The sequence below is a fragment of the Hyperoodon ampullatus genome (genome assembly GCF_949752795.1).
Source record: "Hyperoodon ampullatus genome assembly, chromosome: 11".
Lineage (NCBI taxonomy): Eukaryota > Metazoa > Chordata > Mammalia > Artiodactyla > Ziphiidae > Hyperoodon > Hyperoodon ampullatus.
The window spans coordinates 61,558,792-61,630,880 of record NC_136924.1 but is presented as its reverse complement, the minus strand read 5'-3'; the positions used below and the strand labels follow the sequence as shown (position 1 = coordinate 61,630,880).

The 72,089-nt window shown below is 40.5% G+C and overlaps 1 protein-coding gene across 2 annotated transcripts; it reads right to left on the bottom strand.

Moving 5' to 3' along the window:
• Nucleotides 1-26,455: 26,455 nt before the first annotated feature.
• On the bottom strand, nucleotides 26,456-47,312 carry ATP23 (ATP23 metallopeptidase and ATP synthase assembly factor homolog; the record flags this gene model as incomplete). 2 transcript variants are annotated; one of them, XM_079715419.1, is made up of 6 exons in its annotated part: nucleotides 26,456-27,068; nucleotides 28,991-29,074; nucleotides 30,802-30,939; nucleotides 34,844-34,925; nucleotides 35,631-35,676; nucleotides 47,117-47,312. In XM_079715419.1, 6 exons carry the CDS (start codon nucleotides 47,310-47,312, stop codon nucleotides 26,865-26,867), a joined length of 750 nt encoding a protein of 249 aa, XP_079571545.1. In that variant the 3' UTR covers nucleotides 26,456-26,864. The 2 variants fall into 2 exon arrangements, with proteins under 2 accessions (XP_079571545.1, XP_079571546.1); XM_079715420.1 differs by having other exon boundaries at nucleotides 47,126-47,312.
• Nucleotides 47,313-72,089: the final 24,777 nt, after the last annotated feature.

Below are 72,089 nucleotides of genomic sequence, written 5' to 3'. Positions count from 1 at the left end.
GTGAGAGGCCCACGTACCGCAAAAAAAAAAAAAAAAAAAAAAATTATCATCAAATCAGCAGAAAAGTAAGTAGTTTTTAGGATAATAAAATGTTAGCGATGAAGTATTATTAGAAAATACGGGACAACATTCTGTTATCATGAGCTTTGTTTTTAGATCGATGATTTGATAAAAATTCATGTGGCCCTTTCTATTTATTTTTTAAAAAGAGATAAAAAACGACCACAGCAAAATGCCTCTAGGTCTGTGCACAGTGCCTTAGAAATAAAAATTTATTATGAAAGGATACAGCCTCAGCCCATCCAAAGAGCTCCTCCTACTGTTTTTTCAAAATATAAAAAGAGTCTGAAGAGAGGAACATTGATTGAAGAACCAGAGCATGACAAAATCAAGGAGTAGCAAGCAAGAGGGTTCCAGCTTCCAAGTCAGAGCTAGGTCTCCGATTCCTTGAGCAGGACGAGCCCAGAGGCCAAACTCTGACATGGACAGAGCATCCTGGGATTCTCAGGGCCCTACCTCCCCATAAGTGGCCTTGTTCACCTGCAACTTTACAGGGCTTTCTGGCAATAATATCTTAACTCCAAGAAATTCAGCTCTAATAGGAAAATAGCATAGGAGAGAGTCATGGGAGAGAATTTTTGAAAAAGACACCTCTTCCCATTGTTTCCAAGCACTCCTTCAAGGGCAGTCTATTTACTCTGCGCACACCATCTTGAAAGAGGAAACAAAAGGTTTAATTCAGGCATAAAGCAATTATTTTTAAAACAAGTGGTTTGTAGTAAGTTTCTAACTTAGCTTAGAATTAATGTCTAATTAATTCTAATTGCTTAATTCATCTCTGACATTTTTGGTGAGTGGGTAGTAGATTTTGTTTTTCAACTTATGGGCCTGAGGACACACACCTGAACCACAAAGAGTAAGCTACAAATTTGGAAAATAATATGGGAAGGTGAGGATCTGGGGAGGAGAAAGACTATGAACTGAGTCTTTTTCTTCTTACTTGATAAAATTCTACATTTCTTGAATTTTTTACAATAAGAATGTTTTTGTGTGTAACTTTGAAATTTTAATTTTTAAAGGATCATCTAAAATCATATTATTATCTGTGATCTGCTTACCCATCTAGGTAGTGACCCACCTTCTCTATCTGGTCACTTTGTTCAGCCATTCCACACACTAGAGCCTTTAGGGCAACTGTCCTCAGACCAGGAACTGCAAGGGCTTCAAAGACCGTCCTCGTAATAAGCAAACATTTGCAGGATGCTGACGATGTGCCAGGCACTGTCTCAAGAACTTTATCAGAACTATTTCATTTAATCCTCACCCAAGTATGTCAGTACTAGGATGTACCCATTCCTCAAAGGAAGAAGCAAGGCACAGAGAGATTAAGGAGATTGCCCAAGTCTATTCAGCTGACAAGGATGGAGCTGGAATTCAAACCCAAGCAATCTGGCTTCAAGCCACATCCCTGTGGGATTCTCCCTGTGGGAGAGTGATGCACACCTGCTGACACCTGCCTTTAACCAGGCACCTGGTGAGTGTCTTACACATGTCATCCCACCCTACCCCATAATAGCCCCATGAAATATGTGGTGTTGTCCCCACTTTACTAATCAAGAGACTAATACCCAAAAAATAAAACAACTCGCCTAAAATTGGACAGCTAGTGGGTGCCAGAGCCAAGATAGCAACTCAGAAGGTGCTCTTTCCACTCCCCACTTCCCCCCGCCCCCCCCACACACACACACAGTAGGAGGAGAAAAGGGAGAAACAATAAGTATAGACAATGTATAGACATACATGAAAACATCCTGGCACAGGTGAAATGGATGAAGGGGGTCAACTGCATGGTGATGGATGGTAACTAGACCTGTAACTACTAAGTGATCACTTAGTAGTGTATACAGATGTCAAATTATAATGCTGTACACCTGAAACTTCAATAAAATTTAAAATCCTGGCATAATAAATCACCCGTGTTCTCAAAAAGACCAAAGCCATGCCACTACAGAATGGACTCTCTTATAAGATGAACTTCTAGCCCTGGAAAGGTTTGTGCAAATGTTGACATCTAGCTGCCCATCAAGAAGGCATAAGGTGGCAATTCAGACTACCAGACCTTTACTGGCCCTGAAATCTAGAGAGAATATTATTCTAGAGCAACTCTGGGTTTCCACAGTAACACAGGTCCTCTGAGAAGGTAAGTGCAGCCATAAAATGAAGGGCTGCTTAGTACTGGCTTTGTCTCCGTGGCTACATTGTCAGTTCTTTGAAGACAAACATTGAGTCTCATCCTCTTTGTCATCCTGGGCAAGGGCCTCACTCTGCTCAAGGTCACCTACAACCTTTAAGAGACAAATCTAAGGCCCATCCCTCTGTTCTCATCTTACTGTATCTCTCAGCAGTGGTAGACACTTCCTCCCTAAAACCTCTTTTTCTTTTAGTTTCCATAACACCTCACTTCTCCAGCTTTCCACCCACGATGCTGGCTCCTCCTCCTCTTCCCAACCTCTATATTGGTGTGACCTAGGACGCAGTTCTTGACCATCTTCTCTCAGATCTATACTCTCCCCTGAGATCAGCTGGTCCTGTCTCTGGTCTTCAAATATCATCTATAGGCAAATGATGCCCAAATTTATATCTGCAGCTCTGACTTATCTGATCTCAGTGTTTTGATGTCCAATAAGCATCTGAAACTAACCACGTTCAAATCAAACTCTTAATTTCCACCCTCTACAACTCTTCTTTCCCACCTCAGTAGGTTGCTCAGGACAAATACCTCTTTTTCCTTCACACCCACATCTAATCCATCAATATATCCTATTGTCTCTTTCTCCAAAATATATTTTGTTATCAACCACTTCTATTTCCACCTGAGTCCTAAGCCCCTGGACTTACCTGAAATAGCCCAAAGTGTCTTCCTGATCCCATTCTTGCCATTTTCACAGTCATTCTTCTAGCTAGAATGATTTTTTAACCCTTCAACAGCTTCTGACTACACATGGAATAAAATCCAAACTCCTTACCAGAGCCTTACAAGATCCCTCGTAGCCCAGTCCCTGCCTGCCCCTCCTTCCCCATCTTCCATTCCCCCTCCCTTGCTCAGTAGGCTCCAGCTACAAGAGCTCCTTCCAGAGCCTTGCACATGCCAAGCTTGCTGCTGCCTCAGGACCTTTGCACTTGCTGTGTCCAATGCTTGGGATGCTCTTCTCCTTCCCCACCTGACTCCATCTCCTTCAACACTCCCTCAGAGAGGCCTTTTCTCATCTCACACCTATCACTCTCAACCACATTTATCCTATTTGATTTTCTTTATAGACTCAATGTTAGTTTGTTTATTGTCTTTATTCCCACTGGAAAGTAAGCTTTAAGAAAGCTAGGACTTCATCCAACATTTTCACCAGTATCCCAGTGCCCAGAATGATGCCTGGCACAAAACAGGTACTCAATAGATATTCATTAAAGAAATGAATAGAAGTATTGAAGAGGTTTTGGTTAAGTGATGATTTCATGCCACAACTGGGGTTACAGTGGTTAAAAACATTAATCTCTGTTATAAACAAATGATTACAGAGTCCCAAGTTGCCCAAGTTGCCCTAACAAGTTTACATGAGATCTGGGACTGGAAGAGTGATGCTGGGAGAGGTTTCAGCCAGTGACTCTCAAGTTCAGCTCCTTTTGTTTTGCATTCTCAGTTTCTCGATGTAGGGAACAGAGTTTTAATGATGAACTGGCCTGCTTCTTCCCTGACCCCATAGTACACTTACATGAAACAAAGAGTAACCAAGGCAGAAAGCCTACTAATGGTGCCAATTTGGACCAAGACATGAATTATCCCATTGATATGGTCAGATATGTGTCTTGTTCCCCTAGGATGCGATCCAAATAATGTCATGAGACACTTCCAATATCATATGAAAAAGACCCACATGGACATTCTCTGAAATTACTAGTGAGTTTGTAGCTCCACTGCAAGTTCCATTTCCATTTTCAGAAATGTCCACATTTTTAGATATTAAAGCAAATATCATGAGGAGGATTAAGGATTAGGGGTTATCAATGTAAAGAGAAAACTATCATTCTTAATCATGACTGCATTATGTTAAAAAATTACTTCCTTTCATTGGATTTTGGTTTAAACCGTTATACTGAAATTGGCTTCTGAAAAGTTATTTCAGGTAACTTATTTATAGTCATGATGCAGAAAAACACAATTTGCCACCAGTATCCTATTATTTCTACACTGCTCAGCTATTTGTGACCTGAATAAATAAGGCCTGGTGGTTTAATAGGATGATAAGCCTGCTAAGATATGTAAAGGCAAAGATAAAACCTCTGCCCGTTCTCTCCAAGATGATGAACTTGATTCAATGGAGCTGCAAGTCATGGTATTTCCAAAAGCAGAACTGTCCACCCAGAGCCCTTCCACATGGAGCCTACTTCAAAAGGACATCAGGGTGAAGTCGTGGGGTGGCTTAAATAAGATGATTCAAAAGGAAAAATCAGGTTTTGTTATAGGCATCTGAATACCTCAGGAAAATTTCCAGATAGAATTATCCAGATCATTTTTCATCATTTTCACATTTCCATTTGCACATCTAATCACAACTGAATATTTCATTTCCAGCTCTTCTGTGAATGGTGCAACCACGAATGAATTTTTTCCCTGTTGGTAGTATGCTACATTGCTTGATAAGGCTTTAAAAGAGTCTTAGAGAAAAGGTGCCAGAATAGGGTGAACTCTCACATCTCTGGAGAAGAAAGACTAGAGATCTCCAGCTTACTGACAACTTGCCAGGCAACAAAATTACTAAAAGATACCGACATTTTTTTATTCTCTAAATTCCAAATCCTTTGACCGATCCCCTGATATAGATATCTACATCCTTCATTTGCTTTTGTTCATCTAATAAATGACATGAAGATGTGATGCTCTGATGAGATGAAATCGAGTGTGTGCACGTGTGCACGCTTGCATGTGAAAAGGAGAACATCTGTTTTCCCAGGGTATGTCAAAGATGTATGATTCTTAATGACTTCTGTTAGGATCTACTCATAATCAAATGTTTAAATGTCTCATCCTCAAAATGTCTGAGCCATACTAAATTAATGAAAGAAAATGGTAATTGTTCGCTAGGGGAATGAAACAGAATGCCACATTAAGAAATCACTGGAAACCCTGTTATCCATTAACACTATCCTATTCTAAAAATTGGCGAAATAAGATCACAAGAATGGGGCTTCCCTGGTGGCGCAGTGGTTAAGAATCCACCTGCCCATGCAAGCGACATGGGTTCGAGCCCTGGTCCGGGAAGATCCCACATGCCACAGAGCAACTAAGCCCGTGCACCACAACTAGTGAGCCTGCGTTCTAGAGCCCACAATCCACAACTACTGAGCCCGCAAGCCACAACTACTGAGCCTGTGAGCCACAACTACTGAAGCCCATGCACCACAACTGCTGAAGCCCACGCACCACAACTGCTGAAGCCCATGTGCCTAGAGCCCACGCTCTGCAACAAGAGAAGCCACTGCAATGAGAAGCCCGCATACCGCAACGAAGAGTAGCCCCCGCTCGCTGCAACTAGAGTAAGCCAGCGCACAGCAACGAAGACCCAACGCAGCCAAAAATAATAAATAAATAAAAAGATCACAAGAATTCAAGCTATATTCCCATTCAAACTAAAGGCATTTTTGCCTCCTTACCTAAACTGTAAAGTCCTCTACAATAGGATTTGTGTCATGTCTCTGGGTCCTAACCAAATGCCCTACAAACAGAAGGGGCTGAATACATGTTTTTTGATGATGATAATAAGAATAACGAACCAACCCCCCTTAATTCCTACCATGAATGATATTCCATATATTTACTCATTAGACCCATATTTCTCTAAACATGTTCCACAAAAGGTACCTGTGTTGCAATACTGATGGTTGTTCCATTAAAAATGGAGGAAGAATGGGCTTCCCTGGTGGCGCGGTTGTTGAGAGTCCGCCTGCCAATGCAGGGGACACGGGTTCGTGCCCCGGTCCGGGAAGATCCCACATGCCGCGGAGCGGCTGGGTGCGTGAGCCAGGGCCACTGAGCCTGCGCGTCCGGAGCCTGTGCTCCGCAACGGGAGAGGCCACAGCAGTCAGAGGCCCGCGTACCGCAAAAAAAAAAAAAAAAAAAAAAAAGGTCAAGCCTAGCAGCGCAAAGCAGGCACATGATGAACGCTCCTTCTCTGTCCATACAGGCAGTACTGGGGAGAAGATGAAATTGTCCTGAATTTAACTAGACCTGAATACACCTTTTAGGTGTGTACACGTGAGGATGGAATTGTGGCACGTGCACTCATTCTCTGGTTCAGGAGTCAAATCAGGCCAGCCTTGGCCATCTCCCATCCCAGCTGGGATTTCCATATCCTTCATCTGATAAACCTCCACCTGCCGCTGCCTTTGTTCATTAGACCCATGATCACTCACACAATCACACACACTTAGAAACACCCGGGCATTCAAGCCTAAACCGAAAGCACAGTGCTTCCAATTGCCAACATGGGCTAAAGTGTATTTCTCAGCCAAGGATCTTGGGCAAAAGAAATATATCATTTAGGGCAATGCAAGTGCTGAACAGTACACTAGCACTTCATTTGGCACTGCATGGCAAAGTGGACTGAAATATTTAAATAAAATCAAAGTAGCACGAGGCATTGCAAAAATGAGCCTTTTGTGACTCGAAATTCATCAGTGATACACTAGCGCCCTCTGCTGGCTAGGTTTTCCAACAGCTCAGATTGCTCAGCAGTGTTTTGGGGGGGGTTTCCTTCTTTTTAAGAGCCTGCGATGTTTCATTTCGGTTCAATTTTTTTTACACATAAACTAGAAAAAAATGTTAGTAGAATGGTACTTACTATAGAATCAAAATGCATGGAATTATTTAAAATTATTATTTCTTAACCTTTCAGTCCTCACCTGAAGAGGTAGCTTGGTCAAAAACACTTAAGAGATTTCCTATTGAGCTGTAATCATGGAGTATTATTATATTATTTCTCTTTAAATTGTAAAATATTCCATAAAAGGCAATTTGTGTAGGCATCCTGCTGGCACATCATATAGATTCTCATTTTTATTAACTATGGATAAGATTTTTGCCTCATTTTACATGGCTTATTGCTTTGGACTGCCAAATTTGGCAAATAAAAATATGTCCCATGTACTTGCATGACACATACTCATACTAAATATATTAAAGAATACTAAATTATTGAGTAGAAAGAATCCATTGTTTTTCTGAAATTCAAATTTAATTGGGTTGCCTGTATTTATCCAGAGACCTTACTTATTTTCAGGTGTGCTCTGAATTTCATAATTGAAATTCTTTTCTCTTGTGATATGCAGTGCTTATCCTACCATAATAATGAATAGAAGCAAAACATCTCTCTCCCTATTTTCTGTTTTTCCCTCACACTTTGTGAGACACTGAATAGGTTTTAACATATCAAAGCTTAAAGCAAAAGATTGCATTAGTAGGGTCTGCTAGGCCTGAGATTGAAAACATTTGTTCTTTTTTTAGAAAACATTTGTTCTTTTTTTTAAAAAAGTTATTTAATTAATGAATGGATTGAATGAGAGAAATCTTGAATTCCTGGATTTCTTTTATGCAGCAACAAAAAGTACTATTGATATATAAGACATATAGAATGTTTTGTTTTGCTTTGTTTTCAGAATAGCAAACTTGAAAATAAGGGCACCTAGAGGCAACACGATTCTAAGGCAGGGAATCTCAAGCCTACACAGTAGAATCACCTGTGGAAGTTTTAAAACTCAAGGCTACCCAGGCCCCACCTGCAGACCAATTAAATCAGAACCCTTGAGATTGGGATCCCAGGGAACTTTATGCCTTTAAAGCAGCCCAGGCAATTCTAATATGCAGCCAGGGTGGTAAACCACTGTCCTGAGGCCATCAAGTCCCTTCAGAAAGTGCTTCTTGCCTTTGACTTGCATGTGAATCAGTGCAGATTGATTTAGTAGAATCTGGGCATTTTTAACTAGCTTCCAGTTGATGTAGTTGCTGCTGGGCCAAGGACCACACTTTGAGGAGCAAGATTTTAAGAGAGGTCACAAAAGAAAAGGTGACTTGTTTCAATATGGAATTACAGAATGTCTGTGTGAATTGAAAATGCAGATTACTTACAACTGCATTACTGTAATGACAACTGACACAGAAATGAAGGAGGGAGGAAAGCTCAGAGAAAAACTTAATAGTTCTGGATTAGAGACCTAAATGTAAGACCAGACACTATAAAACTCTTAGAGGAAAACATGGGAAGAACACTCTTTGACATAAATCACAGCAAGATATATTTTGATCCACCTCCTAGAGTAATGGAAATAAAAACAAAAATAAACAAATGGGACCTAATGAAACTTAAAAGCTTTTGCACAGCAAAGGAAACCATAAACAAGACGAAAAGACAACCCTCAGAATGGGAGAAAATATTTGCAAACGAAGCAATGGACAAAGGATTAATCTCCAAAATACACAAGCAGCTCATGCAGCTCAATTATCAAAAAACAAACAACCCAATCCAAAAATGGGCAGAAGACCTAAATAGACATTTCTCCAAAGAACACATGCAGATGGCCAAGAAGCACATGAAAAGCTGCTCAACATCACTAATTATTAGAGAAATGCAAATCAAAACTACAATGAGGTATCACCTCACACCAGTTACAATGGGCATCATCAGAAAATCTACAAATAACAAATGCTGAAGAGGGTGTGGAGAAAAGGGAACCCTCTTGCACTGTTGGTGGGAATGTAAATTGATACAGCCACTATAGAGAACAGTATGGAGGTTCCTTAAGAAACTAAAAATAGAACTACCATATGACCCAGCAATCCCACTACTGGGCATATACTCAGAGCAAACCATAATTCAAAAAGACACATGCGGGCCTCCCTGGTGGCGCAGTGGTTGAGAGTCCGCCTGCCGATGCAGGGGATACGGGTTCGTGCCCCGGTCTGGGAGGATCCCATATGCCGCGGAGCGGCTGGGCCCGTGAGCCATGGCTGCTGAGCCTGCGCATCCGGAGCCTGTGCTCCGCAACGGGAGAGGCCACAACAGTGAGAGGCCCGCATACCACAAAAAAAAAAAAAAAAAAAAAAAAGACACATGCACCCCAATGTTCATTGCAGCTCTATTTACAATAGCCAGGACATGGAAGCAATCTAAATGCCCATCAACAGACGAATGGATAAAGAAGATGTGGCACATATATACAATGGAATATTACTCAGCCCTAAAAAGGAACAAAATTGGATCTTTTGTAGAGACATGGATGCATCTAGAGACTGTCATACAGACTGAAGTAAGTCAGAAAGAGAAAAACAAACATCGTATATTAACGCATATATGTGGAACCTAGAAAATGGTACAGATGAACCGGTTTGCAGGGCAGAAATTGAGACACAGAAGTAGAGAAAAAACGTAGGGGGGACACCAAGGGGGGAAAGCGGCGGCGGGTGGTGGTGGTGTGATGAATTGGGAGATTGGGATTGACATGTATACACTGATGTGTATAAATGGATGACTAATAAGAACCTGCTGTATAAAAAAATAAAATTTAATTTAAAAATTAAAAAAAAAACATTAAAAAAATAAAAATTTTTTTTAAATGTAACAGTTCTGCAGTGGGTTATTGTATCAACTTGAGTGATCTTCCTGTTTTCTGTCACAGCATCCCTCACTGGCCAAAAGTTGTTAATATTTGCTCCCTGACTACTTTTGCAGAAAAGGTATGAGAATTTGCATTAGATCATTTTATTTGCAGCATCTCAAATATGCAGTAATTTAAAGCATACAAGTTTAGGTCATATTAGAATTTAGCTCACAGTTCCATGAGACCTTTTTTAACCATTTTAGTCTGTTGGAGCTTAAAGCAGTGATATGCTGATTGTGAGACCAAGTGAAGCTGATCAAATCAACCCTTGAAAGTGTAATTAGTAAATCTTCTCATGTGCTTTTGAAAAACTAATCAAGGCAGGTTTGGTGAACCTTGCTGACAGAGTCTCTTCGGGACAAATGACTCGGTTCCCAATGTATTGTCATAAAAGAAAACTCCAGCTGCAAATCCCAAGGTGACCCATTTATCTTGCTTGGGTGGCACATAATGACTTCTTGAGCACTGCAAATAATTCTGCTGGTTTAAAAATCAATTTGGTTAATACAATTAAATGAAACTGATCCTTCAGGTTCAAAACCCATCAATTTGACTCACACATTAACATTTTAATATGGAAACAGCCACAGTAATCTTCCAGCGCCTTCTAACAGTGTTCTATGGGGTTGTCTGGTCAGGCCACTCAGTATGGCCGTTCTCTTGCTCTCTGTACATCCCCTACTTGACCAGTGCCTGCTTCATCTATACCCTACGCACATGACTGACCTTCCTACGGACTTGCCCCAGCCTCAGCTAGTGATTACTCTGATCAAAGGGGTGGTGAGGGGCGTGTCCCTCTGCTGGTTTCCCTGGTAACTAATGAGGCCACCTGACATCAATTTCCCCTATAACTGGCAATCTCCCCTTCCCACAACCAGGAGAAAGCCTGCTACCATATCCTGCCCACCGTCTGTCCACTGCTCGCGGTGGGGAGTCCCTCCAGGACCCTGCTTCAGACCTGTCAGCTCTCCAATCCATTAAACCACTGATGTCTCTGTTGCTGACTCCGGGCTCTTCGGTTTTAAAGCTGGGCAAGTGCAGACCTTCTGGCCTGCAGGGTGTAGCCCAACAACTGGAGGAGCAGCCAGGAGACCAAGGAAACTCCCGAGTGCCGGGATGTTCAGAAATACACAACGGGGAATGGAAAGCTGCCGGGGGGCTGTCCACTAACACGTGGGGCCCAGAAGTTCCAGGGGTGATCCCAAAAGTTATGGGGGAAATCCCCGGGGGGCTGTCCTTGATGAACGGGGGCTGCCAAGAGATCTGGAGAACAACGGCCCCTGATGGTCCTGCTATTGTATCAAAGTGAGGCTTTTGTAACTGGTTAAGCTAGCACTCTAGAAGCAGTTGGTATTCTCTTCTTGTGCCTTTGAGATGTAGATGATCTACCTGGGTTCTCAGGAACTCTAATCACATGTGATCTCTAAGAGTAAATGAAGAAAAGGGAGAGAGGCTTTTAAAAAACCATATAGGAATAATTATGTTTTGAAAATATCTATCTAAAAGTCTCTCTAGGGCCTGTGAGCCATGGCCGCTGAGCCTGCGCGTCCGGAGCCTGTGCTCCGCAACGGGAGAGGCCACAGCAGTGAGAGGCCCACGTACCGCAAAAAAAAAAAAAAAGGGGGCTCTAATAGAGTCTCTCCAGATTTTGGTAACTTGAAACTAAACTAAGTTAAGTGAAGAGAATTCATTGACTGTCTGGTTCATTTCAAATAGGGTAAAATATTGGAACATTAATTGCTGGGCAGGCCTAAGTTTGTCTATCTTTGCTTCGGAGAGGAAGACTAAAGCATTAAGTTTTCCAATCAGGATATTTACAATTACTTGCTTCTTGGTTTTTGCCAGAGATGAACGTTTTTAAGGGTTAAGACTACAATCAGACCTAAGTTAGTTATTGTAACCAAGTTTGTTTATCCATTACATTGTTATCAGGTGTTTAACGGTGACTTTTTAAGTCTTTTGTCATTTATAGGCAGTAATTGTTGTGCTCTGATGCTTCTGCAAAAGTGCTTCATCTTCAAGAAGATTCATAGAAAGGACTTTTGGCAAGTACAGGTCTCTGATCAATTTCAGATTATACAGCTGAACTGGGTAAGAAATTAAAGAATCCTAATGGGAAACCTAATGGCTTCATAAAAAGTTAACAAAAGGGTTGGTTACTGGTGAATATGGTTATAATGTTTATGGGTTTTGTTTGGAATGTTACTGGTTTTGATCTGTTTTCCAGGTAGAGGGGAGCCCTTCCCCTCAAGTTAGCTTTGACTTACAGCAATTTGGTAAACTACACCTATGGGTAGAATTTGTCGACTGAAAAAAACGCGCAAGGGGCTTCCCTGGTGGCGCAGTGGTTGAGAGTCCGCCTGCCGATTCAGGGGACACGGGTTCGTGCCCCGGTCCGGGAAGATCCCACATGCCACGGAGCGGCTGGGCCCGTGAGCCATGGCCGCTGAGCCTGCACGTCCGGAGCCTGTGCTCCGCAGCGGGAGAGGCCAAAACAGTGAGAGGCCCGCGTACCGCAAAAAAAAAACGCGCAACCTAAAAGTTGAGAGTTGTTTTAGTGGGCGGACTTTCAGAGGACTTCAAGCCTGGACACAGCATCTCAGATAATGCTGAGAAAATTGTTAGAGGTGAGGGGGGAGCCAGGATATACAGGAGTTTCTGCAGCAAAGGGCAGGTAGTAGGGATATCAAAAGATTACTGTTAATTAAGGAAAACCGGACATCTCAAGGTAATGAAATTAGCCCTTTTCTATGTATGGGAAGAGGTGAAGTCTGGGCTCATTGAAATCATTCCTTCGATATGCACCTCAGCTGTCTGGGGCCCGCATCCTGTGTTTTCTCCTCCTGAGCTTCAGGGTGCACCAGTCGTTTGGTGGCTGCAGTAGTTGACTGCTAGATGGCAGACATCCTGTTTCTATCTTGAGTTCCCTCAGAGCTCACCGTAGGGGCGGCTGTAATGTGGTAGCTTGAAGGCTGCAACATCTTTTGTTTACTGATATGGCAGGCAGCATTCTTAGTTCATAAATTGAAGCACTTTTCCGTCTGGTCTGCCAACTAAAGGTTGGCACTTGCCATCTACCTCTACAAGGATTCAATCCCAAGCTGCTATGACTGCTGACCTTCCACACATCCTGAAAGGAGTTCAGAGTGGAGATCAGGAATGAGGCACTCTGTGCTCTGGGAAAAACTGGCAGAACAGGCCTTCAGATAGTTAGATGTTTTCAGGAGAAGATTTTATGAGCCCAGTTCTTGTATCTCCTCGTATCTAGAAAAGCACTAAAGTCTTTCATGGTGACGTCCACTCCTCACGACTAGCAGTGACCTCCTCGAGCCTAGCAGAAACCTTCTGCAAAAATGTGTGCTTGACACGCCGCGGAGTGGCTGGGCCCGTGAGCCATGGCTGCTGAGCCTGCGCATTCGGAGCCTGTGCTCCGCAATGGGAGAGGCCACAGCAGTGAGAGACCCGGGTACCGGGAAAAAAAAAAAAAAAAAGTGTGCTTGATTGCATGTACCCCCCCTTCACCAAAATCACATATATACTGACCTTCCCCTCTTTGGAGCAGTTTCTCAGAGCTATCTGAAATGCTGCCTCCAGGGCTATAGTCCTCATTTTGCCCCCAATAAAACGACTCACAACTCTCACATTGTGCAACTTTTTGTTTCAGATCACAGGTCCCTCCAGAAATTGGAGACTCTTAGGTTCTGAGCAGCCTTATGAGGTGAAAGGGTAAGACTGTCTCCTGGCATGTGCAGGAATCTCTATATTTGGGGACCGAGAAGTCCAAGGTGGAGCCTGATGGCAGGTCTTTGGCATGGCTTGCTTGGCCGTGAAAGGCCTTTTGGGAATTCAGCCTGAGACTCCTTCTGAGGAGTTCTGCCTGAGCCACTTTGCCCCCTACATGGTCAATGGATCAGACTTGTTTTGCAAGCAAATTAGTTTTGATTTGGCTGTGTTTGGTGGAGATGAGAGTAATTTTAGATTGAAAAAGATTGTTTCAATAGATATTAAATTCTAGTTTTGTTAATTGAGGTCTGTATTTATGCAAGTTATTGTGTTAGCCACACTTGCCCTGATGTTCAGGAGGAAAAGATTACCCAGTGAAGTTATCACAGAGTGTAACTACTCATGATGTATATAACATTGCTCGCTTTAAGTCAGATGCTAAAAGCACATGTACAAGTCTTGCCTAACAATTTGGTATAAGTGATAAAATGTATGGCCTATAAAGTGTTTCCCTGTTAACATACCCCTGAGCCTGTTCACAAGATCTGATTAAGTTTCCCCCAGTGTGAATAACTAGGCGAAAATAAAGGAGGTCCAGCGCCGAGGGACATGAACTGAACCTGGGGTAAGAGCCAGCACCCCAGCATTGAGGGACAGATATTTTGATCATCAATGCTTTCTACTGGAAGATTTGCAATCAAAAGGGGAAATGATGGAAAAATCTACACATATTGAGGTATGGGGTTGTATATGAGGCTCAAACATGGTTTAACTTAAATTTTACTGACAAGAGCAGCCTGTTTTGTGGCCTTTCAGACATACATTTTACATCTGCTTTGGCCATTGAGGAAGGGAATGCATTTGAAAGTCAAAATGGAGTAGCTGTGGTTCAGACATCCAAGGTAAAACGAGGTGGCCATCACATGATTTTAGACATAGTCCTCTATTACTGAAAACTTGAGTTTTCTGAACTGTATTGCAGACCAGGACAGAAACCACAGGAGGGTGTGGTATTAGCTCAGAATGCGGCTTCCACTTGTATTTTGCTTAACTGTCATCATCTCCCCGTGTTGTGCCTGTTAGATGTCTTACATTTTGCCCCTAGCCTGAGGGAGGAAATCTATTCGAGGGCTGAGCAGCAACACTGGCCTCACTGTGCAATGAGTCTTATTACTAGGTCTACAGCGAGATACCATTGTTGTCCTCCTCTGGACTTCCATGAAAAATTGACCCGGCTAATGTGACTATATGGGACGACTGACCATGGGGGGAAAGACTTACCAGCTTCCAGTCCCATGTGCAACATGTCAGAAGGACCCCCCCGTAAACGGTACTGTACAACTGACTGCCCATGAACCTCCCTGGGCTATGATGTGTGTGGAGTGGGACAGGCTGGCTTCTGGACACAGAAGTCCAACTAGTGGGACTATTTTCTGCTTGGAAAGACCTAATGTGTCCACCCCTAATGGCATCCAACATAACACGGGGTGACAGATGTGTACTAGGGCGGCTGACCCCTGGCGAGGCCACCAGAATGTTTCTTTTAGAGCCAGGCCTTCGCCTCCCCATGGGGGTGGCTCTGGGTTTGTGAAAACCAGGGGTGGCCTTACCTTCCTTATTACTGGACAGGGCACTGCTGCTTCGTTGACCTGGTAAGCGCCTGGGTCCAGAATGTGCCCACATCCTGGCAAATGACTGTTCTGAGCATACTAGGTATCTTACTCTTGATGCTGTTTGGCTGCTGCTGTCTGTATTGTATTGTGGCATCTGGTTGCAGTGCCCCCTACGCACCTGACCCCAGGGATGTCATGGAAGAGGGGCTGGACCGAGATAGTTAAGGGTCATACAGGGTATGTAGGGGTGGAGTGTCTAGTCAGGCCACTCAAGACGGCTGCTCTCTTTCTCCCTGTACACGCCCTGATTGACCAGGGCCTGCTTCACCCACACCTACTCACAGGACTGACCTTCCTACACACTTGCCCCAGGCCCAGCTAGTGATTGTTCTGATCAAAGGGGTGGTGAGGGGCGTGCCCCTCTACTGGTTTCCTTGATAACTAATGAGCCAACCTGACCCAATTCCCAACCTGTAACTGGCAATCTCCCCTTTCCCCTCCCCCCAGGGAAGCCTGCCACCGTGTCCTGCCTGCTGTCCACCTCACGCAGTGGGGTGTCAGGACCTTGCTTCAGCCGTCTAAGCTGTCCCATCACTGATGTCTCTGTTGCTGACTCTGGACTCTTTCTTTGGTCTTAAAGCTGTGCAAGTGCAGGCCTTGAAGGCCTGCAGTGTGCAGCCCAACAGGGTTATGTTTAGAAAGCAGTGCATAGGAGAAAAGGGAACCCTCTTGCACTGTTGGTGGGAATGTAAATTGATACAGCCACTATGGAGAACAGTATGGAGGTTCCTTAAAAAACTAAAAATAGAACTACCATATGACCCAGCAATCCCACTACTGGGCATATACCCTGAGAAAACCATAATTCAAAAAGAGTCATGTACCAAAATGTTCATTGCAGCTCTATTTACAATAGATGGGACATGGAAGCAACCTAAGTGTCCATCAACAGATGAATGGATAAAGAAGATGTGGCACATATATACAATGGAGTATTACTCAGCCATAAAAAGAAACGAAATTGAGTTATTTGTAGTGAGGTGGATGGATCTAGAGTCTGTCATACAGAGTGAAGTAAGTCAGAAAGAGAAAAACAAATACCGTATGCTAACACATATATATGGAATCTAAGAAAAAAAAAAAAAAAGGTCATGAAGAACCTAGGGGTAAGACGGGAAAAAAGACAGACCTACTAGAGAATGGACTTGAGGATATGGGGAGGGGGAAGGGTAAGCTGTGACAAAGTGAGACAGTGGCGTGGACATATATACACTACCAAATGTAAAACAGATAGCTAGTGGGAAGCAGCCACATAGCACAGGGAGATCAGCTCGGTGCTTTTTGACCACCTAGACAGGTGGGATAGGGAGGGTGAGAGGGAGGGAGATGCAAGAGGGAAGAGATATGGGAACATATATATATGTATAACTGATTCGCTTTGTTATAAAGCAGAAACTAACACACCATTGTAAAGCAATTGTACTCCAATAAAGATGTTAAAAAAAAAAAAAAGCAGTGCATATAGTGTTGTCTTTAAAATCTCACCAGAATTAGTCATGGAAATTAGTATTGAAATATTTCTTCCAGCACTCAAAGCCAATGCCTTTACAAGGTCTTTGGCGTGTATTCACCAGAGAAGGCAGAAGCATTACAAATGGTGCCTCAGATTCCACTGGACGGCCAATCTCCCCACCGACCACCTGCAAAGTTACAAGAACTACTTGGAGCACACAGGTATGGTCAATGATAGTTTCAGTTCTCATTGTATTAACTCAATCAATGGTATGTAACCTTGCGACCACTCCCTCTCTTGGAACTCTCTTCTGTTTTTCTTACAGGGAACCACACCTATTTTTGGTCTTTTTCACAATATTTTCTTCATGTCTTCTTTCTCTGACAAAACCTTAAATGCTGATATTCCCCCCTTCTAATCCTTGGCCCTCTTCCCTTCCCTTTTCATTTATTCCCCTTCATTCATATGGCTTCAACTATCAGCCATAAGGTGATAACTCCACCTGTAACTCCAGGTCTGGCCTCTAAGTTCTAGATTCTTGCTGTTCAATAGGGCAGTTACTAGTCACATGTGACTGAAATTTTTTAATTAGAATTAAATAAAATTTTAAATTCCATTCCTCAGTCTCACTAGCCACATTTCAATACTGAATAACCACATACGTCTAGTGTATGCCACATTGGATAGTTCAGGTAAAAAACTTTTCCATCATCACAAAAAAATTCTACTGGACAGTGATACCTAGATAACAATAGCTAGTAATATATGTGCCAGGGATTCTTCTAAGTCTTTTATATGTAAACTAATCCTCACAACAAACTTCTGAGGTACTTAACAATAGTCAAAATCACAGAGACAGAAAGTAGAATGTTGGTTGCTGGGGGGCGTCAGGGAGTGAAGGTTGGGGAATTGTTTAATGGATATAGAGTTTCCATTCTGCAAGATGAAATTAGTTCTGGAGATGAAGGATGGTGATGGCTGCACAATATGAACGTACTTAATACCACTGAACTGTACACTTAAAAATGGTTAAGATGTCAAATTTTATGTGTATGGTAGCACAATGAAAACAAACAAACAAGGTTTGTACTAAGTACTTTTAAGATTGTGGTGAAACTGGTATGCATTGTAGCTTTGGAAACAGGTATTTGGAACTCCTCATTATAACAGATAACTAATGCCAGCAGTGAGACTACTGAAAGAGAATCCAATTAAAATGGGAATTTTATGGTAGACACTTAAAAAAAAAAAGTGTGCTTGGGACTATAGCTTGAAAAATGAAACTAATATGATGAAAATAAGTTCATCATATATTTAACAACATTGAGGTTAACATTGCAACTATTTGCTCACACTTAGAACAAAGACATCGGTTATACTGACATAACAATTTTGAAAAAATTATGAAGAATAAGTAAATGTGCATTTAATTTTTTTTAGATTCTACAAGCACCTGTACAAAATTCAAAAGGTTCAAAAGTGTACACAGTGTATAGTAACACTTCTCTCTCTCCAATATTCAATTCACCTTCCCTTGTGGAGACTTCTATTTATAGCTCATTGTATTTACATACAGGGATATTAGAAACCTGTAATATGTATGTAGGTATGTATATATTCTGTCTCTTTCCTCCTTTCCTTGTCCAATACCCTGCTGTTTTCACTTAATATATCATGGAGAGGGCTTCCCTTCGGGTGGCGCAGTGGTTGAGAATCTGCCTGCCAATGCAGGGGACACGGGTTCGAGCCCTGGTCTGGGAAGATCCCACATGCCGCGGAGCAAGTAGGCCCGTGAGCCACAATTACTGAGCCTGCGTGTCTGGAGCCTGTGCTCCGCAACAAGAGAGGCCGCGATAGTGAGAGGCCCCGCGCACCGCGATGAAGAGTGGCCCTCACTTGCCGCAACTGGAGAAAGCCCTCGCACAGAAACGAAGACCCAACACAGCTATAAATAAATAAATAAATAAATAAATATTAAAAAAAATATATATATATATATCATGGAGAGCTTTCCATATCAAGAGTATGTGTATTTAAATAATACCTGTCAAATTATTCTTCTTAGAGGTTACAGTCAATTATTCCCTAATAATGTCTGAGAGTATATTTTTTTAATTTACTTTTTAATCAGTTAGTTTCAGGTGTACAACATAATTTGACATTTGTATACATTGCGAAATGATCAACACAATAAGTCTAGTTAACATCCATCACCTTATATAGTTACCAAAAAGATTTTTCTTGTGATGAAAACTTTTTTTTTTTTTTTTTTTTTTGCGGTACGCGGGCCTCTCACTGTTGTGGCCTCTCCCGTTGTGGAGCAACAGGTTCCGGATACGCAGGCTCAGCGTCCATGACTCATGGGCCCAGCCGCTCCGTGGCATGTGGGATCTTCCCGGACCGGGGCACGAACCCGTGTCCCCTGCATCGGCAGGCGGACTCTCAACCACTGCGCCACCAGGGAAGCCCAGTGATGAAAACTTTTAAGATTTACTCTCTGGGACTCCCCTGGTGGTCCAGTGGTAAAGAATCCGCCTTCCAATGCAGGGGACATGGGTTCCATCCCTGGTCGGGGTACTAAGATCCCACATGCCATGGAGCAACTAAGCCTGTGTGCCCTGGAGCCTGAGCACCACAACTAGAGAGACAAAATACGCATGCCACAACTAGAGATAAGTCCGCACACCACAACTAGAGAGAAGCCCAGGCACTGCAACGAAGACCCAACAGCCAAAAAAAATAAAATAAAGAAGTAAAATAAACATTTTTTTAAAAAAGATTTACTCTCTTAGCAACTTTCAAATACAGTAGTCCCCCCTTATCCGTGGTTTCAGTTACGCGTGGCCAACCACGGTCCAAAAATATTAAATGGAAAATTCCAGAAATAATTCATAAGTTTTAAATTGCAAACTGACACAACTAGTGTGACAAAATTTCACACTGTCCCAATCCATTCGTCTGGGGCATGAATCATCCCTTTGCTCATCGTATCCCACCCATTAGTCACTTAGTAGCTAACCTGGTTAACAGGTCAACCATCATGGTATCTCAGAGCTTGTGTTCAATAACCCTTCTTTTACTTAATAATGACCCCAAAGTGCAAGACTAGTGATACTGGCAATTCAAATCTGCCAAAGAGAAGCCATAAAGTACTTTCTTTAAGTGAAGAGGTGAAAGTTTTCAACTTAATAAGGAAAGAAAAAAAATCATATGTTGAGGTTGCTAAGATTCACTGTAGAGAACAAATCTTCTATCCATTAAATTGTCAAAAAAGGGGAAAAAATTGTGCTAGTTTTGCTGTCATGCCTCAAACTGCAAAAGTTATGGCCACAATGTGTAAGTGCTTGATTATGATGGAAAAGGCATTAAATTTGTATCAATACAATAAGATATTTTGAGAGGGAAACCACATTTGCATAACGTTTATTATAGTGTATTGTTATAATTGTTCTTTTTTACTATTATTGTTCACCTTTTACTGTGCCTAATTTATAACTTAAACTTTATCATAGGTCTGTATGCATAGGAAAAGACATAGTATATATAGGATTCTGTACTATATAAGTTTTCAGGCATCCATGGGGGGGAGGTCTTGGACCATATCCCCCACAGGTAAGGGGGGACTACTGTATGCAATAGTCTTATTAACTATAGTCACCATCCTGTACATCACATCCGCGTGACTTATTTCATAACTGAAAGTTTGCACTTTTTGACCCCCTTAACCCATTCTCCCACACCCCCACCCCTGGCCTCAGGCAGCCATCAATCTGTTCACAATGTCTTTATCCATTCATCCACATCCACTGATGGACACTTAAGGTGGTTTCCATATCTTGGCTATTGTAAATAATACTGCAATGAACGTAGGGGTGCATATGTCTTTTTTTTTTTTACTTTTTTTTTAAATTGGAGTATAGTTGCTTTACAATGTTGTGTTAGTTTCTGCTTTTCAAGTTAGTCTTTTAGTTTTCTTCAGATTAATACCCAGAAGTGGAATTGCTGGATCATATGGTAGTTCTATTTTTAATTTTTTGAGAACCCCCTATACTGTTTTCCATAGTGGCTGCACCAATAGAGCATGAGGATTCCTTTTTCTCCACATCCTTGCCAACACATTATTTCTCGTCTTTTTTATAATAGTCATTTTAACAGGTGTAAGGTGATAATTTCATTGTGGTTTTGATTTGTATTTCCATGATGATGAGTGATGTGGAGCATATTTTCATGTTCCTGTTGGCCATCTATATGTCTTCTTTAGAAAAATGTCTATTCAGATCCTCTGCCCATTTTTTTTAATCAGGTTGTTTGCGGGGCTTTGCTATTGAACTATATGAGTTCTTGATATATTTGGGGTATTAACCCCTTATCAGGTATATGATTTGCAAATATTTTCCCCCATTCAGTAAGTTGCCTTTCATTTTGTTAATGGTTCCCTTTCCTGTGCAGAAGCTCTTTAGTTTGATGTATATCATATATTTGACCCTTGTAAACCTCTTCAGTGAAAACAGTATGCCATAGTTTACACATCTCTTATTATGAGTAAGGTCACATAAGTCTTATGCTTAAAGAGGCACCTATTTGCATTTTCTGTTCATGTTATTTCCTCATTTTTGTTTTTTTAATAGATGTAAATAGTCATCACTTTATTATGAATAACATCTTTCAGGATACCGTGTTGAAAATATTTTATTTAAATGTTCTGAAGATTAAAAAATGCTGTTAAGTATATCAACATCAGGTTTTATGGTTTTGCAATTTTTATGCCACTTTAGGCATTCCCATTCTAAGATTATGTTAAAAATTCTCCCACGTTCTGGTATTTTTATGGCTTTCTTTTCTATTAACATCTTTGATATCTCTGGGACTTACTGTGGTATAAATGAGTGAGGCATTTAACTTAATTTTTTCCAGGTCTCCAGTTTTCTCCAAACCACTTACAGAATATTTCATTCTTCCCCACTGCTTACCTTTTTTATTTGACACTCAGGTCACAGAGCTTCTCCTCTCCCTGGGAATTGGGTACCAGTTTCCTTGGGAACCAGGTACTTTGTTCCACATTATCCCTTTCCACAACCCTTCTCTCACTGTCCCTGCCCCCTTCTAAGGCCTTCACACAAAGGGTCTCCTCTTGTCTGGAAGTCTCCTTCCCCACCCCCTTGACTTGCTAACTCCTTCTCATACTCAGATCTCAAGTTGTTTTTTGGTTTTTTTTTTTTTTTTGGCTGCGCTGGGTCTTGGTAGCTGCGCAGTCTCTCTCTAGCTGCGGCGAGCGGGGGCTACTCTTCGTTGCAGTGCACGGTCTTCTCATTGCGGTGGCTTCTCTCTTGTTGCAGAGCATGTGCTCTCGGCATGCGGGCTTCAGTAGTTGTGGCACGCAGGCTCTAGAGCGCAGGCTCAACAGTCGTGGCGCATGGGCTTCGCTGCTCTGCAGCATGTGGGATCTTCCCGGACCAAGGTTTGGACCCATGTCCCCTGCATTGGCAGGCGGATTCTTAACCACTGTGCCACCAGGGAAGCCCCTCAGGTCTCGAGTTTAAGTATCACTTCTCTAGGTTGGGTACCAAATTTTATATCCCCAAACAACTCCACACTTCCTCTCTGGTGCAGCTGTTCCCCACATGACAAAGATCCAACCCATGTTGGACACTTCAGTATCCCTAGTGCCTACATCAGTATATAGTAGATAGTCAGAGCTTAATAAATATTTATTGAATTAATGCAATGTCTATTTTTTCCCTCTGATTGATTCTCCTCCTTATGCTGTGGTTCCATTAGTGAATGCTGAGTCCAGCCACTTGATGCTTACAAGGTTCCTCAGGACCTCCTACTAATAAGTGACCACTCTAGTGGCCAGCCTGGCCCCTCCAGACATGCTGGGCTTTGACCCAGCAGATCCAGATTTGAAAGGTACGTACATATAGCTTTGGCCTTTGCTGTGGGACTCTGGGACTTATTAATCTTCAGAAAAAGCAGCATTATGTTAGGAGAGTTTTCTTGACCTAGTTTTTTTCCCCCTTATTTTACCACCTTGGATGCGAGGCGGTATGAATGCAGTTAGCACTCAGAGAAGCTGCCACTTGACACTTAGGATGTCACGTGATTAATTTTTCCCTTTTAACTTAGCCTTGGTACCTGTTGAAAAAATATTATCCTCATAAAATCCCAGATATTCTACTTGGTAATTTCTGTAGAACCAAATTCTGCTCTTGGGAACTCTAACACTTGCATTATATAAGTTAGAAGCAGAAATCAGCAGGGAAGAGAAAGAAGAAAATAATGTGAGGAAAAAATGCAGGTGATTAGCAGAATACTTAGCTCTTGCTTCTCAAATATTTTTAATTCAGAAAAAAAGTTTCAAAATTCAAGTGCAATATTATCAACATAAATTAACGTTTAATTAATTATGCACTCAGGGTATTGTTCTGAAGTGAGTTTAATTAACAAATAACTAGGTTTGGTAATATCTTGCCTGGATCTCTATCCCCTTGAGAAGAGGAAGTTGAATAGTTGAAATAGCACGGTCTGATTGCTGCAGACTAAGATTATCCTGTTTCATTCTTGTCTGCCCTTCCTTCTCTTTCCCAAGGGCAGAAGTGAACAAAACAATAATTTTCTAATTGTTTAGCACTCAGTTTTCTACCTAGCAAAGACAGTGTGGTTGTACCAGCTCTCATTTTTTAAAAAATTATAGCATTTGGAATTCAGTGTATATTCATCTTTGATTCATTTCCTCCCGTTTAAAAAAAATATTGTGGAAAATTTCAAACATTTACAAAGTACACAGAACTGTATAATGAATATCCTTGTATCCATCAGTCAGTTTTGACGCTAATCAGCATTCTGCCATGTTGTTTAATCTATACCTCCACCCACTCTCCACAGGGTATTCAATTATTTTTTAAGATAAATTTTATGTATGTTGAGATGCCTAAATACTAACTGAACAACTGTGACAATGGATACATCTGTGTAACCCATATCACAATGAAGATATACAACACATCCATCAGCCCAGAAAGTTCCTTCTCTCTCAGTCAATTCTTTGTCCTCTCCCCCACTCCAGGCAAGCACTGTTCTGATTTTTTTTTTCAACAGATTAGTTTTGCCTGTTCTATAATTTCATGTACATGGAATCATTAGTATGTACTCTTTTGTATCTTATGCTTTTAATTAGCATAATATCTGAGCTTCATTTAGCTTATTGTGTATATCAGTAATTCATTCCTTTTTATTGCTGAGAAATGTTCCAGGGTTTAAATATATCACAATTTGTTTATTCATTCTCCTGTTGACAGACATTTGGTTGTTTCCAGGTTTTAGGTATTATAAGTTATGAACATAATTTATGATGTTCTGAACATTCTTGCACAAGTCTTTTTGTGGTTTTTTTCATTTCTCTTAAATAAAATACCTAGCTCGGAATAGCAGAGTCAAGGGATAGGTGTTTAACTTTATATGAAAACTGCCAAACCTTTTTTCAAAGTGATTGTATTATTTCACATTCCTACCAGTAATGTATGAGAGTTCTGTTTGCTTCATATCCTAACAAATATTGTCAGCAGTCTATTAATTTTTGCTTTCCTAGTGGGTCTGGAGTGGTTTCTCATTGCGATTTTAATTTTCCTTTTCTTTGATTAATATTAAACATTTTTCATGTGTTTATTGGCCAATTATGTAGCTTCCTTTGAAAAGTGTCAGTTAAGTGTTTTGCCTATTTTTTAATTGGGTTGTCTTTTTATTCTTGAGTTATAGAAAGTCTGTATTTTCACATAAGAGTTCTTTGTCAGATAAATGAATATTTTCTTCCAGTCCATGGTTTGCCTGTTCATTTTCATAATGTTTTTTTTAATTTAATTTTTATTTTATATTATAGTTGATTTACAATGTTGTATTAGTTTCAGGTATACAGCAAAGTGATTCAGTTATAAATATACATTTATCCAGTCTTTTTCAGATTCTTTTTCCATATAGGTTATTACAGAATACTGACTAGAGTTCCCTGTGCTGTACAGTATGTCCTTGTGGATTATCTATTTTATATATAGTAGTGTGTATATGTTAATCCCAAACTCCTAATTTATCCCTCCCCACCCCCAAATTTCCCCTTTGGTAACCATAAGTTTGTTTTCGAAGTCTGTGAGTCTGTTTCTGTTTTGTAAATAAGTTCATTTGTATCATTTGGTTAGATTCCACATATAAGTGATATCATATGATATTTGTCTTTCTCTGTCTTACTTCACTTAGTATGATAATCTCTAGGTCCATCCATGTTGCTGCAAATGGCAATATTTCATTCTTTTTTTATAGCTGAGTAATATTCCATTATATATATGTACCACATCTTCTTTATCCATTCCTCTGTTGATGGACATTTAGGTTGCTTCCATGTCTTGGCTACTGTGAACAGTGCTGCTATGAACATTGAGGTGCATGCTTCTTTTCAAATTATAGTTTTCCTTCACTCTTAATGTGGTATATTACACTGATCAATTTTCATATGCTGAACCATCCTTGCACCCCAGGAATAAATCCCACTTGGTCATGGTGTGTGGTCTTGTTAATATGCTGTTAAATCTGCTGTGTTTCTATACACTAACAATGAAACATCAGAAAGAGAAATTAGGAAAATAATCCCATTTACAACTGCATCAAAAGGAACTAAATACCTAGGAATATATCTGAAGAGGTAAAAGACTTGTACTTGGAAAACTACAAGACACTAATGAAAGAAACTGAAGACGACATGAACAGATGGGAAGATATGCTATGCTCATCGATTAGAAGAATCAATATTGTTAAAATGACCATACTACCCAAAGCAATCTACAGATTCAATGCAATCCCTATCAAAATACCAATAGCATTTTTCACACAACTAGAACAGTAAATAATTCTAAAATTTGTATAGAAACACAAAAAACGATAGCCAAAACAATCTTGAGAAAGAAGAACAGAGCTAGAGGTATCATGCTCCCTGATTTCAAACTATTCTACAGAGCGAAAGTAATCAGGGCTCCCCTGGTGGCACAGTGGTTAAGAAGTCGCCTGCCAATGCAGGGGACATGGGTTCGAGCCCTGGTCCAGGAAGATCCCACATGCCGCAGAGCAACTAAGCTTGTGCACCACAACTACTGAGCCTGCACTCTAGAGCCTGAGAGCCACAACTACTGAGGCCTGTGAGCCTAGAGCCCGTGCTCTGCAACAAGAGAAGCCACCGCAATGAGAAGCCTGCGCACCACAACAAAGAGCAGCCCCTGCTCACTGCAACTAAAGAAAGCCCCCACACAGCAATGAAGACCCAATGCAGCCAAAAATAATTAATTAATTGATTAATTTTTTTTAGAAAAAGCTACAGTAATCAAAACAGTAATGGTACTGGCACAAAAATAGACACATAGATCAATGGAACAGAACAGAGAGCCCAGAAATGAACCCATACTTATATGGACAATTAATCTATGACAAAGGAAGCAAGAATATACATTGAGGAAGACAGTCTCTGCAATAAATGGTGTTTGGAAAAACTGGACAGCTACATACAAAAGATCAAACTAGACTACTTTCTCACACCATGCACAAAAAATAAATTCAAAATGAATTAAAGACTTAAAGGTAAGACCTGAAACCATAAAACTTCTAGAAGAAAACATAGGCAGTAAACTCTTTGACATCCGTCTTAGTAATTTTTGTTTGGATATGTTTCCTCAGGCAAGGGAAACAACAGCAAAAATAAACAAATGGGACTACATCAAACTAAAAAACTTTTGCACAGCAAAAGAAACCATCAACAAAATGAAAAGGCCACCTACCGGATGGGAGAAGATATTTGCAAACAATATCTGATAAGGGGTTACCATCCAAAATATACAAAGAACTCATACAACTCAACATCAAAATAAACAACCTGATTTTAAAATGGGCAGAGGATTTGAACAGACATTTTTCCAAAGAAGACATACACATCATAAAGGGCATACTTCACAGGTTTCACAATCAAGTTTTAAAATGTAATAAAAGCAAATCACAATCATAAAAAAAAAACCACAAGTAATAACAAGTACATTGTAGAAAATTAAAAAATGCAATTTATTTGCCTTATTTACCAAATGGTTAGCTACAAAGATACAATTTTTGCCTTGGAGTTTAAGGCAGTTTCATTTCTTACCACAGTTACTTTTTCTGATGCTAGAATCAGCATCTTCTGTGTCTTCTCTGTATTTAATTGATCATTTACGTTTTATGTTTGTCCACTTGGGAACCATACTTTGATGATCACTGAAGCTCTGCAATATAAAATGTCATCATCTTCATATATTTGAGTAGTACCGATCCCGGTTTTGAAAGTCTCTATGAGCATATCTTGCATACGTCTTATTATGAGGGATCCTTCCAAAAGGTTCATGGTCATTGAAACAAGATTCAAAAACTTCATCAACAGCCTTCTGAGCTACTTCTTTGCTGATGTTCCTTACAGCCAGGATAGAACGAATGGCTCTGTCTCGCACACAAGTCTAAGGAGAAAAGTATGTGGCTTTAATTTTATTAATATATGAAAATTTTGTCATGAAATAGTAACATTTTATACAATGTGTGAACCACAGTCAAAATTAATTTCCTCTCATGTTATTTTATTAATTTCTGTCAGTCCAAAGAAGAAAGATTAAATTATGGAACATGTTTAGCCCAATCTAAAATTATTTAGGTATAAGTAAGATCTCCTTCCCCTCCTGCCTTCTTCTCATCTTTCCTAATGATGATAATTTCTAGGCAGTATCTGCTAAACTAAACAATAACTCCAAAATTGCAGAATCATAAAAAAGTCTATAAATAAGGTTCTGGTTGAGTTTTTTAATTTGAATAAATACGAAATATACTCCTGTGCCTCTCTCTCCCTTAGCTTTTCAGGTGACCAATGCTAGATAACTTTTCCTTCGAGAGGGGCATCTCCCCTGGAGGCAACAGGAAACCACACATACATACACACAAAATTTGAAGGCATCCTACTTTTTCAGGGGGAAAAAAAAATCAAACAACTTTTTTTTGGGTACATACTGTACAAAAGCAGAGACTCTGTTCTCTAGGACTCTTCTCCCACTACCTCCACATATTTTCCATCCTACTGCTAGTTCTATTCATTTTCTGCCGCTGCTACCCAAGTTAAAAAGAGGAGAGATTTCTCTCTCAAAGACTCTGGACCCCGGATTACATGCCTTAACTGCATTAGCCTCTTCTCTGGGATGTTCTGATGTGCACCCTACTTGCACTGAGAGCCAGAACACACCGCCCATTCAAATGCTGCCTGAGCTGAATTCACCAGATGAGCAGGGATTGGAGGGCATGGAAGACATGCAGCACAAGTCAGTGGCACATCACTAAGTGGACTTGGCACAGACCGAAAGCATAACAGCCCTATCAGAGGAGCCACCCTTCCCAGGCCCCAGGTTTGCCTTCTAACTAACTCCCATTCACTGAGTTCAAAATTTCTCTTCATAGTTCTCTGTGACTTTCTACCTTCCTCCCCAGAGTTGAGTTCCTCTTTTCTCTGGAGAACCAAGGGCCTTCCTGCTGTTGTTCCAAGCCTGTCCTTTTTGCATCTGGTTAAAACTGCTATCCTGATGCCCATGTACCTGACAAATTGGCCCAGCAACCTCTTCCCATAGAAGAGCTCTGACCAGCCTTTCTCCTAAATGTGGACACAGAGCCCCTTGGTTGCTATGGGCAGAACTGCTCACATTCTTCACCAGTCCATCAGTTCTAAACTTCCTTTCCCCATGCCCATCTATCGTGGACCTTAAAAGCTTTCTAGTAGAGTAGAAATTAATACAACATTGTAAAACAACTATACTCCAATAAAAAAAAAATAAAGTGTTTCTTTTAGACAACAACAACAGCAAAAAAGCTTTCTAGCAGGATGATTTTGCCTATAGTTTTCATTTTGTTTTGTTTACAAAATCGCTCAGCTCAGCTCATCATAATCAAGTCTGTGCTGATCCAAAGCTTTGCTGTCACGTCATATAGCCTTTAAAGGTGTGTTAATACACAATGCGCTGCAGTGCAGTCTCTGTGCTGACAGGTATTACTTTTTTGTCTAGAGAATACTGTGATGGTTTCAAAACACAAGTCCAGTACTGTTAGGATAAAAGTAAGACAGGCTGTGATTTCACTTCCAGTCCTATTTACCCTCATCCAAAAGTATCCCAAGTGTGGGACCGTAGCGCTTTTCACTGTGAAAATCACTCAGTCACATAGCTTGCCCATAATTATAAAATAGAACTGAATTCCATCTATTTGGCTTAAGTGATACACATTTTGCATTCTTTCATATAAGTAGCTCTTTCAAATTTCAAATACTAAATATACTTCTCATTTTTCTATTCATTATTTCCACTCATAGCACTCTTAACAGTAAATGATTTCATATGTTAGTTTTTACCTGATGGTGTTGTTTTAATCCAAAATGTAACCTGAATATTTCATTTAAAAGTGAGCAGTCTCCACTAAGGTTAGCAGCTCGAACCTATCACAAAGACAGAAGGCAAACAAAAAGAAAATAAGCACTTGTGCTCTATACCTTTATATCAACTGATTTTTTTAACTGTAAAAGAATATAAAATTGGTATATTTTTCTGAGAACAGAGTACCTGTAAGATTTTTTTTTTTTTACTCTATTGACTTAAGTAGTTCTTAAGAAAAAGAGCAGATATCCATGAGCTACACTAGGCAGTGCCAAATACACTGGGGGCAATCAACTATTCAAAGGGAATTTTCAAAACATTCCACCAGAGTCTTACAGACAGAACTAATTTCTTTTGGAACCAAAAGTCAAAGAGTTAGACCTCAAAGTTAAAGATTATGCTCTCTACAAAATACAAACACTTCTAGAAATTACCAAAAGGACTTCAAGAAAGCATTCTTCCAAAGATCTACAAACTGAGTTTCAATGTGAGTTTAAAACTGAATACATCAGTACCTAAGACACTTTAGGCACACAAACCTCCCAGCTCTCCTAGCCCAAATCACTGAAACTCTCTTGGACCTTCCCTTAAACCCATGTAAGTTCATGCCCTTCCTCCAGGGTCTTGATTGGCCTATGAAAAATTAAGTGGTACAGAGAATCAAGAACATTCCAAACTGGTCATGCTATGAACATGACAGCCTGAAGTTAGTATGTATTTTCTAATTTTCTACATCTTTAAGGTAAAAAGCAGCTTTAATAGGTGAAAAAGTCATGGAACTACCCACATGGATTCTACAGCCAACCTGGCCAAGTTTTTGCTCATTCAATGCAATCAGAACGGCCCACTTCTTGTTACTTCTATAATAGCATGGCTTCATTCCTCTGAGGAGCTCAAAGCACTTAACACACTTTAACTAGCTAACAGGCATTAATTCTCATAACACCCAAGTGAGAGAAATATTTAAAAGCTCAGATTTCGGTCTTCTTTCCAAATAATATGAGTTATAATCAGATGCAGTGAGGCTGCCTATTAATTTCAAGGGAAAGAGAAAATAATCGAGAAAATAATCTAAGTTATAAAGTATAAGCTTGAAATTTATATTAATTTTCTTTAGCTTCTCAGCACATTGCACTCTTCAATTAATGAAATGCAAGTATGAAATACAAATGTCTTTCTAGGAGCATATATATGTGTGTATTTCTGACAGCAATCCAAAATGCTTAATAATAAATATCTTTCTATGTTGTATTTTTGAAATGAACTGTTTTATTCTAGGGAAAGCTAGGAACTTTACCTATGGAAGGCAGCACCAAGAACCTTGGTTGCAATCCTGCCTCTGCCACTTGCTATGTATAGTATCTGAACAACTGCCTCACTTTTCACAGAAATAAAACGGGGATAACAGTATCTACCTCAATGGGCTGTTGTGCATATTAAATAAGAGTCCACAAACAGCACAGGATTTGGCACACAGCCCCTCAGTAAATGTTAACTATAAATTTTTTGTATTATATAGTTTATTCCATAGGAAAAATAGCTTATTATTAAAAGTCATCACTATTATTAGGATTTATGGGTAATATTTAAGACAATTCTAAAAAGATACTTAAAATGTCTACCTGCTGTATCTAAAAGAATTATATTCAATAGTTAAAAATGTAAACTGAAGACTAATGTGGAATTATGACAAGAAAAGGAATACGTTTAAATAAATCATACTTGAATAAAATGTTCAAACACACAACAGTGTCCTTGGGGAAAAAGTACCTTCTACAATAAAACTTACCTCAGAGCAGGCCAAGTGCCTGACGTTGGTGAACCAGTCGACATGAGCTCGACAATGATCGAATGCATGAATGAGCTCATGGGTGACCACTCTGTTCATATGGGCCTGATTACAGATATTATTCTGGCACAAAACAATCTAAGAAGCAACAAAATGAGGAAAGTTCGGTTATTTCTACGATCTATTCTCACTTCATAGATTCCATCTTCTCTCTCACCTGAGTGGGCTCAGCTGCTTGGAAAGCCTCACCCACCCTATCCACCCAACACCCACCCCTCCATCAAGGCTCGGTCTTCACCATACATGCTCCATGAAGCCTTCCCAATGGCTAACTTCTCCCTTCTCCTCTCTCTGGACTACACAGCACTTAGTTTAAGGACATTTATTCACACACCATCCTCACTGGGTTGACTGTACCAGCCATCTTAGACTCCACAGTCTTATATTAAGAGTGGACTCTGGAATGAAGCAGGGAGATTCAAATTCCAGCCCCACTCCTTACTAAGTCAGTGACCTTGGGCAAGTTTCTTAAGCTTTCTGTGCCTCAGTTTCCTCAACTATAAAAAAGGAGATGACTTAGAGTACCTACCTCTTAGAATTGTGAGAATTAAATGAGAATATGTGTACAATATTTCTTATCAAGTTTCTCAATAAGCAATGAATCAATAATGAATGACCACACTGTCCCATTCTACTAGAATTGCCAGGAAAAGTCCTCAGAAAGAGCTTCAGAAAGAAGTGCAAAAAGCCAGCAGCACAGAGCAGGACCCTATAAGAATAATAAAGACGTGAGGGGTCCTAATAATAATAGTCCCCACTTACTGTGTACTTACTGTGTGCCAGACACTGGGACATGTCCCAGATATTTTATAAACATTCATTCAACATTCATTTATTCAACTAATATTTATCAAGACCTACTAGAGATTTATAATCTACTAATGGAGATAGAAATAATCAAATATTTACCAAAATGTTTAAACACATGCAGTGACAGTTGTCATGAAGAAAAACGCAGGTTGTCACGAGTACATACAATGAGAGGGCCTGACCTGGTCTGCAGGGTTGGGAAAGGCTTTTCTGCAGAAGGAATGTTTAAACTGGGATCTAATGGATAAACAGGAGTTAAATTCGAGGAGAGGGGAAGGGAGCATTCCAGACAGAGAACAACACAGGCAAAGGGTAAGGGGAGGGTTGAAGAAAAAGAATGCTGGAGAAGCTGAAGGCAGGCCTGTAGTACGAAGCACAGAGTTGGAGGCGGCAGGCATGAGGTAGGGCTGGTGAGGTCGGCAGGGGCCAAATCACTCTTTATCCTGACAACAGTGGGAAGTCACTGAAAGGGAGTAGTGAAATGGGGGGTGTTTTATTTTGTTTTTATCCTTCTGACCACAGTTGGAAAAATAAACAAAAGATGATCAAAACTGGATGCATAGAGACTAGTTGAAGGCGAATGAAGTATTCTAGGCAAGAGATAATAGTCCCAGAGCTAGGATGGTGGGAGCCTAAAAAGGTATTTAGGAGGTAGACTGGACAAAATTTGGTGTTGGATAGAATATGGGAAGGGAATCAGAGGTATCAAGGATGATCCCTAAATTTCTGGCATGGGTAATAGGATGGATGGTGGTACCATTCCCCGAGATGTGCAGAACTAAAAGACCAGGTTGGGTGGGGATGGAGGATGGTAAAAGTCAATTTGAATTTGGACATGTCAGGTATGAGGTGCCTTTAGGACATCCAAGTGTAGGTGTTCAGTGAACACTTGGCTATATGGATGTGGAGTTCAAGAGAAAGCTCTGACCCAGCAAAGTAAATGAGATCCCCTTGGTAGCGTGCAGAGTAGAAAAGAAGGGGCTCTAACACCAAGGATTAGGGACTTCATTTAAGGGCTGGTAGAGCAAGCTAAGTTAGCAAAGGAGCAACCACAAGAGTGTTGCATACTGGAAACCATGGCAAGAAAGTGGCATTAGCTGTTAAAGTCAAGTGTGTGCATGTGATATGACCTCCACTCTAGCCAGATACCTTGGAATAACTCTTGCCCACGAGCACTGGGAGAGAAGGTGAAGAATATTCACAGCAGCATTGTTTATAATAATAATAAAGTTGGAAACAATCAATACTCGATAGGGTAAACTCTAGTACAGACATACAGTGGAATAATATACAACACAAACTAAATTAACCAGAGGTGCACACAACAACACAGAAGAATCTCACAATGTTGAACGAAAGAATTAAGTTACAAAGACTGTATGATTTCATAAAATGACAAAGTATTACACAGGACCCCAAGTATAAAACTTAAAAGGAGGAAACTAAACACATTGTTGGACTGTACACAAAGATGGCAAAACCATTCAGACAAGCAGGGAATGGTTATCACGGAAGTCAGAATAAGGAAGGGAGGGGGTTGTGACCCAAGAGGGGCACACAGGCTTCTGAAGTCCTGGCAGTGTTTTATTTCTCAAATCTGGGTGGTAGTTACACAGATGTTCATTTTACTGTTATGACTGAAAGTGTACCTACAGGTATTTTACTCTTCTATATAAATGAGATACTTCAAAACAAAAATTTTAATTAAAAAAAAAAAAGAGTGCCCAACTGTGTGTAACACTGCTGAGAAATAAGATGAAGATTCAAAATGTGCACTCTATTTAACCCCCAAAGAGGATGAACTTACCAAGACCCATCTTGGGAGCTGTAGGTGTTGCGATTATCAATTTACAAATGAGGAAACTGAGAATAAAACGAACAACTTGCCCAAGCCCCACAGCTAATAAGCAGGGGAACTAGGATTTGAACTCAAAGTCTATGTGACTCCAAAACTCAGACATCTCACCCCTCTGCTATGTTGCTCTTTCCCATGATTACCGTGAAACAGCTATAAATAACTAAAATACATATAGGGGCTTCCCTGGTGGCGCAGTGGTTGAGAATCTGCCTACCAATGCAGGGGACACGGGTTCGAGCCCTGGTCTGGGAAGATCCCACATGCCACGGAGCAAATGGGCCCGTGAGCCACAACTACTGAGCCTGCGTGTCTGGAGCCTGTGCTCCGCAGCAAGAGAGGCCGCGATAGTGAGAGGCCTGCGCACCGCAATGAAGAGTGGCCCCCGCTTGCCGCAACTAGAGAAAGCCCTCGCACAGAAATGAAGACCCAACACAGCTAAAAAAAATAAATAAATAAAATACATATAAAATTCCCTAGCAGGAAACAATTAAATGTACTTAAATGTGTCATATATTCATGATGGAAACAGTGACTTATAACACTTTTATCTACCCTCATGTCACATGACATATCCATCTACCACCTCAAGACTGTCAAAACCCCCCACTGACTTAAAACTTATAACATTTATTGACTTAAGTGTTCTGCTTACTAGGATAGGTAGTTTACAAGAGAAATCTCATTTAATTCTCATAACGATTCTATAAGATAAATATAATCATTACCCATATTTTACAGATGAGAAAACTCACTCTCCTCATCAAAAATTCTCAAAGATCTATCACTTCTCACCATGTAAAGGTGAAACTCTATCTTGGCATTCAAAGCCTCCCACCATATAGCCTATCTTTCTTTCCAATCCTATTTCTCCTCATTCCCCATGCATTCCTGCCCTCCAGCTGAACTAGACAACATGCCATTCCCCAAATACACCTTGTGCTTTCTCAACACGTCACCTTTGCTCATGCTACCCCTGCTTTTGGCAACAGTCTTTGTCTTCTTTGCCCCTGAAGAGCCTTTACATCCTCTAGCTGAATCTGCTGGCATCTTTCAGTCAATCACATCACTGTCCCATTGTGGTAACCACACCCACCTCAAAGAGTTTAACCCGCCTCAAATTTTATCATTGTCTCTGCGTTCCTGTCTTGTCTCCCCTGTGAGATGTAAGGACCTTAAGAGTTAAGGACCACAATTAACTCATTTTTTGAATTCTACACAAAGTCTACCAAATGGAATGCCCAGCACGTAGAAGGCAATCAACAAACATCAGGAGAGAGAACTGGAGGAAAGAAGACAACTTGGTAGACGGCCTACCTGAGACACTGAAGCATCAAAACCTCCACTGACATTTCCATTACAATCTTCACAAGAAAAGTGTCTTTCTTTGTTAACAGTGCTGGAAGGTAAGAATGGATTAAAAAGACAACGTCCAGAAGTAGTGTGCATGGGGCACAGGGGAAACAGCCCTTGGCCAGGAGACACAGATGACACATCTCTCCATCACTACCACATAGGACACCTTGGGAAAGCAACTCAACACCATCAGGACTCAGTTCTCTCATCTGTAAATAAGGAAACTGTCTCTGCAAAATCTATCCCAGTTCAAATTCTACGCTATGATTCCATAAAGAATTTGATCAGCTAATTAAGACCATATTAGAAATATGCTGGAGTTTCTGCCCTTGGGCCAGAATGTTAAGAAGTGGACCTCAGAAATCACTTCTTCCGATCTCCTCAAAGTTAAACACCTGGAAGGCTTCTACATGCATAAAAAGCTGAAATTTCTTCTCCATTAAGGATAATGCTGAGACTGGCATAGTGGAAAAACCAGCTTTGGTGATTACTTACAAGTAAGATTTTAAGTATCGTCTTTACTAAACACCTGAGGTGAATAGTAGAGCCAGAGATGTGGAGTTAGGGCTGAAGAGGTCCAGGGAGAACAAGGCCTGCCTGGAGAGAGTGCAGCCAACCACCACCACCTACCATATGGAAAGGGCTTTGTGGCCTGAAGTGAAATATCTGAAGTACTTCCAGTTTGGGTGGGGATTTTTTGTTTACAGCAGCCAGAATATAGAGCAGCACTTCAAAAAGATTCACTTACCAACCCGAATGCTTCATGGCATCAAGCAGCAGTTTAACATATGGATCTAGAAAGATATTGATTCAGTTACATATGGTAATTGGAAAAAAAGAGCACCAATTAAATTATCCAAATAGCAGTATAAGATATTATCAAACAAAACCTCACAAATCTTAGCAAAGTAATACTATCTTAAAAATGATAAAAAATGAATATGAAAAGATAAGCTTAAATTAACATAAAAGCAAGTCTTTAATGAAATGAAACACTGATAGAAATACCAAAATGGGTAGTACCAAACATCTTAGATAACATCAAATATGCTTTTCAGTTAAATGATCAAACACAATGTATTAAAATATATACCAAGGGGCTTCCCTGGTGGCGCAGTGGTTGAGAATCCATCTGCCAATGCAGAGGACACGGGTTCGAGCCCTGGTCCAGGAAGATCCCACATGATGCGGAGCAACTAAGCCTGTGCGCCACAACTACTAAGCCTATGCTCTAGAGCCTGTGAGCCACAACTACTGAGCCGCATGCCACAACTACTGAAGCCCGCATGCCTAGAGCCCGTACTCCGCGATGAGAAGTCACCACAATCAGAAGCCCATGTACCGCAATAAAGAGTAGCCCCTGCTTGCTGCAACTAGAGAAAGTCTGCATGCAGCAACGAAGACCAAACACAGCCAAAAATAAATAAATAAAATAAATAAATTTATTTTTTAAATAAATAAATAAAAATAGATATATATATACACACACACATACACACACACACACACCAAAAGACTGAGAAAATTTGGGACCAATATCCATAGAAACAAATAGCAGCATAGTACCCACATTAGAGGAAGACAGTAGGTAGCCCCACTATTGTCTGTCCTGGTCTGTGAATAGTGTCCCATTCTGAGTACCATACTCTAAATAGGACCTGCCAACCGAAGCTGTTCCATAGGAGAAAGTGACTAGAACAGTTCAGGACTATTTTCCACAGGAAGCAAGAAAGGGATCTATAGATTTGGAAAAGAGAAAAAAGACTTAACTAGGGCCACAGTACCTTCAAGTATCTGAAGGGGTTCCATGTGGGAATAAATTCAGCCAACATTTCTTCAGAGGGCAGTACAAGGACCAAAGGGCAGAAGTTACACAGGGCACATTTCAACTCAGTATGAGAAAGTATTTTTCCAACAATTAAAGCTGTCGATACAAGAGCCCAATAGCCTCAAAGGGCCTCAAAGATAACCTGTTACAGCAGAGGTCTATAAACACTCTGGTCAGTTGATAACACAGAGGTTTCTGGTCAGTGATGGGGGTTGGAAAGGCCTAGATGACTCCTGAGGCCCCCCACTTCTAAGAATCTATGAGGGACTTCCCTGGTGGCACAGTGGTTGAGAATCCGCCTACTAATGCAGGGGACACAGGTTCAATCCCTGGTCTGGGAAGACACCACATGCCACAGAGCAACTAAGCCCGTGTGCCACAACTACTGAGCTCTGTGCTGCAACTACTGAAGCCTGCACGCCTAGAGCCCATGCTCTGCAACAAGAGAAGCCACCACAACGAGCTCAAGCACTGCAACAACGAGTAGCCCCTGCTCGCCACAACTAGAGAATGCCCGCACACAGCAACGAAGACCGAATGCAGCCAAAAATAAATAAAATTTAAAAAAAAAACTTTATAAAAAAAGGCAGGGGGTGGCATCAAGACAGCATACTAGGAGGATACAGAATGAGCGTCTCCTCACAACTAGGGCACCTACCAGGCACCGGTGGGGGGCCACGGACACCTAAGGGGATGGGAGGAACCCCCAGCAACTGGGTAGGACATGGGGCAGTGGGGGAGCGAAGGGGGAGGAGAAGTGCAGGCCGGATGAGACTGGCGCCCCTGAGGGGCGGCTGGGGGAGGGCAAGGGATTCCCACGCCCGAAGGGGGAAATTGGGGAACCCCTGGGAGGGCAGAGTATCAAAAGGGAGAGTTGCCATGTTTCCCCTGCCCACTTGGGCCCCCAGGAACCTGCTGAAATCCTGATCCTGCCTGATCCTCTGCCCACCTAGGCCCCCTCCAGCCACACGGGTCCTGAGGGAGTGGGAGGGAGGGAAGGGGGAGCAAAAGTAAATGCCGGACCTCCGGGACCAGCACCCCAGAGGGGTGGCTGGGGGAAGGGAGGAGTTCCTACACCCAGCGGGACCCCCCACGGTTAGGTGTCCAGTGGCGATGGGGGAGACCCTGTGGGAGATGGTGAGGGAGGGGCACAAAGGAATGGGGCCAGTGCTTTCGCTGTCCACTTAGGCACCGGGAGGCCTGTTGGGCTCCTGAGCCTAATCCTCTGCCCTTGGAGCCTCCCTTGTGCCCCGCAGAGCCCAAGCCCCGCTCCTATACCCCCACCCAGGGCCCCACCTCTACACTCGGAGACACCCTCTGAGACCCCCTCCAATGCGCTGGACCTAAACCCCACCCACACACCCTCACTCAGCACCCTACCTCCAAACTCCGGAACTCCACACTCCAGAGGCCCTCCTTTTGACATGCTGCCTCTCCCCTTCCGCAGGCAGGTCCTAAGCAGAGGACCCGCACCGTGCTCAAATGTCACCCCCAACCTGCCTAGGTCCTGCCCCACCCTAAATCCCACCGCTGCCTGAGTTCCGCCCCTGTCTAAGTTCCACTCCTACAGCCAAGGCTTTTTTTTTTTCTTTTTTCTTTCTTTCCACTTTTACATTGGAGTTCTGTTTTACCTTGTTGATTCACTGTTGTTCATTCTTTTATATTTTTATTTTTCCTAATAAATCTTTTATTTTTCTAATTTTATTTTATTCTTTATACTTTGCTATTGTTCTCTCCTTTTGGCTTGTTCACCCCCTTTTTTTTTTCTTTTTTCTGTTGTGGTTTTATTTTACCCTATTGCAGTTGTTTCAATTACAGTTTTATTTTTCCTAACATATTTTTTATCTTTCTAATTTTATTTTGTTTTTTATTCTTTGATATTGTACTGTTCCTTTTTTCTTTCTTCCTTCCTTTTTTTTTTCTTTTTTTAACGCACCACAAAGCTTGCAGGATCTTGGATCCCAGGCCGGGGGTCGGGCCAAGCTCCTGTGGTGGGAGCACTGAGTCCAAACTGCTGGACAAACAGAGAACCTCAGACCCCAGGGAATATCAAACAGAGTGAGGCCTCCCGGTGGTCCTCATCTCAGCACCAAGACCCAGCTCTATCCGACTGCCTGCAAACTCCAGTTCTGGATGCCTCAGGCCAAACAACCAGTAAGACAAGAAGACAGCACCACCCATCAAAAAAAAAAAAAAAAAAAATGAAACGACAAAAAAATGTTACAGAGGAAGGAGCAAGATAAAAACCTACAAGACCAAATAAAGGAAGATGAAATAGGCAACCTACCTGAAAAAGAATTCAGAGTAATGAGAGTAAAGATGGTCCAAAATCTCGGAAACAGAATGGAGAAAATACAAGAAACATTTAACAAGGATCTAGAAGAACTAAAGAGCAAACAAAAGGTGATGAACAACACAATTACTGAAATTAAAAATACTCTAGAAGGAATCAATAACAGAGTAACTGAGGCAGAAGAACGGATAAGTGAACTGTAAGATAAAATGGTGGAAATAACTGCCAGGGAGCAGAATAAAGAAAAAAGGATGAAAAGAATTGAGAACAGTCTCAGAGACCTCTGGGACAACATTAAACACACCAACATTAGAATTATAGGGGTCCCAGAAGAAGAAGAGAACAAGAAAGGGTCTGAGAAAATATTTGAAGAGATTATTGTTGAAAACTTCCCTAACATGGGAAAGCAAATAGTCAATCAAGTCCAGGAAGTGCAGAGAGTCCCATACAGGATAAACCCAAAGAGAAACACGCTGAGACACATATTAATCAAACTATCAAAAATTAAATACAAAGAAAAAAATATTAAAAGCAGCAAGGGAAAAGCAACAAATAACACACAAGGGAATCCACATAAGGTTAACAGCTGATTTTTCAACAGAAACTCTGCAAGCCACAAGGGAATGGTAGGACATATTTAAAGTGCTGAAAGGGAAAAACCTACAACCAAGATTACTCTACCCAACAAGCATCTCATTCAGATTCAATGGAGAAATTAAAACCTTTACAGATAAGCAAAAGTTAAGAGAATTCAGCACCACCAAACCAGCTACAAATGCTAAAGGAACTTCTCTAGGCAGGAAACACAAGAGAAGGAAAAGACCTAAAAAAACAAACCCAAAACAATTAAGAAAATGTTAATAGGAACATACATATTGATAATTACATTAAATGTAAATGGTTAAATGCCCCAACCAAAAGACACAGACTGGCTGAATGGATACAAAAAAAAGACCTGTACATATGCTGTCTACAAGAGACCCACTTCAGACCTAGGGACACATACAGACTGAAGGTGAGGGGATGGAAAAAGATATTCCATGCAAATGGAAATCAAAAGAAAGCTGGAATAGCAATATTTATATGAGATAAAATAGACTTTAAAATAAAGACTATTACAAGAGACAAGGAAGGACACTACATAATGATCAAAGGGATCAATCCAAGAAGAAGATAAAAGAATTATAAATATATATGCACCCAACATAGAAGCACCTCAATACATAAGCCAACTGCTAAGAGCTATAAAAGAGGAAATCGACAGTAATACAATAATAGTGGGGGACTTTAACACCTCACTTACACCAATGGACAGATCATCCAAACAGAAAATTAATAAGGAAACACAAGATTTAAATGACACAACAGACCAGATAGATTTAATGGATATTTATAGGACATTCTATCCAAAAACAGCAGATTACACTTTCTTCTCAAGTGCACATGGAACATTCTCCAGGATAGATCACATCTTGGGTCACAAATCAAGACTTGGTAAATTTAAGAAAACTGAAATCATATCAAGCATCTTTTCCAGCCATGGTGCTATGAGATTAAAAATCAACAATTACAGGGAAAAGAACGTAAAAAACACAAACACATGGAGGCTAGACACTATGTTACTAAATAACCAAGAGATCACTGAAGAAATCAAAGAGGAAATCAAAAAATACCTAGAGACAAATTACAACAAAAACGATCCAAAACCTATGGAATGCAGCAAAAGCAGTTCTAAGAGGGAAGTTTATAGCAATACAAACCTACCTCAAGAAACAAGAAAAATCTCAAATAAACAATCTAAACTTACACCTAAAGCAATTAGAGAAAGAAGAAGAACAAAAACACCCAAAGTTAGCAGAAGGAAAGAAATCATAAAGATCAGATCAGAAATAAATGAAAAAGAGATGAAGGAAACAATGGCAAAGATCAATAAAACTAAAAGCTGGTTCTTTGAGAAGATAAACAAAATTGATAAACCATTAGCCAGACTCATCAAGAAAAAAAGGGAGAAGACTCAAATCAACAGAATTAGAAATGAAAAAGGAGAAGTAATAACTGACATGGCAGAAATACAAAGGATCATGAGAGATTACTACAAGCAACTCTATGCCAATAAAATGGACAACCTGGAAGAAATGGACAAATTCTTTGAAGAGCACAATCTTCCGAGACTCAACCAGGAAGAAACAGAAAATATAAAAAGACAAATCACAAGCACCGAAATTGAAACTGTGATTTAAAATCTTCCAACAGGGCTTCCCTGGTGGCGCAGTGGTTGAGAGTCTGCCTGCCGATGCAGGGGACACGGGTTCGTGCCCCGGTCTGGGAGGATCCCACATGCCGCGGAGCAGCTGGGCCTGTGGGCCATGGCCGCTGGGCCTGCGCGTCCGGAGCCTGTGCTCCGCAATGGGAGGGGCCACGGCAGTGAGAGGCCCGCGTACCACAAAAAAAAAAAAAAAAAAAAAATCTTCCAACAAACAAAAGCCGAGGACCAGATGGCTTCACAGGCGAATTCTATCAAACATTTAGAGAAGAGCTAACACCTATCCTTCTCAAACTCTTCCAAAATATAGCAGAGGGAGGAACACTCCCAAACTCATTCTACGAGGCCACCACCACCCTGATAATAAAACCAGACAAAGATGTCACAAAAAAAGAAAACTACAGGCCAATATCTCTGAAGTACAGATGCAAAACTCCTCAACAAAATACTAGCAAAGAGAATCCAACAGCACATTAAAAGGATCATACACCATGATCAAGTGGGGTTTATCCCAGGAATGCAAGGATCCTTCAATATATGCAAATCAATCAATGTGATACACCATACTAACAAACTGAAGGATAAAAACCATATGATCATCTCAATAGATGCAGAAAAAGCTTTCGACAAAATTCAACACCCATTTATGATAAAAACTCTCCAGAAAGTAGGCGTAGAGGGAACCTATGTCAACATAATAAAGGCTGTATGACAAACCCACAGCCAACATCATTCTCAATGGTGAAAAACTGAAACCATTTCCCCTAAGATCAGGAACAAGACAAGGTTGCCCACTCTCACCACTATTATTCAACATAGTTTTAGAAGTTTTAGCCACAGCAGTCAGCGAAAAAAAAGAAATAAAACGAATCCAAATCAGAAAGGAAGTCATCTGTTTGCAGACGACATGATACTATACATAGAGAATCCTAAAGATGCTAACAGAAAACTACTAGACCTAATCAACGAATCTGGTAAAGTAACAGTACAAAATTAATGCACAGAAATCTCTTGCATTCCTATACACTAATGATGAGAATAAGAAATTAAGGAAACACTCCCATTTACCACTGCAACAAAAAGAATAAAATATTTAGGAATAAACCTACCTAAGGAGACAAAAGACCTGTATGCAGAAAAAGATAAGAAACTGATGAAAGAAATTAAAGATGATACAAACAGATGGAGAGATATACTATGTTCTTGGATTGGAAGAATCAACATTGTGAAAATGACTATACTACCCAAAGCAATCTACAGATTCAATGCAATCCCTATCAAACTACCAATGGCATTTTTCACAGAACTAGAACCAAAAAAATGCACAATTTGTATGGAAACACAAAAGATCCCGAATAGCCAAAGCAATCTTGAGAAAGAAAAACAGCTGGAGGAATCAGGCTCCCTGACTTCAGACTATACTACAAAGCTACAGTAATCAAGACAGTATGGTACTGGCACAAAAACAGAAATATAGATCAATGGAACTGGATAGAAAGCTCAGAGATAAACCCACGCACATATGGTCACCTTATCTTTGATAAAGGAGGCAAGAATATACAATGGAGAAAAGACAGCCTCTTCAATAAGTGGTGCTGGGAAAACTAGACAGCTACATGTAAAAGAATGAAATTAGAACACTTCCTAACACCACACACAAAAATAAACTCAAAATGGATTAAAGACCTAAATGTAAGGCCGGACACTATAAAACTCTTAGAGGAAAACATAGGCAGAACACTCCATGACATAAATCACATCAAGATCCTTTTTGACCCACCTCCTAGAGAAATGGAAATAAAAACAAAAATAAACAATTGGGACCTAATGAAACTTAAAAGCTTTTGCACAGCAAAGGAAACCATAAACAAGACAAAAAGACAACCCTCAGAATGGGAGAAAATATTTGCAAACGAAGAAATGGACAAAGGATTAATCTCCAAAATACACAAGCAGCTCATGCAGCTCAATTATCAAAAAACAAACAACCCAATACATAAATGGGCAGAAGACCTAAATAGATACTTCTCCAAAGAAGATATACAGATTGCCAATAAACACATGAAAGGATGCTCAACATCACTAATCATTAGAGAAATGCAAATCAAAACTACAATGAGGTATCACCTTACACTGGTCAGAATGGCATCATCAAAAAAATCTACAAACAATAAATGGTGGAGGGGGTGTGGAGAAAAGGCAACCCTCTTGCACTGTTGGTGGGAATGTAAATTGATACAGCCACTATGGAGAACAGTATGGAGGTTCCTTAAAAAACTAAAAATAGAACTACCATATGACCCAGCAATCCCACTACTGGGCATATACCCTGAGAAAACCATAATTCAAAAAGAGTCATGTACCACAATGTTCACTGCAGCACTATTTACAATAGCCAGGACATGGAACTAACCTAAGTGTCCATGGACAGATGAATGGATAAAGAAGATGTGGCACATATATACAATGGAATATTACTCAGCCATAAAAAGAAATGAAACTGAGTTATTTGTAGTGAGCTGGGTTGACCTAGAGTCTGTCATACAGAGTGAAGTAAGTCAGAAGGAGAAAAACAAATACCGTATGCTAACACATATATATGGAATCTAAAAAAAAAAAAAGTGGAACCTAGGAGCAGGACAGGAATAAAGACACAGATGTAGAGAATGGACTTGAGGACATGGGGAGGGGGAAGGGTAAGCTGGGATATAGTGAGAGAGTAGCATTGACATATATACGCTACCAAAGGTAAAATAGATAGCTAGTGGGAAGCAGCTGCATAGCACAGGGAGATCAGCTCAGTGCTTTGCGACCACCTAGAGGGGTGGGATAAGGAGGGTGGGAGGGAGACACAAGATGGAGGGGATATGGGGATATACATATGCATATAGCTGATTCACTTTGTTATACAGCAGAAACTAACACAACACTGTAAAGCAATTAAAATCCAATAAAGATGTTTTTTTAAAAAGCAAGAAGAGAAAAATACAAATAAAAGTTATTTATAAAAAAAAAAAAAATGGGCCTCCCTGGTGGCGCAGTGGTTGAGAGTCCGCCTGCCGATGCAGGGGATACGGGTTCGTGCCCCGGTCTGGGAGGATCCCATATGCCGCGGAGCGGCTGGGCCCGTGAGCCATGGCTGCTGAGCCTGCGCATCCGGAGCCTGTGCTCCGCAACGGGAGAGGCCACAACAGTGAGAGGCCCGCGTACCACAAAAAAAAAAAAAAAAAAAAAAAAAAAAAAAGAATCCATGAGCCTGCTAAAATTACAGCAAAGTATTATGAACCCAAGTGCCTCTAATATCAACTTTTCGTATAGATGTCCTGTCTGAGAGTATAAATGCACAGCAAATTACGTGACATAAGCAAAAAAAAAAAGAGAGAGAAAGAAATCAAGGTTTTTAAGTGCTGAAAGCAAAAACAGGTGAGTAAAAGTAGTGTAGGATGAGAAAGTTAGGTATAGGTTACTGCTTTACTAACCTGACCCCTCTTAAGAGTGTTAACAAGAAAACAATTATTATTAATAATAAGTACAATTTAGTGTATATCAGGTATCAGGCACCATACTAAGTGCATTATTATTCAAGCAACTAAGAGTTTTACAAAGTTGAAATGGATTCATAAGCCTACAGTCCTCTTTAAAAAAAAAAACTTCTGGGACCACATTGGTTTGATACTTCAAAAAGGACCTGCAGTATTTAGAATGGATTTGCTTTGGAGAAAAAGAAAACAAAGGTCGCCCTTGAGGCCTGATTTCTCCCATCACACTCGCCCCAGGGATAGGATTTTAAAGCTTCAAGTTGATGCTTTAATACTACCAACAGGTTCTCCCAGCAGCCTTCCCCTTGGAAGGTTGAGGCGGGTTAATTCCTACTGGGTCGCAAAAGTTCAGCACCTCACCCTCCTCATATCCTACCTATATCAACTCTTCCTCCACTTTTTGGCTCTGCCACTGTAAGAACAGCTACCTTTTCTTTATTCAGCTCCTGATACGCTGGCACTTTACACTCATAAAATCTATTCCTCACAACAACCCTAAAAGGGGTATTTTTATCCCTCCCCCACTCCCTTTTTTTTTTCTCAGAGAGGATCAGAGAGTTAAATCACTCTTTCTTCCATACGTAACTAGGGATCAAAATTTGAACCCATGTCTAATTCTGCAGCCTATGTTCTTTCCACTGCATTCCACTTTGAAACATCTTAAAGGCAGGGTCCCAACTCCTCTCTGTATTTGCCCAAACCAGAACCTAGGAGGCATTCAATACATATTTGCAAAGTAAATACAATGTCATCATTTTCTCTACTCCCCCTCCTCCTCCCTTGATTCCCTAGATGCAGGTAATCTCAAGAAGGCTGGAAAATAATTGGGTGGTTGACTTTTGAACTGTGACTGGCCAGCTATGAAACAGTAACCTTACTTTGGAACAATAAGTTTTAAGTCTTTGATTTTCTAAATGTATCTAAAGTAAACTTTAGATGGCAATGTAAAAAAGTTAAGAAATCTCTAGTGCAATGTCCCTGGATTAGAGAAAAATTGGTCAGCAGATGGTGTCCTATTTAACCCACAACAGTGGTTCTTAACCTTTTTGGGATCGTGGGTCTCTCTGAGAATATCATGGAGCTATGAACTCTCTCCCCAGAAAAATGCACTTAGGGGCATACACATAGGGTTTCGTAGTCCATGTCAGGAATTTCTACACTCTGAAGTCCACCCATGTATGCAGGTTAAGAACCCTTTCCACCAAAGGGTAGAACTGCAAAACTTGCTTTTAACAGGAGGGAAGAGGGCAGGGCACAACCCTTAAAGAATGACAGAGCTGTTGTGGACGCGACATAAACTGGTTAGAACCGATTAGGCCCAAGATGGCAGAAGATTCAACTTCCAGTAGATCTTGAGCCTCATTATACGCTCATTGTAATACATTAGCATATGCTACCTAACACACCCACGGGCACCATGACTGTTCCAAGGCTAACTATAAAAGGCCAAAAAGTGGGCAGTGGCCCAAATCCTGGAAATCCCCACCCCTTCTCCAAAATAGTTGGAATAATCCTCCCACTCATTAGCCTATGAAATTACCCAGCCCATAAAAACTAACCACCCATATTTCCTGGCCGCTCTCACCTTTTGAGACAGACTGCATTCTGTCTATGGAATGTGTATCTCCCGGGCCTCTCCCCTTCTGAGATGGCCCACACTCTGTCTATGGAGTGTGTACCTCTCTCAATAAATCTACTTCTTACCTATCACTTTGCCTCTCGCCGAATTCCTTCTGCAGTGAGACATATAAAGAACCTGAGCTTCATTAAGTCCTGAGACCAGGAGTGCAATTTCAATTAAAAGACAGTGGGTTCGAGTCCCAGCCTGCGGGTTCAAGTCCCAAGCTGAGTTTTGGCGGGGTTCAAATCCCATCTGAGTTGTGCAGTTTCAGCAGGTATGCCTTAATTAACATGGCTCTTTAAAACTCTGCTTCACCTGGACTCTCAATTCCTCATATTACTGCATAATTTACCTAAAATATCAAAGGATCTGTCAGACCAGTGCGCGTGACGGAAAGGGCAAACTCCTCACCCAACTCCTCATTCATGCCGCAAGCAAAAGTAGTTGAAAGCAAAAGTAGCTGAAAGGGGCCTCAGCGCTTCCTCTGATGGAAACTGAGGCTCAGACCCCCACACCCGCCCTCACAAGAATCTGCCTTTAACTCTGCACTTGGTGCCTGAACCCCGCCCCAGACACACCTGGGCTGAACCCGGAGCCCCCTAGCGGAGCGGCACCAAGGCCCCTCCCTGCCCGCCGGCTCTCAGACACCCCCCACTGCACCCTCCGCAGACGCCCAGCCCCCAGGCTCACGGCTCCTACTTGTCTCCAACGTCTGCAAGAGCATAAGCTGGCACTTCTGGTTGTTGGTGAAGAAGCTGGAGAGGAACCCTTGCTGTGGCTTCCCCTGAGCCAGCCGCTCCGAGAAGACCTGGCACCCGACGTGTTGCTGCTGCAGCTGCTCCCCCGCAGCGGGGCCCGGGCCCTGTTCATCCGGAGCTCCTGCCATGCCGCCCACGGACTTTGCCGCTGCTTCCTCCCGCCTCAGGCGGCCCGGGTGGAGACAGGGAAAGGCAACCTCCCTCCCGCCTACCCACAGCCCAGCCCTCCCTCCGCGGAGCCGACCTGGCGCCAGCCGGGCGACGGCCGCAGGGGTCCACAAGCCCGGAGACCGAAGGAGCGGAGCGCTGGGCCACAGGCGCCGGGAGGGAAGACGGTAACGGGGCGGGGCGACGGCTGTTAGGCGGGCAAGGGGCGGGGCCAAGCGCCTGCTGGCTGAGCCGGGGTTGGCGAGTACCCTCGCAGGCTACTACCCGCCTGATGTGGGCTCGGCCTTCGCTGCTCAGCGTGCTTGTGCCGTCCCCATAAGCCTTGTTCCGCAGCCCTGCTTACTCGTGCACACTCCTTCCTTACCTCCTGACCAGTACTGGCCATTAAATACTCTTCTCCCTCTGAAGGTTTCTGCCATCTTCGCACTCCCTGCTTTGTCCACCAGCAGGCTAATTGCAGCCTCTGGTCCACCTCTCTCTTGACGCCCCAAGCCATATTAAAAGCACTGTTTTTCAGAAACGTTTGAAAGCTGCAATTATAATGACTGGTCGCGTCAAAACCCTCAAAATATAAGACCCAACTACTTCTTTTCTGCCTCTTCTAGGCCCATTCGCCCACCCCACTCTTTCGCCACCGCAAATAACTCTCTGATAATTGATGAAATAAAATTCAAATTTTATGGCAAGACAAGACAAATTTAAACAATTTTTCTCTGCCAGTTTGGGCCTCCTCCCTCCCCTTAGAGTGTATTGTGCACCTGCATTAACCAGACCTCCTTAGAAGATACTCCTTCTTAATCTTGTATAGAGTCAGGATGACCCACTACTCCATAACTCCTTGGGAGATAACCTTCCTTCTGTCAATAATTCATTTGACATATAACACTTTGTCTCAAAAACTTCTTTAACTGTGCTGTGACTTCTAGTGGGTGGAACAGTGCTCAGAGCTTTCTGAAAGACTGTCTCCCAGGTTATAATCCTCAGGTTCGCTCAAATAAAATTTTCCATTTCTTTCTTAGATCGACTATTGATTAATTTTTTCATCAACATAACAAAACACAACCTTTTTACTTATAACTCCAAGCCTTAACTCATATTTCCATCTTTAAGCCCCCATCCTCAGTCCTTATGATCCAGGTCCTGATCAAATCTACCTAATCCACAGGGCCTTCCCAGATACCTTAATCAAAAATAATCTCTCCTCATCTCCCAATGTACAAAGTACTTCATACCTATTATGGCTTCATCACTGCCTGACAGGTTTTAACTAATTTGTGTTTCTCTTTTCCCACTAAATTTACTCAGTTCAACTCACACATTTATTCAGTACCTGCTATGATGGGTCAGGCATGGCAGGAGAAACAGGATAATAAGAGAATTTCTAAGGTTGAGAGGAGCATATGATTTATGTAAGAAATGTATCTAATTCATAAAGTTTCAAGAGACATTGAGGATTATGAACAGTACCTATGTGTCATAGGTGCTCAATAAATATCTAAATTGAGTGAGATGCCGGGATTACTCACTCATTTGAAATATAATATTATGAACACCTTCTATGTACATAGACTACTAAAGCTGTAACAAAAAAAAGCTACTTTTTATTGAGCTCACCTGCGATACATTATTTCTAATCCCTACCACAACCCTCAAAATAAATATTGTTATCACTATATTTTTCAGATAAAGAAAGTAGGCTCAGCAAAACTGAATAATACAGGACCACACCACTAGCTCTTAATCTAGTTAGGGGACTAAAATATACACATATGGAAAACTAGACCATTTCAAGTTAGTGTAATTAGTCTGGAATTCTCAGGGAAGGCTAGATAGAAAAGATGGGGCCTGAAATGGACCACAGACTGTAAACATTTGAAATACTATTCAGCTATATGAATAAACAAAAAAAATGCAAATTAAAAGCTCTCATTTCCCCACACCAAATTAGCAAACATTTTTTCAATCTTCATTGCTGAAGGCAACAGAGAGAAAACTAGAAAATTGTACACCAAGATATGATCAGTAGTTGTCTAGGTATCAGAATATTTTTATTATTTTTCCAAATTTTCCTAATGTTCTACAATAAGCATGTATTACCTTTATAATCAGAAAGGTATACTTTAAAAAAATTGAGTAGCCTTTGGATGGCATATGTGTTAACTTCATCCATTTATACTATAAAGACATAGGAGTGGAATGGGACGGCATTAGGGGAGAGAAAGGGAAGTGCAAATACAAATTACTAAGGTAAAAAGAGAAAAATAATCACCACAGAGAAATGAGAACATGGGCAAAGATTTAGCTATAAAGATTTTCATTTCTCCATTGCAGCACTAATTAAGAACAAAAAGGATAGAAACTGTTTTAACAAAAAGTGCAATGGAAAACATACAACCATGTTGTTTTTTAAATGAAATACGTTCATAAAAGCTTTTTAGGTTACAAAATAGCATGTACAAGCTGGAAGTTTATTATATGCACAGAGAGGGTCTGGAAGACTGCTGCAAAGTGTTTTTAGTGGTTGTTTCTGGGTGGATATGTAACCGAGCAGGACCCTATGGGGCCTTCCCAGGATGGAACCCCTCCCCATATCCTCGCTGTATCTCCTCCGAAATACCTAGATAATAGTATCTGATGCACACTTCCTGAGTTACAGATGCTAAAACCACCACCAAATGGAAGAAATTACTTGATGATCATGAGCCCCCAGACCCTATAGGCCCCTAAGGATGGATAATGTTAACCGCCCTATTATCTCAACATCAACCAGAGAATTGTGCAGGACTTGATCACCTACTCTGCAACCAGTCTCCCTCACCTGGCTTTTTTTTTTTTTTTTTTTTTTTGCGGTACGTGGGCCTCTCACTGTTGTGGCCTCTCCCGTTGCGGAGCACAGGCTCCGGATGCGCAGGCTCAGCGACCATGGCTCACGGGCCTAGCTGCTCCGCGGCACGTGGGACCTTCCCGGACCGGGGCACGAACCCGTGTCCCCTGCATCGGCAGACGGACTCTCAACCACTGCGCCACCAGGAAGCCCCCTCACCTGGCTTTTAAAAATGCTTTGCTGACGCTCAACCACTGCGCCACCAGGGAAGCCCCCTCACCTGGCTTTTAAAAATGCTTTGCTGAAGTGGTTGAGAGTCCGCCTGCTGATGAAGGGGACGCGGGTTCGTGCGCCGGTCCGGGAAGGTCCCACATGCCGCGGAGCGGCTAGGCCCGTGAGCCATGGCTGCTGAGCCTGCGCATCCGGAGCCTGTGCTCCGCAACGGGAGAGGCCACAGCAGTGAGAGGCCCGAGTACCGGGAAAAAAAAAAAAAAAAAAAGCTTTGCTGAAACCCTTCCAGGAGTTCAGGGTATTTTGAGCAGGAGCTCTGTCCCTTCTCCTTGCGGGGTCCTGCAAGATACCTTTCTCTGCTCCAAACTCACACGTTTTGGTTTGGGCTCACTGTGCATCAGGCAAACGAGCAACAGATGAAATTTGGGAGTTTTGTATTGTTTGCACCTGTGTGTGCTTCCCTTCATTCTCTAAAGAAAAAAGTTGTTTTATAGTAAGTTGTTTGAAGCTGCTTAAATAAATCACAGCAACAAATGAAGTTGCATATAACTTTAAAGTGCTTTCTAGCTTTGTTTTTTCGCAACTAATAAATCCACTTCTCCAGGGCCGCCAAAACTTGGGGGGCATTATAGCCTTTCCTTAGTGATACAGTCATTTTGAATACAGGGAAAGAACAAAACAGTCTCCACCACTCTCCGCGGGAACACGCCATACTCGGCCCAGTCAGTAATCCCACACCGCTGAGAAACGCAACTCACCAACATACCTACTTCCAGCAGAAGTCAGCCCTCCGAACCCGGAAGTGAATGGGAGAAGGCACGCAGCATTCTGGGAAGATTTAAGGGAGCCGGGGTAGTGCGGCTGGCTGTTACCGGGGCAACCGGAGGCGCTTGGCGGTTATCCTTGGTTTGGCGCTGTTAGCTGGACAGTCTGAGACGCTCAGAGGCCATGTGGGATGAGCGAAGAGGGAAGAAGGGCCCTTTCAGGAGACAGTTGTCCTGTCAGGTTATCTAGTCGTGCCCCAGGCGGGAGCGCCAGCTCTGGGAATCTGGGTCACGACCCCTTCTTCTTTCAGCCTTCCGGCCAAATGAAGTAGCCCAGAGGCTCCTGTCATTTCTTTACTTTTCTGCCTCCTCTCAGAAAATGTAAGTTGAGAATTTCTAATTAACACTGTAATGTGTTCTAATATCAACGTAAATTCCTGTTTGAGGACATTTTATGGGGCCACAAATTGAGAACTTAAAATTCACACTCAAATTGTAGACTGCCCCTTGAGATATGGTAAGTGCATAAGGATTTTAGATGAAGAAAAATGTTACTTTCCCCCAAAGGAATTTTTGAATTCCGTTAGGGAAATAAACAATGTGAATATTTTTTCCATGTAATGAACAGAAAATAGAGTGTGTGGGATTAATCACTTGTAACAGTGATCACAGTGTAATTCTGGCCACAAAGGGACATTAATTACCACCCTCCTCCCTCTCCATGCTAAACTCCCCCATTTATGTTCCAGCTAACTTTTAATTTCTGCAGTACTATGCTTTTTCAAGTCTTCTCCTTTTGCAAATGGTAAAAATGCTCTTCCTTGCCTTAATTTTCTTTGTTCAAATCCTCATTTAGGTATTATGTCCTTTACAGTCCTTCCCTGGGACTTTTGTCCACCTCCCATTCAAGATAGAATATGCTCTTCTTTATGAACTTTTGCATATTTATCATAGTAATTATGATTCATTTAGTGACATCTGTTCTTCCAACTTTGGAGACCTCCTTGTGGGCAGGACATATTTTATATTTATCTCAATTGCATTGATGCTCGGCTCGTTTGGTTCTCAACAGATATTGGATAAATGTAAACTACCTTTGTTAACTAGTCTAAAGGAATGTGAACTAAAATGAAATAAACAAGGGTAACCACTGAAATAAATAAATAAATAAACTAATTAATTAATTAAATTGAGGACTTTTTGTTTTTGGCTGTGTGGGGTCTTAGTTGCAGCACATGGGATCTTCATTGCCCCATGCAGGATCTTTAGTTGTGGTATACGGGATCTAGTTCCCTGACCAGGGATCAAACCGGGGCCCCCTGCATTGGGAGCGCAGTCTTAACTGCTGGACCACCAGGGAAGTCCTGAGGATACATATATATATATATATATATATATATATATATATATATATATATATATATATGTTTTTCTTTTTGGCTTTGTTGGGTCTTTGTTGCTGCACACAGGCTTTCTCTAGTTATGGCGAGTGGGAGCTACTCTTCATTGCGGTGTGCGGGCTTCTCATTGTGGTGGCTTCTCTTGTTATGGAGCACGGGCTCTAGGCGTGTGGGCTTCAGTAGTTGTGGCTCACGGGCTCATTAGTTGTGACTTGTGGACTCTAGAGCACAGGCTCAGTAGCTGTGGCATACGAGCTTAGTTGCTCCGTGGCATGTGGGATCTTCCCGGACCAGGGCTCAAACCCGTGTCCCCTGCATTGTCAGGCGGATTCTTAAACACTCTGCCACCAGGGAAGCCCCTGAGGATATTTTTTAAAAGAAGAAAATAAAACCAGTCATCCAGAAGTAACTTAAAATTTTCATGTATTACATATAAGTTATTTTCTCTGCATAAATATTTTTGCATAGTTGAGTATATTTGGGGAAAACCATTTTATGTCCTGCTTTTTCACATGTATATGATATAATTCTGTTACTAAAATCTTAGCAACAAAGACGGCATTGAAGACCTTAATGTAAATCGTCTGTAATGAGTTGAAGAAACTGGGATGAAGTGGATGCAGCATGTGAAGACAATTCTTTCAAGAAGTTTGGCTGTAAAGGAGAAGAGAAAGGTCAGTAGCCAGAGGAGAATGGCAAGTGAAAGAAAAATGTTAGAGTCTCTCTGTAAGGAGAACAGACTTAGTGGTGTTTGTTAGTATAAGAGAAAAAAACCTGGTAAAGATACTGCCAAGAAAGAGAATAACTGATTGAATGATTCCATAAAGAAAGAGGAGATGAGATCCATAGATCAGGTACATAAATTAGCTTAGATAGGAGGCAAAACTAGGAAAGAGGATGTCAAGGTAGGTATGGATGTTAGTAATTTTAAAACTATTGAAAATCGGCAAAAGAGTAACAAAAATATGTCAAAAGATATATTTAAAAATGGCCAATAAATAGGTATGTTCAGCCACATTAGCTAAAAATGTAAATGGCATATTAAATGCCTATTAAATTGGCAAAGATTAAAAAGAAATTAGTATACGCATTGGGCAAGTGTTCAGTGAAACAAGCATTGCAGGTGGGGATAGAAATTGGTACATGTCCCCCTTCCCCAGGCATTTTAGAAATATGTATCAAAATCCTTAAAATTTATACTTTAACTAAGCAACTATACTTCCAGGATGTTCTCAAAAGGAAATAATCAAAACTGCATAAGTATGTTAAGCTGGGTGGAGTTCATTTCAGTTTGTCCACCAAAAAAGATAGGTTAAATATATTACACCCATACTTCTTAGACTTGGATAATATGGTTGCAGATAAGAGAAGTTCAGTCATACTAGTTTAAGTAAGAGCATCCACAGGTTATCTAGGAAGGGAATGTAGAGTTGCAGTCTGACTGACTACCCTGATACGCAGTAGTGGGATGCTTTGAACCATTTAAAATGATGCTGTAGGGCTTCCCTGGTGGCACAGTGGCTAAGAATCTGTCTGCCAATGCAGGGGACACAGGTTCGAGCCCTGGTCTGGGAAGATCCCACATGCCGTGGAGCAACTAAGCCCGTGCACCACAACTACTGAGCCTACGCTCTACAGCCTATGAGCCACAACTACTGAGCCCGTGTGCCACAACTACTGAAGCCCTCATGCCTAGAGCCCATGATCTGCAACAAGAGAAGCCACTGCAATGAGAAGCCCACACACCACAATGAAGAGCAGCCCCCACTCGCCACAACTAGAGAAAGCCCACACGCAGAAACGAAGACCCAACACAGCCCCCCAAAATTAATAAACAAATAAATTTTTTTAAAAGACAATATTTGGGGGCTTCCCTGGTGGCGCAGTGGTTGAGAGTCCGCCTGCCGATGCAGGGGACATGGGTTCGTGCCCCGGTCCGGGAAGATCCCACATGCCACAGAGCAGCTAGGCCCGTGAGCCATGGCCGCTGAGCCTGCGCGTCCGGAGCCTGTGCTCCGCAACAGGAGAGGCCACAACAGTGAGAGGCCCACGTACCGCAAAAAAAAAAAAAAAAAAAAGACAATATTTGAGGCAAAAAAGTGAGACAAGATTCCTACAGTACTTTCAACCAGTGGGATCATGGTCAACCCATTTGTAAAAGGAGGTGTTATTCCCCCTTAACAGATGAGGAAACTGAGGCTTACAGAAATTAATTGTCCTAGGTCACATGGCTGGTAAAGGACAGAGCCAGAATTTCAAAGCAAGTCTGTCCCATGCAAACCACCTTCTTAACTACTGCACTTCAAGGAAGAGATAACATGCAAGTAGACTTTAAAGGATGGAAAAAGTTATGTCAGGCAGAGATTGGGGAAGGATAATCTAGGTGGAAAAAAATAGTGCTAAACCGAATCAAAGAGACTGAAAAGAATAGGGTATGTTTTGGAACACACACACACACACCCAGGAATGTGAGATATATGCAGGTAAGCACTAAAGAATAAGGCTAGAATGACTGGGGATAGATTTTTAAGATTCATAACCTTCTAGAACCTCACAGGAAAGTGGCCTCACTTAGAGCATACCTGATAAAGGTCTCAGGCCTCAGGGCCTGATAAAGCAAGAGTTTAAAGCACAGATATCCTGAGCCTGAAAATTCTATGTGAGGGCCCTGGGTGGGGAATTTGAGGGACACTGGGTCCAAATTAGGGATTTACCCCACCAAAGTGCAGAAGGGGTCTAATGGCATATAATAGAACCCTGTTACACTGGGCTCTATACAGCTGTATAAAATTGTAAGTTCTTTGGATCTCAATTTCTCCATCTCTTACACGATAGAGAGAAGGAAGAAGAGACTATTACATAAGATGATCCTTAATATCTCTTCCTGTACTAACATTCTGTGACCTTATAGGCCAGAGATTGCAAACTCAAACGCCTAAATTAAGAATTAAGAATGTTTCATAAATGAGGAAATGGACTGGATATAAGAAAAATAAGAAGTGGTAGAGATTAGAGTGGTATTTCAGATGTCTCATCGAAAACTCCAGCCATTCTTGCATGAATGAGGACCCAGTGTTGCCAGATTTTCTTACTTTTCAAGAGAAATGAGAATATCATATTTTTAAGAATATTATGCAGACCAAACAAAACACCTCTGCTGGCTAGTTACTAATTTTCAATCTCTTGTAGATAAAAAAGCCCTAAACAAGAATGATAAGTGTTGGGACTTCCCTGGTGGCACAGTGGTTAAGAATCCACCTGCCAATGCAGGGGACACAGGTTCAAGCCCTGGTCCGGGAAGATCCCACATGCCGCGGAGCAACTAAGCCTGTGTGCCACAACTACTGAGCCTGCGCTCTACAGCCCGTGTGCCACAACTACTGAAGCCCGCGTGCCTAGAGCCCATGCTCTACAACAAGAGAAGCCACCGCAATGAACAGCAACGAAGAGTAGCCCCTGCTCGCTGCAACTAGAGAAAGCCCGCGCACAGCAACGAAGACCAACACAGCCAAAAATAAATAAATTTATTTTTAAAAAATACTCACAAACACCTTCTGTCTCCACATCTTCTCCTGATTTTAGTATTTATATTAATGTATACCACCTCCTCCTCATTACCCAGGGGAAATGTTGGTATTCTTTTTGATTTCTTCCTTTTTCTTCATATTTAATTATTTTCTTTCAAACACTTATCATTCTTTTTTTTTTTAATATATTTATTTATTTTTGGCTGCGTTGGGTCTTCGTTGCTGCGTGCAGGCTTTCGCTAGTTGCTGCAAGCAGGGGCTGCTCTTTGTTATGGTGCACAGGCTTCTCATTGCAGTGGCTTCTCTTGTTGTGGAGCACAGGCCCTAGGCACACAGACTTCAGTAGTTGTGGCACACGGGCTCAGTAGTTGTGGCTCACAGGCTCTAGAGCGCAGGCTCAATAGTGGTAGCACACAGGCTCAATAGTGGTAGCACACAGGCTTAGTTGCTCCGCGACATGTGGGATCTTCCCGGACCAGGGCTCAAACCCGTGTCCCCTGCATTGGCAGACAGATTCTTAACCACTGTGCCACCAGGGAAGCCCATGTGAGTTTTTTAAACACTGGACAAACTTCTCAGTTATAGGTGTCCACAGCACATGAATCAAATTCAGCTTTTGAGTTTGAGAAATCTATGGGATTGTCAAGGAAAAGGTACAGGAAATATAGGACAAGAGTTTGGGGAGAGAAGATGAAAGAAGAATTACAGGTGTAAGATTCATTCTCTCAAAGTTTTATAAAATATATATCTCAATATGCATTTGTTATTTCATGAGATTAAAATCCTATGAGGGCAGAAACCACAAATTTTTTTTCACCACCTAGCACAGTGCATATATAGTAGGTGCTTAATGTATGTTGAATAAACAAATAAATAAATACAAGACACTGCGTCTCACACACAGTAAAAGAGATACAGGTTTGAATTCAAAGATGTTTTTAAAGAAGCTTATAGGCCAGAAAGTAAGACAAGTCTTATACATAAGTAACTAATCCAAGTTTGAAAAATAGTGCCATTTTTTTAAAAAAGGGGTTTCCCTGGTGGCGCAGTGGTTAAGAATCCGCCTGCCAATGCAGGGGACACGGGTTTGAGCCCTGGTCTGGGAAGATCCCACATGCTGTGGAGCAACTAATCCTGTGCGCCACAACTACTGAGCCTGCGCTCTAGAGCCCGCGAGCCACAACTACTTAAGCCTGTGTGCCACAACTACTGAAGCCCGCACTCCTAGAGCCCGTGCTCTGCAACAAGAGAAGCCACCGCAATGAGAAGCCCGCGCACCGCAACACAGAGTAGCCCCCACTCTCAGCAACTAGAGGAAATCCGCGTGCAGCAGCGAAGACCCTATGCAGCCAAAAAAATTAAATAAATGAATAAATAAATAAAATTTTTAAAGATTTAAAAAAAAAAAAAAGAAAAGAAAAGGTTGAGACTTCCCTGGCCTTCCAGTCAATAAGACTTCACCTTCCAATGCAGAGGGTGCGGGCTCCATCCCTGGTTGGGGAGCTAAGATCCCACCCACATGCCACGAGGCAAAACCAAAACATAAAACAGAAGCAATATTGTAACAAATTCAATAAAGACTTTAAAAATGGTCCACATCAAAAGAAAATCTTAAAAAAAAAATTAAATACATTTGAAAAAAAAAAGGCACCATGGGATTCAGAAGAGAAAATTTGTTGCAGAAGAAGGAGAAGTTAAGATGGGCCTTGAGAATGGATAGTTAGGATTGGATCATGCAGATATTGGGAGGAACTGATCAGAAGCAGCTAAATAGAAAGGTGCCCGCCTTTCCTTAGAAAATGGGGAAGTGTTTGAGACTGCAAGATAGTGAATAGAGAAACAGTTTGAAGCCAGAACCTAGAGATCATCCACATGTAAAGAAAGTAAGGAAGAAGAAAACAACCGATTAACCAGGGAAGAAGTCATCAGAAAGATAAGAGGAACATCAGAAGAATGAGTTTCATAGGAATTAAGAATTCATGTTTGACACAGTAACATAAGCAAAATGAGAAAGCAGAAAAACACACAGCAGGTGAAGGAGCAAGATAAAAACCTACCAGACCTAACAAATGAAGAGGTAATAGGCAGTCTACCTGAAAAAGAATTCAGAATAATGATAGTAAAGCTGATCCAAGATTCTATTTCCCAGATCCAAAATCTTGGAAATAGAATAGACAATATGCAAGAAACAGTTAACAAGGACCTAGAAGAACTAAAGATGAATCAAGCATCGATTAAAAACACAATAAATGAAATGAAAAATACTCTAGATGGGATCAATAGCAGAATAACTGAGGCAGAAGAACGGATAAGTGAGGTGGAAGATAAAATAGTGGAAATAACTGATGCAGAGAAAAATAAAGAAAAAAGAATGAAAAGAACAGAGGACAGTCTCAGAGACCTCTGGGACAACATTAAACGCACCAACATTCGAATTATAGGGGTTCCAGAAGAAGAAGAGAAAAAGAAAGGGACTGAGAAAATATTTGAAGAGATTATAGTTGAAAACTTCCCTAATATGGGAAAGGAAATAGTTAATCAAGTCCAGGAGGCACAGAGAGTCCCATACAGAATAAATCCAAGGAGAAATACGCCAAGACACATATTAATCAAACTGTCAAAAATTAAACACAAAGAAATCATATTAAAAGCAGCAAGGGAAAAACAACAAATAACACACAAGGGAATCCCCATCAGGTTAACAGCTGATCTCTCAGCAGAAACTCTACAAGCCAGAAGGGAGTGGCAGGACATAATTAAAGTGATGAAGGAGAGAAACCTGCAACCAAGATTACTCTACCCAGCAAGGATCTCATTCAGATTTGATGGAGAAATTAAAACGTTTACAGACAAGCAAAAGCTGAGAGAGTTCAGCACCACCAAACCAGCTTTACAACAAATGCTAAAGGAACTTCTCTAGGCAAGAAACACAACAGAAGGACTATACCTACAATAACGAACCCAAAGCCATTAAGGAAATGGGAATAGGAACATACATATCAATAATTACCTTAAATGTAAATGGACTAAATGCTCCCACCAAAAGACACAGAGTGGCTGAATGGATACAAAAACAAGACCCATATATATGCTGTCTACAAGAGACCCACTTCAGACCTAGAGACACATACAGATTGAAAGTAAGGGGATGGAAAAAGATATTCCATGCAAATGGAAATCAAAAGAAAGCTGGAGTAGCAATTCTTATATCAGACAAAATAGACTTTAAAATAAAGACTATTAGAAGAGACAAAGAAGGACACTACATAACGATAAAGGGATCGATCCAAGAAGAAGATATAACAATTGTAAATATTTATGCACCCAACATAGGAGCACCTCAATACATAAGGCAAATACTAACAGCCATAAAAGGGGAAATCGACAGTAACACAATCATAGTAGGGGACTTTAACACCCCACTTTCACCAATGGACAGATCATCCAAAATGAAAATAAATAAGGAAACACAAGCTTTAAATGATACATTAAACAAGATGGACTTAATTGATATTTATAGGACATTCCACCCAAAAACAACAGAATACACATTTTTCTCAAGTGCTCATGGAACATTCTCCAGGATAGATCATATCTTGGGTCACAAATCAAGCCTTGGTAAATTTAAGAAAATTGAAATTGTATCAAGTATCTTTTCCGACCACAATGCTATGAGACTAGACATCAATTACAGGAAAAGATCTGTAAAAAATACAAACACATGGAGGCTAAACAATACACTACTCAATAATGAAGTGATCACTGAAGAAATCAAAGAGGAAATTAAGAAATACTTAGAAACAAATGACAATGGAGACACGACGACCCAAAACCTATGGGACGCAGCAAAAGCAGTTCTAAGGGGGAAGTTTATAGCAATACAATCCCACCTTAAGAAACAGGAAACATTTCGAGTAAACAACCTGACCCTGCACCTAAAGCAATTAGAGAAAGAAGAACAAAAAACCCCCAAAGTTAGCAGAAGGAAAGAAATCATAAAGATCAGATCAGAAATAAATGAAAAAGAAATGAAGGAAACGATAGCAAAGATCAACCAAACTAAAAGCTGGTTCTTTGAGAAGATAAACAAAATTGACAAACCATTAGCCAGACTCATCAAGAAAAGAAGGGAGAAGACTCAAATCAGTAGAATTAGAAATGAAAAAGGAGAAGTAACAACTGACACTGCAGAAATACAAAAGATCATGAGAGATTACTATAAGCAACTCTATGCCAATAAAATGGACAACCTGGAAGAAATGGACAAATTCTTAGAAATGCACAACCTACCAAGACTGACTCAGGAAGAAATAGAAAATATGAATAGACCAATCACAAGCACTGAAATTGAAACTGTGATTAAAAATCTTCCATCAAACAAAAGCCCAGGACCAGATGGCTTCACAGGCGAATTCTATCAAACATTTAGAGAAGAGCTAACACCCATCCTTCTCAAACTCTTCCAAACAATATCAGAGGAAGGAACACTCCCAAACTCATTCTACGAGGCCACCATCACCTTGATACCAAAACCAGGCAAGGAGGTCACAAAGAAAGAAAACTACAGGCCAATATCACTGATGAACATAGATGCAAAAATCCTCAACAAAATACTAGCAAACAGAATCCAACAGCACATTAAAAGGATCATACACCATGATCAAGTGGGGTTTATTCCAGGAATGCAAGGATTCTTCAATATACGCAAATCAATCAATGTGATACACCATATTAACAAGTTGAAGGAGAAAAACCATATGATCATCTCAATAGATGCAGAGAAAGCTTTCGACAAAATTCAACACCCATTTATGATAAAAACCCTGCAGAAAGTAGGCATAGAGGGAACTTTCCTCAACATAATAAAGGCCATATATGACAAACCCACAGCCAACATTGTCCTCAATGGTGAAAAACTGAAACCATTTCCACTAAGATCAGGAACAAGACAAGGCTGCCCACTCTCACCACTCTTATTCAACATAGTTTTGGAAGTTTTAGCCACAGCAATCAGAGAAGAAAAGGAAATAAAAGGAATCCAAATTGGAAAAGAAGAAGTAAAGCTGTCACTGTTTGCAGATGACATGATACTATACATAGAGAATCCTAAAGATGCTACCGAAAAACTACTAGAGCTAATCAATGAATTTGGTAAAGTAGCAGGATACAAAATTAATGCACAGAAATCTCTGGCATTCCTGTACACTAATGATGAAAAATCTGAAAATGAAATCAAGAAAACACTCCCATTTACCATTGCAACAAAAAGAATAAAATATCTAGGAATAAACCTACCTAAGGAGACAAAAGACCTGTATGCAGAAAATTATAAGACACTGATGAAAGAAATTAAAGATGATATAAATAGATGGAGAGATATACCATGCTCCTGGATTGGAAGAATCAATATTGTGAAAATGACTCTACTACCCAAAGCAATCTACAGATTCAATGCAATCCCTATCAAACTACCACTGGCATTTTTCACAGAACTAGAACAAAAAATTTCAAAATTTGTTTGGAAAAACAAAAGACCCCGAATAGCCAAAGCAATCTTGAGAACGAAAAACGGAGCTGGAGGAATCAGGCTCCCTGACTTCAGACTATACTACAAAGCTACAGTAATTAAGACAGTGTGGTACTGGCATAAAAACAGAAAGATAGATCAGTGGATCAGGATAGAAAGCCCAGAGATAAACCCACGCACATATGGCCAACTTATCTTTGATAAAGGAGGCAGGAATGTACAGTGGAGAAAGGACAGCCTCTTCAATAAGTGGTGCTGGGAAAACTGGACAGGGACATGTAAAAGTATGAGATTAGATCATTCCCTAACACCATACACAAAAATAAGCTCAAAATGGATTAAAGACCTAAATGTAAGGCCAGAAACTATCAAACTCTTAGAGGAAAACATAGGTAGAACACTCTATGACATAAATCACAGCAAGATCCTTTTGGACCCACCTCCTAGAGAAATGGAACTAAAAACAAAGATAAACAAATGGGACCTAATGAAACTTCAAAGCTTTTGCACAGCAAAGGAAACCATAAACAAGACCAAAAGACAACCCTCAGAATGGGAGAAAATATTTGCAAATGAAGCAACTGACAAAGGATTAGTCTCCAAAATTTATAAACAGCTCATGCAGCTCAATAGCAAAAAAACAAACAACCCAATCCAAAAATGGGCAGAAGACTTAAATAGGCATTTCTCCAAAGAAGATATACAGACTGCCAACAAACACATGAAAGAATGCTCAACATCATTAATCATTAGAGAAATGCAAATCAAAACTACAATGAGATATCATCTCACACCAGTCAGAATGGCCATCATCAAGAAATCTAGAAACAATAAATGCTGGAGAGGGTGTGGAGAAAAGGGAACACTCTTGCACTGCTGGTGGGAATGTGAATTGGTACAGCCACTATGGAGAACAGTATGGAGGTTCCTTAAAAAACTAAAAATAGAACTACCATATGACCCAGCAATCCCACTACTAGGCATATACCCTGAGAAAACCATAATTCAAAAAGAGACATGTACCAAAATGTTCATTGCAGCTCTATTCACAATAGCCCGGAGCTGGAAACAACCTAAGTGTCCATCATCGGATGAATGGATAAAGAAGATGTGGCACATATATACAATGGAATATTACTCAGCCATAAAAAGAAATGAAACTGAGCTATTTGTAATGAGGTGGATAGACCTAGAGTCTGTCATACAGAGTGAAGTAAGTCAGAAAGAGAAAGACAAATACCGTATGCTAACACATATATATGGAATTTAAAAAAAAAAATGTCATGAAGAACCTAGGGGTAAAACGGGAATAAAGACACAGACCTACTTGAGAATGGACTTGAGGATATGGGGAAGGGGAAGGGTAAGCTGTGACAAAGGGAAAGAGAGGCATGGACATATATACACTACCAAACGTAAGGTAGATAGATAGTGGGAAGCAGCCGCAGAGCACAGGGAGATCAGCTCGGTGCTTTGTGACCGCCTGGAGGGGTGGGATGGGGAGGGTGGGAGGGAGGGAGATGCATGAGGGAGGGGATGTGGGAACAGATGTATATGTATGACTGATTCACTTTGTTATAAAGCAGAAACTAATAAAAAAAGAAAAAAAAAAAAGAATTCATGTTTGAAGAAAGAAAGGTGGTCCAAATACTACAGAGACAGCAGGCCATCAGGGAGGAAGATCTAAAGCCACTGGATTTGGTGATTAAGGAAATCACTGATGACTTTCAACTAAACATTTTCTTTATAGTTGGCCAATGAATATAAGGAGAGGAGCTTAAAAGACCAGTAGAATTAAGAAGCTTTTGATTTGTTTAGGAGGTAGGGAATGGAGTTCCTTTGGAGCAGGGAAAAAACAAAAAACAAAAAAACTAGAAGAGAAGGAGAGGATTAAGTTGGAAAAAAGGATAAATGTATGAAGCAAAATGTTGGAGGATCTAAACAGTAATGAGATCAAGAAAGGAGAGTCATTTGTCAAAAATCAGCATTATAATTCTAACAAATATTATTCAACAACAAAGATAATTTTTTTTTTTTTTTTTTTTGCGGTACGCGGGCCTCTCACTGTTGTGGCCTCTCCCGTTGCGGAGCACAGGCTCTGGACGCGCAGGCTCAGCGGCCATGGCTCATGGGCCCAGCCGCTCCACGGCACGTGGGATCTTCCCAGACCGGGGCACGAACCCGTGTCCCCTGCATCGGCAGGCGGACTCCCAACCACTGCGCCACCAGCGAAGCCCAACAAAGATAATTTTTTAATCCCTCAACATGTCTTCCTACTCCGTTCCCTGGTTTCTTTTCACCTTTAAAGTCTCAAAGTAACGTTTCATATGCTGAAAAATAGTGTTAGAACTTCAACTTAGTAATATTTCTTCAAATCCTCTCTATATAAGTAAATACGTATTATAATACCAAAAACTTCTACATTTTTGATTACTCCACATCCCTTCTTTCAAGGAACCACCCCTCCCCAATATGTAGCCTGTGTGATTTAAGTGAGGCTGATTACTAACTCCCCACCCTGCCCCAACTCCTACACTTAATCCAGCTCTGGCCAATAACAGCCGTCAGCAGTACTTTCACCTACACAATAAGGAAAAAAGATTCTCTTCCTCTGCTGTTGCAGGTGCTGAAGACCATCTACGCATGGAGGAGACAAGCCACCTTTGCTACCACATGGAGGCTTGCCTAAAACTGAAACTAAAAAAGCCAACCAACCTGGGAGACAGAAAAGAAGTCCTGGTGACATTATTTGAGCCCAGGGATCCAGATATGCCTAAAGACCACCTTTATCACTGGACTTATTAGTTAAATGAGCCAATAAGTTCTCTTTTATGCTTAAACTTGAGTTTTATATGGATTTTTATCATTTACTACTCAAAACATCCTAACACAGTTATACATCATTAAATCAACATTATTTTTGTTTCTATGCCCTATGTTAAATGTGTTACTGTATAATGTACTCTATAAGATATTCTACAGTTTTTACTAAGTTAATCCACAAATTTAGTATAATCCCAATAGCAGTTTAAGAGCTTTTTTTTTCTGGTTTTAGAACTAAGCAAAATTACTTCAGAATTCACTCAGAGAAAAAAAACATTAAACATACCAAGAAAATAGGGGGAGAAGTCATAAAAGGAATTGTATAATCAGATATTAAAACATAAAGCAAGAATAATAAACATAGGATGGTAATGGAGTAGGAATAAAAAGTCATGGAACAGAATTCAAAGCCTGAGTAAATATAGGAGTATTTACCATACTTAATATATGGTAAATCAAGAAAATATTAGTTCAATAAAGTATTTAAGGACAATGAGCGAGAAAAATCCCTTATTCATCATCCCAGAATAAATTCCAAGTGGATTTATGACTTAAATGTAAAAATTGAAGCCAGATTTTCAGTATATATTTGTTGGCATATAATTGGAATAATCTTTAGCAGTATCTGCTAAATTTTTAAATGTTGATACCTTTTGACACAGCTTTTTAATTCTAGGAATTTATGCTATAGAAATAAAATATATGTATAAAGATAAATATGGATAATATAGCATTGGAATATCAAAAATTACATACACATGTGGACTAATAAATAAGGGATGGAGTATCTATACCATGCATTCTCAAAGGGGTGATATCACAACCAAGGAAGTGAAAATTGGTTCTTGAGGAGACAAAATAAACCATTTTTAATGTATAAAGCATAAATATGCTTTATACATTAAAAGTACATAAGGTACATAAGCAGATACACACTATATATGCGGTATTGAAATTTCATGGCGGGGGGGGTGGTGATTAAGGAAAAAATAGTGTCTTAGGTGGATAATAATGGAAAAAAGACTGAGAAAAACTGATCTATACAATTTGTTACCATGCAACTGTTAAAAAGAATAAGGTAGATGTATGTATATTGACAAAAGAGGATGTCCAAGATGCATGAAGCTTTAAATATATATGTGTATAATATAATATACAAAGTATATTTCTATAGACTTATATATTTATAATTTATATATACTTTATATGTTATATATAAAGTATTGATTGTGTTTATCTTTGGGGTAAAAATTACAAGAAATATTCAGTTCTATGTTAAGTATTATAACGTTTACATTTTTACAACACTGTTTTAATAAAGAAAAGATAAGCTGTAAGAATAAATGAATATTAGAGTGAATAGTTTTATAGTCTTGTGGTGAGAAAGGACTTTATAAACATGACTCCAAAGCCCAAAACTATTAAAGCTTAGATTAAACTACATAAAATTAAAAATTACTACATGGGAAAACAACAACAACAAAAACAATGCTCACACACACACACATATACCATAATTGAAGTTGAAGCAACAACCCAAGAGAAAATGTCTGCAACATATATGACAAATGTGTATGTCATTAATACACAAAGAGCTCTTACATGTCAATAAAAAGGTTCAACACCCTAACAGGCCAACCTGGTAAAGAACATGAACAAGCAAATAACACACACACACTCTACAAATGGCTAATAAGCATAGGAGAATATTTTTATTCTTGCTAGTTATGAAATACAAAAAATCCCAACAATGAGATAACATGTTTTCATTGGATTAGCAAAGCTACAAAGGTTGGTGTTGGCAGAGAAGTGAAAGAGGGTCCTGTGGGAATATAAGTATGTTCAGCCTTTCTGAGTGCAATCTGGCAACATGTATCAAAATGTTAAATATGTATATTTTGAACCAGCAGTGATACTTCTAGGAATGAATTCAAAGGTGATAATCAGGCAAACCAGAAAATGATTTGTTATGATATTAGTTAAAAATTAGAAACAACTTAAAGTTATAAGTAAGAGACTAAATATACTTTTGAGTGAAAAGAGCTAGTTACAAAGCATCATGTTCATTGTGATCCTATTTATATAAATGGGTAAGTGCACATAGAAGTAATATTTAACAAAATGTTAGTAATGGAAATCTCTGGTGGGATTGCGAGTGACTTTCAAGGTTATGCAAAAGCGAGAAGAGCATGAACTCCTATGTATCTCCACTCAGCTTCAATTGACACCCTTGTTTATATTCCAACCCACTCCCTCTCCCACCCCTATTTTTGAAGTAAATCCAAAACATTTTATCTGTAAATATTTTAATATGGGGACTTCCCTGGTGGCCTAGCGGCTAGGATTCCAGGCTTTCACTGGTTGGGAACTGAGATCCTGCAAGCCGTGCGGCGTGGCCAAAAATAAATAAATATATATATATATACATATATATATATATATGTATATATTAATATGTACCTCTAAAAGACAAGGATGCTTTTAAAACATAATCTTTTCTTTTTTTTTTTTTTTTTTGGCCACGCTGTGTATCTTGCAGGATCTCAGTTCCCTGACCAGGGATGGAACCCGGGCCCTTGACAGTGAAAGCACAGCGCCCTAACCCTAACCCTAACCCAGAGCCCTAAATTCCCTGGACCTCCAGGGAATTCCTTAAAACATAATCTTGATACCATTATCATACTAAAAAGAAAAAATCCTTAAAATTTCTTCATAAAATCAATTATATCCAATCAGTGTTCCAATTTTTTATTGTTTTATACATCATTTTACAGTTAGATTGAGATCCAGACATTCCAATCAGTTCACGTATTTCCTAATCTATAGATTCTCCCTCCCTCCTCTTTTTTTTTTTTTTTTTTCTTGAAATTTATTTGGGGAAGTAACTGGGCTGTTTGAGCTTAGGAGTTTTGAGAGTAGGCCTGACCCTCACATTTACAGACCTGGGAGAGTAGTACAAATGGAGCCCGAAATACCATATATCTAAGTATTTAAATGCTATAACTCCAGCTAACAGTTAAATATGTTCTATGATCTTTCCTTGACAAATAAACCCTCTTAGACCTGGAAGGCCAAGTTAGAATTTTGGATTCTCAGATTCCTGAGAGTTCCTCACTGGATTGTGGCTGTACAGGAGAGCTGGTCCGTGGCCCACAGGCTGTCCCATTCTCTTCCCACCCCTGGCTCCATCTCCTTCTCAAGGACACCCTGCCCACCCCTCCAGCCCCCACCCCTCCTCCCACCCACATCTCTAAGCTCAATTTACATCTTCTGCAAACAGCTACCCCTGGCTGCACAGTCAAACCTTGGGAAGATGAACTAAAGGAGAGGCCCATGCAGGCCCTGAAAGCAGGCGTAGGTTGTATAAAGTGAGAAGTTCAGGTTCTAGGGAGCCAGAACATGGTCTGGAAGGGGCAGTGGCATATCCCCTTGGTCCCGTGCACTTCCTGCCCCATCTGAAAGGACGCAGCTAGAGGAGGGCGCGAGTAGGGCCCCTTGCGGGAGTCTAAAGACCATACTTCAATAAAGTTCCCCACAGTCTGAGTTTTGCTCTCACATCCCCAGAATGTTATTAAATAAGTTTCTTTGTTCCCTCTGTTTCCTATAAATTGATACTTAGATCTAGGAGCTTGATCAGATTTCAGATTCAATGTTTTTGTCAAGAATATTTTGAGTTTTGTGTACACCCATCAGGAGGCACAAAAAATCTGGTTGTCTTTTTAAATGGGTTAAAATAAAGTGCACAAATCTTAACTGTTCAGTTTGTTTTAGCAATTGTATACACCCATGTAGTTTACTCCCAAAACAAGATATAGAATATTTCCATCACCCCAGAAAGTTATCTCCTGAGTCTTTACAGTCAATTCCCCTCCACCCACAGAGCCAACCACTTTCTCGCTTCCATCCCCATAGACACTTTTGCCTGTTCTTGGACTTTATGCCAATGGAATTATACAGCATGTACTCTTTTGTGTCGTTTGTTAACATATTACCTTTTAACTTTATCCATGTTGTTGATATATCAGCTCACTAGTTCATCCTTTTTATTGCTGAGTAGTATTTCATTATATGAATGTATCATAATTTATCTATTCTCCTGTTTATAGATATTAGGGTTGTTTCCAGTTTGGGGCTATTATGAATAAGGCTGCTATGAACATTTTTATACATATTGTCTTATGGGCATTTCATTTTTTTCTGGCTAAATACTTAGGAGTGAAAATGAGTTTTTAACTTTAAAAAAGACTGCCAAACAGTTCTTAAAAGTGGCTGTACCATTTTACATTTCTGTCATCAATGTATGAGAGTTCCAGTTGCTTCACATCCTCTCCAACATTTGGTGTTGGCAATCTTTTTGGTTTATGGCTGTCTCTCTTTTTTTATATTGTTAGCAGCTATTGATAATCATTACCTTGACACATTAATGTATTCAGGTTTACAAAATGGTGTTATTCTATAATTCACTTATTTGCTGAAATGCTTCTATAAGGAGGAAATTTCAAAGACAAAGAAACTTCCCTTCAAATCTATTTGGTTCCCCTGAAATACAGTTCATATAGGAAAGGCAGGATTAACACAATTCTTTCTATTTACCAATTTTCAAAATTATGAGCTGGTTCTCTCACATCTATCAAAGATTGACAGTGAGAGGTCTTTTTTTTTTAAGTATCATTTTAGTATCATTATTTACTTATTTAAACTCATGTATTTAAATATTTGATGTGTAAAAAAGATAAGTAAAAAAGAATTAAATATTTGATGTGTTTAATCCTTCTTAATTATCATTCTCATTGTTGCTCAAATTGTCCTGTCTTTAGCCAGTGGGAATCTCTTCTGATTAGCTCCTGAGTTCTTTGACACAACTCTCTAAGTCTCTGATAGCTTCCTTGCCTTCTAAATGACAAGATGTTCCAAACTCATCTTCAGCATTTCCTGCCCCAAACATGGAACCAGCCATTTCTCCAAGGAATCCTGGTTCTTTTGAGTGGGAAATGGTTATTTTAGAGGCCACAATCTGCTAAAGATGTTTATTGCTACTGAGTGGTTCACTGTTTCTAGACCTTTCCAGTTAGTGGAGCTAGGAAATGTGTCCTTGTTGGTTAAAGATACAACACAACATGAGTTTATACTAATATGTCCAATTCAAAATCAGGACTACCCGCATCAATCTCAAATCTGTATCTGCTTTTACCCATGCCTAAACTACACCAGTTACTCATTTGCTTTATCCCACCATGTACAAACAACAGTCTCAGAGCAACAGTCTTGGCACTACCACCACAGTATGATTACTGAAAACTGTCATTTGTTGGGGGCGGGGGGGTGCTTTTTGTAACTCCTTTTGTTATCAGGATATATTCTAATAGGGATGTGTAGTCAATTACAGTGTTTTAAAGTAACTTAGATTCCTCGTGTGATTATGCCACCAACTCAATACATAGTTAGGTTAATTTGTTTATTCTTGATTTCAATTTTTAGGCATTATATTCTTTAATTTAACTTTGGTTTCTAACTATATAAAATATTTACATGGTTCTAAAGTCAAGTCTATAGGACAAAGGCTATTAGAAAAAAATCTTGCTTCGGGCTTCCCAGGTGGCGCAGTGGTTGAGAGTCCGCCTGACGATGCAGGGGACACGGGTTCATGCCCCCGTCCAGGAAGATCCCACATGCCGCGGAGCAGCTGGGCCCGTGAGCCATGGCCGCTGAGCCTGCGTGTCTGGAGCCTGTGCTCCGCAACGGGAGAGGCCACAGCAGTGAGAGGCCTGCGTACCACAAAACAACAACAACAACAAAAAATCTAGCTTCTACCCCGTCCTGTCTGTGCTTATCCCTCCCTTGCCATATAAACAACCATTCATTTTACTGTTTATCCTTCTATTTTTAGATATATAAGCAATTATATTCTTTCTTTTAAAATAAATGGTATGCTACTGTGCAGTCAATTCACTCATTTAAAATGTAAATGTCCATTGACAGATGAATGGATAAAAAAGAAGTGGTATAATTATACAATGGAATATTACTCAGCCATAAAAAAGAATGAAACAATGTCATCTGCCACATCATGGATGGACCTAGAGATTATCATACAAAGTGAAGTAAGCCTGTCAGAGAAAGACAATACCATATGATATCGCTTATATGTGGAATCTAAAAAAATGATACAAATGAACTTATATACAAAACAGAAATAGACCCACAGACATAGAAGACAAACTTATAGTTACCAAAGGAGAAGTGGGGAGGGATAAATTAGGAGTTTGTGATTAACATACACACACTACTATATATAAAGTAGATAACCAACAAGGACCTACTGTATAGCACAGGGAACTATACTCAATATTCTGTAATAACTTATAAGGGAAAAGAATCACTTTGCTGTACACCTGAAACTAACATAACATTGTAAATCAACTATACTTCAATAAAAAATAAAAATAACTGTACAATTTAATGGTTTTTAGTATATTCACAAAGTTATGCAACAATCACCACAATTTTAGAACAGTTTAATTATCCCCAAAAGACACCCTGCCTGCCTTGGTCATTCCCTCTCAATCCCCCCATCTTCCCTAGCCCTAAGTAACCACTCATCTATTGATACTTTCTGTCTCTATAGATTTGCTTATTCTGAATATTTCATATAAATGGAATCATACAATATGTGTTCTTTTGTGTTTGGCTTTTTAAATTTACCATAATGTTTTCAAGGTTTATCCATATTGTATGTGTATCAGTACTTTGTTCCTTTTTTATTGCGGAATATGTTCCATCGTATGGATACACCACATGTTACTTATCTATTCATCAGTTGATGGACATTTGGGTTGTTTCCACTTTTTGGCTATTGTGAATAATGCTGCTCTGAACATTTGTGTACAAGTTACTGTGTAGTGTAAGCTTATGTTTTCATTTCTCTTGAGTAGAATTGCTGGGTCATATGATAACCCCATGTTTAACATTTAGAGGAACTGCCAGACTGTTTTCCAAAGCAGCTGTACCATTTTACATTCCCACCAGCAATGTGAGTTCCTATTTCTCCACATTCCTGCCACGTTTGTTCTTACCCATCATTTTTATTATAGCCATCCTAGTGGGAGTGAGATGTTAACTCACTGTGGGGTTTTTTTGTTTGTTTGTTTTTGTTTATTTTTTGGCTGTGTTGGGTCTTCATTGCTGCGTGTGGGCTTTCTCTAGTTGCAGCCAGTGCGGGCTACTCTTCGTTGCAGCGCATGGGCTTCTCATTGTAGTGGCTTCTCTTGTTGTGGAGCACGGGCTCTAGGTACGCGGGCTTCAGTAGTTGTGGCACGCGGGCTCAGTAGTTGTGGCGCACGGGCTTAGTTGCTCCGCGGCATGTGGGATTTTCCCGGACCAGGGATCAAACCCCTGTCCCCCTGCGTTGGCAGGTGGATTCTTAACCACTGCACCACCAGGGAAGTCCCACTCATTGTGGTTTTGATTTGCATATTCTAATACTAATGATGCAGAGCATCTTTTTGTGTGCTTATTGGCCATTTGTATATCTTCTTTGGAGAAATGTCAGTTCAAATCCTTCACCCAATTATCAATTGGGTTATTTGTCTTTCTATTGCTGTTATAAGAGTTCTTTATATATTCTGGATACAAGTTCCTTAT